Genomic DNA, 72,089 nt, shown 5'->3' on the forward strand with positions numbered 1-72,089 from the left:
TAATAAGTGCTTATTGACTGAATGACTAAAGGTGGGACAAGAGTCTTGGGTTTGGGCAGATCTTTTTCTCTGGACCCCCTGGTCCAGTCATTCTTAGGGTGCCACACAATGACCCCTTGAGAAAGTGCTTCCTGGCCCCCATCACAGCCTCCCTGAAAGAAAAAGCCATCTTTTAAAGAGGACACAAAGCTCTCTTTCCTTGAGTTTTGGCCCCTTCTTATCCATACTTGGAGATCTTTATTATTTAGCCCCCTGGAAGCAATGGCTTCTCTTGCTTTGAGAAACTCTCCCTTCTTTTCCTTCTTTGCCTCCCTCCCCTCCCCCACCCTATCTTCCACCTTCTATCTGGTCCATCTGAAGCAAATCCTACCAGCCAGATCTCTGAGGGCTAATATGGCAATTGATGGTTACTGCCTCTTCCACCTGTCCCGTGCCAGGCACCTCTGAGCCTGGATCTTCATGCTCATTCACCACATGGGTGTGTCTCCCTCACACGTTTGTGTCCTAGTTCTGAACTTGGGCTTCCAAATGGGTTCACACCTAGCTCCCTGCTAATTTTAGAGTTGAACTGACTGAAAGGCCTTACATGGAAGGCAGCATTTGTTCTCAGATAGCAATCCAATTGAGGCAGCTGGGTGGTACACTGGGTCTAGAGTCAGGAAGGCCTGAGTTCAGATCTAGCCTCAGACCCTGGGCAAGTCACTTAACCCTGTTTGCCTCAGTTTCCTCATCTACAAAATGAGCTGGAAAAGTAAATGGCAAACCACTCCAGGATCTTTGCCAAGAAAAATCCAAATGGGGCCAAGAAGAGTTGGACACAACTGAAATGACTGAGCAACAGTAACAAGCAATCCAATTCAAATAAACATCTTTTAAACACATTTTGTATCAGGCATTGTGCTGGGTGATAGTGGTGCAAAAATGGAAACGACTCAATCCTTGCTTTCAAGATAAACTATTTTGTTGATTCAAATACTAGCTGTGTGAACTTGGTCAGTCACCTAGAATTTGTTAAGAGCCTAACTATGTACCTGGTACTGTGCTAAGCTCTGGAGATATAAAGAAAGGCAAAAGACAGCTCCTGCCCTCAAGGAGCTCACACTCTAACAGGGAAGACAACATACAAACAACTAAAGACAGAGGAATCCATTTGGATGGGAGAATAGAGAACTGTGTGACCCAAAGATGGAAGAAGGAGACTAGGACAGGGTTTCTTAGCACTGTCACTGTTGTGGTCTAGGTGGCCTCTATTGGGTTTTCAGGGTGATGTTGGAAGATGTTCCTGGGCCACAGCTCATGCTGTTCCACAGTCCACATTCTGCATGCACCAGAATTGGAATAGTAAGCAGCGGTGAAATTTGGGCCCAGATCCAGCCTAGAGCTGCCTCTCTCAATTGTACCAGCTGAGCTTAATTTGTGAACTCCTTGAGAGCAGAGGCTATGTCTTACCTTTCTTCGTATTCCCAGTGCTTAGCACAGTGCCTAGCATTCAGTAGGCACCTAGTAAGTGTTTATGGACTGACTGACTAGAGGTATGAATTGGGAATATACAAACAGAGGCAGTATGGGGTAATGGTAAGAGTCCTGGACTCAATATCAGCAAGCCTGTATTCAGATCTCAGCTTACTAGTTATGTAACCCTGGGCAAGTCACTTAACTTCTCAGTTTTCTCATCTATAAAACAGAAAGAGAAAAAGGATATTTGGCTTCAAATCCCTCCTCTGATCCTTACTTACCTGAGTAACATTGGGGAATAAGGGGAAAAGGGAGGGAATAAGTATTTATAGAGTGCCTACTAAGTGTCAAGTGCTTCACAAATATGATCTCATTTGATCCTCACAACCCTGTAAGGTTATTATTCCCATTTTACAGTTGAAGAAACTGAGGCAAACAGTGGTTAAGTAACTTGCCCAGGGTCACACAGCTAGTAGATGCTGAGTCCAATTCATTTAAATATGTATCTGTTACATTCCCACTGAAAATGCATCAATGATGTTTTTAAATATAAAGGTATAAATATGAAGAAAAGATTCTCTCTTTGTACTTATTTCAGTTTGCTTTCCAATTCTAGTTTTTCCTCTTCTTTTCTCTCTCCCTATTCACCGTCCTTATCTCTCTCAAAAGAACTGCAGATCAATCTGTTTCCAGAGCCTTTAAAATACTGAAGTAGGAGCAAAGAAACTATCTTAATGGGCCAAGTTAATTGTGCTGAGTAATGCACTGAACAGAAGGGTTGTTTCCTTTCAGCTCGATTTGCAGCCTGAAGGTGCTTCGGTTTCTTGTGTGTGTTTCTGAGTTTTCAGGGCTTCATATATTGATAAAGGTCATCAAATGAGTCAATCCCTTTAAAAATCGAAACCCTGTGCTGTGTGTGAACTAGGGGTGTACTATACTGAACATCTAAATTTAAGACTCAGAAAAATACTAAACGCCTGGGAGTAGAGTTCAGTTCATCTGATTAGAGAACAGAGCTCCAGACACAAATCAATGAACCCTTAACTCTGCCATGAAAATGAGTTACCATGCCAGCTGCCCAGGATCTAAAGAAACTCGGTGTGACTCAATGAAATTTTAAAGATTCTTCATCTCTCTTTTCTGTTCTCTTAGTTTCATGTTTAGAGGAATCTGTAGATGTGAGCAGAGTCATAACTAGGATGAGGATGATGACGGCTTTGGCCCAGAATGCCAAAACTTTAACGGAACTGAGAACATTTACATTCAACAATATAGAACAATATAGAATATAGAACAATATAGAAACAACTGAGTTTTAATACCTAGTTTACAAGAAGAAATAGTTCCAATAGGGAGCTTCCAGATGGTGTTTTTTTTTCTCCCACCCCAATGCCCCCACCACTCCCAAGCTGCAACCTAGTCTGACTTCTCTCTGGCCCCTGTGCCCCCCCCCACAAGTCAACAGCAGCTTTTCAAACAAATACTGTGTTGCCTGCACTAAAAGTTTTATGATGTGTGACTGCGATGAATAAAAAAATAAGGCTCATTACAACTTGGTTGTGAGGGACCACTGTGCCTTGATAGCATATTCATTCTTGGGCTGGGATTGGGCAGGAGGGTGGAAATCTGAAATCATCAATCAATTCCCAAGCATTCACTAAACTCCTATTCTATGCCAGATGTTTCACCAGGCATTGGAGAGACAAAGACAAAAATGAACTATCTCTGCTCTCAAGTAGCTTGCCTTATATTGGTGAAAACAATATATACGCATATGAGTAAATTCAAAATAATACAAAAAAATTGAGGAAGAGGTCATAGGATAATAGAATCACATTATCTAGAGCTGGAAGAGATCTCAAAGCTCATCTAGTCTAACCCTTTCATTCTACAGATGAGGAAACTGAGGCCCTGGGAAGTTAAGTGAGTTGCCCAAGGTCACAAAGGTCTTACATTGACCAAAGTAGGCTTTGATATGAGAATACATCCTGACCCTGTTCTTTAAGGAGAGGTCTAGCCCTGCTACCCTTTTAATTCCACTTCGGTAATTTCTTCTGTGATCCATGAAACAATTTGGAAGGAAAGGAAGGAAGGTGAGGAGAAGAAGTGAGAAGTCGTTAGGATTAACCCAGGGCAGAGGGAAAGGATTGGGATTTAACATTTCAAACTGCTGCTCCCTCTAATATCCCAAATTCCCTTGCCCTTCTAATCACCATTGAAAATGCCAATCTGATCCCCAGAGCATTCCCATGATCCTTCATTTTTTCCCTTTTTTGCCATTGAGCTGCAGAGCATTTCTTGGAAAAGTCAAAAAACTAGTTAAACTGACCCACTATGAATTCATGTTAACTTCAGGGTGGAAGAGTAGGGCAGTTCAATGTCACTGGGCAATGCTTTATTTATCCTTTGTGGTAAATTCATTCTTCATCCCACCATGGCAATTCCATAACTTTTCTACTCTCCTCAAGTCATTAATTCCCCCCCACATACACACACACACATACCCATCAGGTGATACTGCATCCTATTTTATGCAGAATAGAGAGACCATGAGGCAGCTTCCCTGCTGTACAGAGTTTAAATATGTCTGCTTAATCACTCAGCTTCTCTTTTCCTACCTTCTATATCAGAAACATTTTCTCCTATTGATCCTAACTCTAAATTCCATTCAGTCTTTGCATTCCCACTAACCTCTGGCAGATAATAAGAGCTGGTATTTTTGTGGCTCCACCCTCCCCTCTCAGATTCCTTGTCCTCCAAATGTCATGATTGCTTCCCATCTGCCACCAATCAGCAGGTAAACCCAAGAGCCCTAGAAGTCACAGCTCCCTCCATAGCACCAATCCTGCTTCTAGCCCAACGCCCACAATCATGATGCCAGGAAGCAACCTCTCATTTTAGATCTAGCCTGACAACTATTTTTATGGGTGCTGCAGCCGCAGCAACTGAAAAAACAGAAAAGAAAGTTCTCACCACCAAAATCCCTGGCTCTGTCAAATAGTTTACCATCAGAAATAGATATGCTTTTATCAGTGGAAATGACTTTAAAGAAGATGCATTTCCTGCTGTCCACTGAGGGCCATGGGACCATATGATTTGGCAGCTGAAACCTTTGACCCCATTGGAATGTGAACCCCTTGAGAGCACAGGTTCTATTTTATATTTCTACTTACATCTCTGGTGCTCAGCAGTGTGCTTTATATATAGTAAGCACTTAATAAGTGCTTTTTCATTCATTCACTCATTCATTCATTCATTCTCTTCCCTCCTCCCCTGAACTCACTGGGAGAATTCTAAAGGGTAAACACACCATTTACTAGTTCGTCCCTGGTGTACATTTCACTGATACTCAGCACTTACAGGAAAAGGTGAAAGGAAAAGCAAGACCAACACTTTGCCACATGTATCCTCTCATCTTTTCATGTACCCATCACTTAGCAGGGGTTCTTAACTCATCTCTCATACATCAAGGGCACTTATGGTTTGTACCATGTGACTAGTGTAGAGCTTCTTAATGTAGGGTCCATGAACTTTTTCAAAAAAATTTTGATAACTGTATTTCAATATAATTGGTCTCATTTGTAATTCTTTGTATTCTATTTCATGAATTTAAAAACATTCTTCGGAGAAGGGATCCAAAGATTTCACCAGACTGCCAAAGAAGTTGTTGTTTGGTCATTTTCAGTCATGTCCGACTCTGCAAGACCTCATTTGGGGTTTTCTTGGCAAAGATACTAGAGTGGTTTGCCATTTCCTTCTCTAGCTCATTTTATAGATGAGGAAACTGAGGCAAACAGGGTTAAGTGACTTGCCCAGAGTCACACAGCTAGCAAGTGTCTGAGGCCAGATTTGAACTCAGATCTTCCTGACTCTAGGCCTGACGCTCTATCCAGGTTGCCTGGCCAAAGGACCAGGACATACAAAAAGGGCTGAACTTGAAGTCAAAAAGCCTTGAGTTCCAGTCTTGCACCAGATACTAGTGTCACATAGTGATTAGAAAGTTGCTTAACCTTTCTGAGCCTCAGTTTCCTCATTTGTAAAATTGCACCTATCTCACAGGGTTGTTGTGAAGATCAAATGAGACCATATATGTGGAAAGCACTTTGCAAACCTTAAGAGTTATGTCGGTTATGCTATTATTGTTATATTTTACTTTTCTTATGCTCTATTCTGCTCAATTTAACACTACGTTATATACTAGTTTGTTATCTTTTATGTTTGTAAATCCAGTTTCTCCTAGATTTCAGACTTTTCATGGCATACGAGACCCTATCTTACACTTCTTTGTTTTTCTCCATAGTGGCTAGTATAATCCCAGCCACCTTCTCTCTCTACAATGCGTCCACTCTTTTCCACTCACCTTGTCACCATCCTCTGCCTTCATCACCTCTAACCTAAGAAATTGGAAGTCTTCTAACTGGTCTTTCCTTTTTCCAATTCTCCTGTCTTCCTTCCATCTACAATTCATCTGCTGAAACAATGTACAGGTCTGACCGTATCATTTCCGTGCTTCAAAAACTTCAATGGCTTCACATCCCCTCTTATATAAAAATCTAAACTCTCAAGCCTAGCATTGAAGGCCTATTTTCCCTGTTTTATCTTGGATTTATATTAATCAGTCTAGACTGCTAACAGTTCCTTAATTGTGCCCCATAACTTCCGTGCCTTGGTGCAGACTAGACCCTAGTCCTCCGCATCTTCACCTACTGATGTTACCTTCTTCAAGAAGCCGCCCTGATCCCCCTCAGCTGAAAGTGATTTCTCTATTTTCACAGTTGTGATAGAGCTTTGTCTCAGTCTACCTTGTGTCATACTTTTCTGTGTATGTTTTGCTTTAGAATCCCCGGGCCTACCGCAATGCCCTACACAAAACTGGCACTTAAGAGATGTTTGCCGCATCCAATTGAATCATAGATGTTCAAATAAATACCTGTTGGTCTATTGGGTAATGGTTGACCTATATGACAAGTATATTAAAGCTCACATCTACCTTTCTAATGCAGAAAAATTCAGCCAACTTATAAGCTTACATCAACTTCTAAGTCAAACTTACAAATCCCAGGCCATCTGTATTTCTTTCACTCCTCTGTTTTCTGTGGTCTGACACTAGTGATAAAAAAGCCGAAACTTGGAACTGAGAGAACGTGACAGTATTGGGAGCCTTCCCTCATCTGACAGCCCTGAAGACTAACCATTCTGCTTCAGGCCTTTGTGTTCACATGCAAGTTTCAACTCCATCTTCCTAACGATTTTACGATCCGCTACCCAGTGTAATTGCCTAAATGGCTTTTTAATTAGCTGCTTTAAATGGATATGTTTTACTAAAAGCAGTGTGTGTTTTGCTTGAAAGTGTGGTCACTGAAGTTTGCTTTTTCAGAAGGACAACTGTGCCCAAGACCAGGGAAGGTTAAATTAATATTCTATTTTCAGAGATTTCAATGAATCATTTCTGCAGCTCAAGTTAACTTCCTGGAACATCAGGATATTAATAGCAAAGCGTAGTACCAGCGTATGACACAGGGCTTTATTACATTTGTGGTAATATGAAATATGGTTGTGTTTTTGTTTTTGTTTTTTGAAATAGGTGTTTTACTGTTCCAAATCCAGGGCAAGTTAAATTGAAACTCAATTGAGTGGATAAGGTGTGGGTGGGTATGTGTGTGTGTATGTGCATGTGTGTGTGCGCACGCGCACACTCCCACACTCACACACCCTGGGAAGGAGTGAGTCAGATCAATTTTGTTCTAGGAAAAAAGACTCCCACAGATTCTCAGATTACTTTCATGACCGGTGCTGCTACAGTTCATTGGAAAGCATCTAAAGGTTTAGGTTCTAAAATATTTACATCTTTCTTCGCCAAATCCAAATCCTTTGACCAATCCAAGGGAATTGCTAAATGGGAAGTAATTTTTTTATGATTTGCTGCAATGATCATATCTCTATAAAATTTTAAAATCTCCCTAGAGGGAAAACCCTCCTTGGAGGATGATTGAGTCATGTCAAGATAAGGCACTATGGATATTTCTGAATCCAAATTTAAGAAAATCTATTTTGTTTTTTATTCATATATGTATACACACACACACATAAAAATATGATATTAGAGTTATATCCTCATTTTAGAATCTTGAGTAACCACTATAATGGTCAGGTCCCTCTGAAGGTCACTGCTTGTTTTCTGAGGGCTAATCAGGCCTGTTTGCAGCAAGAGTTTATCAATTCTTGGAAGGTTTTGTTTGTGCTTTGTGCTTTAGTATGACTGATCCTGTTTCATTGTGGCCTTGAAAGATCCCTGAAATGTTGACTTTCTAACACCAACAGCTGTTACAATATCTCTAACAGTCATTGAAGCATACTTTTTAAGAGCTAAAACTTTTTTATATTTCTCCAGTGCAGTGGTGTCAAACTCAAATAGAAAGGGCTGCCACTGATCCCTATGTAACGTCCCCGAAGCCTACATCTTGACTAGTTTTAAAATGTAATATTACTATGTTTTATTACATTTTTATTTGTGAGATCTCTGACAGGTATTTGACACCTCTGCCCTAGAAAAATGTCCATTCTTTTTTTTCCCTAGATATCTATTTTGTCCAATGTATTTTTATTTGTTTCATTAAATATTTCTCAATATAGCATGTAAATTTCTCAATAGCATGTAAAAACTGTTTTAATTCATTAAAAAATTTTTTGAATTCCAAATTCTTTCCCTTCCCCAGCTGTTCAGAAGGCAAGCAATATATTATCAGTTACACATGTGAAGTCATGCAAAACACATTTCCATATTAGCTATGTTGCAAAAATAAATAAAGCAAGAAAAATAAAGGAAATGATAAAAATGTGCTTCAGTCTGTACTTAGAGTTCATCAGTTTCTCTCTGGAGGTGGATAGTTTTTCATCATGGGTCTTTTGGAATTGTCTTGAATCATTATATTGATCAGAGTAGCTAAGTCTTTCACAATTGATCATCATACAATATTAATGTTATTGTGCACAATGTTCTCTTGGTTTTGCTCACTTCACTCTGTATCAGCTCATATAAGTCTTCCCAGGCTTTTCTGAAACCATCTTGCTCATCATTTCTCACAGCACAATAGTATTTCATCACAATCATTTTTCAAAATTATTCAACCAACCCACAATTGATGGGTATCCCCTCAATTTCCAATTCTTTGTCATGACAAAAAAAAAGAGTTTTTATAAACATTTTTGTATGTATAGATCCTTTTACCCTTTCTTTGATCTCTTTTGGATATAAAGCTAATTGTGGTGTTGCTGAGTCAAAGGATATGCACATTTCTATAGTCCTTTGGGCATAGTTCCAAATTGTTCTCCAGAATGGTTGGACTAGTTTACAACTCACTAGCAGTGCATTAATATTCATCAATTTTTCCACATCCCTCTAGCATTTATCGTTTTCCTTTTCTGTCATGCTGGTCAATATGATGGGTATGAGGCAGTACCTTAGAATTGTGTCATTTGCATTTCTCCAATGAATAGTGATTGTAAGCATTTTTTTTTTTCATGTGACTGTAGATAGCTTAGGGGCAGCTAGGTGGCATAGCAGATGGAGTGCTGGCCTGGAGTCAGGAAGACCTGAGTTCAGATCTGGTCTCAGACACTTACTAGCTGTGTAACCCCGGACAAGTCACTTAATCCTGTTGGCCTCAGTTGGCCTCAGTTTTATCATCTGTAAGATGAGCTGGAGAAGGAAATGGAAAACCACTCTAATATCTTTGCCAAGAAAACCCCAAACGGGGTCATGAAGATTTGGACACAACTGAAATGACTGAACCAACTGAATGGCAAACAACAACAAAAACTGATAGCTTTGATTTCTTATTCTGAAAACCGTCTGTTCATATTCTCTGACCATTTATTAATTGGAGAATGGCTCTTAATTTATAAATTTGGTTCAAAGGAATGTTCAATCTTGAAACCCACAGAATTTGAAACAACAAAAAAGAGCAACAGAGCACATTTGTGACCAAAAACAAAAATAAATAAATAATAATCCAGACAATGAACTTATTAAAAGTGAGGAAACCAGCTCAATTCAATTTCATCCAGTCATGGTTACATATCACCAAGTCAGCCCAGTGTTGGTAGAAGCACACATGTATGACCATTACTTTCATAAAATGAAACACTATTGAAACTTTGCGGCTTGTCCCAAGTTATATGCATATCATGTAGCTCTAAATCAGGGGTTCTTTACCTGGGATTCTGGGGTCCAGAGGTTTATGGGTAAATTTCAGGGAGTCTGTGAACTTGAAAAATATATCTTTATTCCAATATAATTGGCTTCTTTTGTAATGTTTATTTTACCTTATGCATTTAAAAAAACATTATTTTAAGAAGGGTCCCACAGGCTTCACCAGACTGCCAAAAAGATCCATCACACACAAAAAGGTTAAGAACTCTTGTTCCAGAAAAAATGTTTTGCTGAACACTTACTGCCCTCTGAATTTCAAAGGTTTTCCTAGTTAGTCTTTCCTTCAATTGACTTTACAGTTACCACTGCCCTTGGACATGCCATTGAACAATGTTCAGTTGGAATGTCAAGTGACCTCTAGAATCTGGTCTGTTATTTGTGATCATACTAAATTCTGGTCTCACTGAAGGAGGTCATGACCATACTAGAAGAGCAGGGTCTCATTCCTTACTAAAAATAACCAGCCAGGATCCCTGAAAGGACCCAGGTCAAAAATACTTCTCCCCAGCAATTCCTTATCTCACTTTACCTAAGGCTGTCAATGCCACTTCAGTTAAGTTTTGTTGAGGACTCCTTGTTTTGGGTATTACCAGGGGAGAAAGCAAGAGGCAGCTCAGATCAGTTGACAGAGGGTCAGCCTGGGAATCAGGCTGATCTGAGTTCAAACCCTTTCTCTGACACACACTCATTATGCAACTTTGTGCTTTGTTGCTCTTAACTTTTCAGTGCTTGGGGCTATTTTCTAAGTAGCAGATCAGTCACAGCTTTGTATTGGCAGAGGGAGATTCCCTGGGAGTCTCCCACCTAGATGAAATCATAGGTCTGGACCCTCCCCAAAATTGTGAGCAGGGCAGGGAGGAAGAGGAAGTAGAGAAAGTAAAGGAAAGCCCTGGGAAAAGAACTTGGGCATTCATCTTCAAGGAGTTTAAATTTTTTCGGGGAGACAACAGTTGTATATAAAAGTATATGCAAAATACAGGTCTTTTTTTCTAGATGAAGAGGACAACTGGACACCTATTTGTCTAACCACATTTCTTATCAATTCTATTATTCCTTTTTGCCAACTGGCTGCCCTGAGGTTCATTTATGGATGGGACCCAGAAGTTGAGATAGTGAACTTTAAAATAAATACGTGTGCCTTACTTGTGATTGGAAGAAGGAGTGTTGAGGGGGGGAGCGCTTTTTGGAATATAAACAGAGCTCTTGCACAATAAATAGATTACAGGTAATGGGGAGGGGAGAGAGAAGAAATATGTTTGTATTTTTATCCTGGCATATATTGATCACCATCTTAAAAGGCAAACAGAAGAGCTGATGAATATACTTCAGGGTAAATCATCTAAAATATAAAGTTTAGAACATGAAAAGCGTTTGCAAAGCTTGAGGGACCTGGAGGAGCTAACTCTGGGCTAGTCAGTTCCTCTTTGGAGCAGCTCCTTGCAGCTGGGGGCTGTAGGTGAATGTTACCCTGGTCTGCTTTTATAAAGACAATATGAAAAAGCAGATTGCTCGATAGCCAGACAACATGGTGCCCTTGGCTGCAGCAACGTTTGAACACCAAGGTGTAAATGTATCCTGTATGGGGCTTACTGTAGAGCACAATAAAGATAGAGCTTATGAATTTATAGTACTTAATTCTCCTTAATATCTACAAAATCTGTCCCTGGATCAATTAATCAACAACCTATTATGTGCTAGGCACTGAAGATGTTAAAGACTAAAATGAAACTGCACCACCTCCAAGGAGTTTAAATTCTTTTGGGGATACAACAGTTGTATATAAAAGTATATGCAAAATACATGTCTTTTTTTTTTCTAACAAGACTGATTTTGTTGGTACAGAGATATCCCAGCAAGAAAATCCTTCTATCAATGCAGACTGGTACTAGCTCTGCAACTTACAGGCTTAAAGTATTGCCTGGAAAAGTAAGGTAAAATGACTTAACTAAAGTTACCCAGCCAGTATATATCAGAGGCAAAATTTGAACTCTGATTCCAAGGCCAGCCTTGGAATTCACTACCCAACATTGCTGCTATTTATCTATATATTTAATCTATCTATCTATATATCCCCACACACACACACACACACACATACGCCACCAAAGACTGAACATGTTAGAAGCAGAATACTAGTAGCTACAACTCCTCACATCAATGTGTGTGTATATATACATGTATATATATATACATGCATATATATTTATATATACATACATATATACATATGGACAGTTAGGTGACATAGTGGATAGAGTGCAGCCCTGGAGTCAGGAGGACCTCTGTTCAAATGTGACATCAAATTTACTAGCTGTGTGACCCTGGGCAAGTCACTAACCCCATTTGCCTCAGTTTCTTTATCTGTAAAATGAACTAGAGAAGGAAATGCCATGAAAATCCCAAATGGGGTCACAGAGAGTCAGACACAACTAAAAACACCTGAACAACACTATATATAATGTATGTATTTATATACATATGTGTATATATGCATATTATATACATAACACACACCTAAATGATACTATACTCGCGGGTCCCACTCCCCCACCTTGCACTGGTATGGCAGATTAGGTCCCCAGAGGGTGTTGTGTTATTTCTTTTTTGTCTCTCTTGCTCATAAACCAAAGCCCTGTTTGTTTGGGTTTTTTCAGCTTTTGGATTCTTTGCACACAGGCTCATCTCAAAGTCTCCTGCATGAAAGTGACATAGAAGCATCTCAAAGACCGTAGTAATCTACCCACAGATAGAGAATCAGGCACACAGCAGCCTTGTTCTGTGTGTCTGTAGTCACAGAATTATAATTAAGACTAGGTTCTGTTGGAGCTTAAAGGAGTCTTAGAGATTGTGTAAGCCAATAAATCAGTCCAGAGAAATTATGTGACTTTTCCAAAGTCATTTAGGTGTCAGAATTGGATTTGAACCCAGATCTCTTGATCCTGGAATCAGTATTTTTTTCCATTTCACCATATAACCTCTCTTTCAATTAGGGCATAATATAAGTCTAATGATTAATAATAGTAATAGTAATAATATATCTATGAGAGGGTTATGATCTAAGATTGGAATCAAAAAACTCCTTGTGTGACATCTACATGAACTCAGTCAATGATATGCTAACAACAAAGCAGACAAATGGCTGAGTTTATGGAAACAGAGGGGTTTAGAACTGCAATTTAGGACCAGGTCTTTGTTACTAGAAGTTATAAAAAGCTTATCTTTAGGAAGCCTGAATGTATAGATCAGTACATATTATTTTAAAAATATACTATTATTTATTTCATTAAATATTCTTAATTATATGTAAAAAAATTAACGTTCTTTTTCTTAAATTTTAATTTCCAAATTCTCTCCCTCCCTTCTGCCCATCCCCTCTTCCCTGCAAAGGCAAGCAATTTTATATCAATTATAAATATGAAGTCATGCAAAACATATTTCCATGTTAGCCATATTTCAAAAGAAAACACAGACCAAAAAAAAACAAGAAAAATGAAGAAAGTGAAAAAAGTATGCTACAATCTGCACTCAGAACTATAGTTCTCTCTGGAGGTAGATAGCATTTTTCATCATGGGTCCTTTGGAATTGTCTTGGATCACTGAGTGATCAGAGTAGCTGAGTCTTTCATGGTTGATCACCCTTACAATATTACTGTTACTGTGCATAAGCTCACTTCATTTTGCATTGCTTCATATAAGACCTCCCAGGTTTTTCTGAAATAATCCTGCCTGTCATTTCTTATATCACAATAGTATTCCATCACAATCATATACTACAACTTGTTCAGCCATTCCCCAATTAATGGATCTCGATTTCTAATTCTTTGACACCACAAAAAAAGCTGCTACAAATATTTTTGTACAAATAGGTTCTTTTCCCTTTTCTTTGATGTCTTTAGGATACAGACCTAGTAGTGGTATTGCTACATCAAAAGGCATGTACAATTTTATAGCCCTTTAAGTATAGTTCCAATATGTCCTCCAGAATGGTTGGACTAGTTCACAACTCCACCGATAGGATTAATGCATGTCATAAAAGGAAACACTAAAAGCCAGACAGCACATCACTGCAGGCTACAAAAATTTAGTACTTACTAAATACCTAGCAAGAAATGTATCTAGAATTATCCATCAGAAACTTACTATCTTTTATGGTCTGACAAACAACAAATCCTCATACTACAAACATAGACACCAGAATGTCCTTGAGACATCAACCAATAAACTATACTCTACTGCACCTGGAGTTTGATCACAGCCCAAATAATTATTATCACAACCCGAACTATGCCCCCAATCACCCAGATATAAGATTGCTCCATAAAAACTTAAGAACAACTTTTTAAACAGATGTTGCCATACCAAATACTCTTAATCTCTGAGTGACGGGATGAAAAGTTTTCAGAAAGTAGAGACTTGGCAGAAGAAACCAAAATCATGTAGGAACAGAAAGAGATCCATATTACCATTCATATCCCATCTGCTACTGGAATGTACCAAGGATGCTTTCAATGAGCCTACAGAAGACATGCTTACATTCAAATACTTTTGTTCAACTACAAAAAGCAGTTATTTTATCTTTTCCTTACACAATAGTCTATAGAATATTAAATAAAAAAGACTGATAACCAGTTAGCAGCTTGTGCCTCAGTATCCTTTTGCTTTCCTCTATCCAAGCGTTCCAAAATACAGCACTGGAAAATGGCACTGAAAACTCACTTAAATGTAAATTGACATATAGCATAGTGACCAGTATACTAGCTCTGAAGTCAGAGGACTTAGATTCATATCCCACTGCTTAGCACAGTGTGTGACACATAGTAGGTGCTTAATGAATGTTTATTGATCCCACCTCTAAGAATTGTTAGCTGTGTGATCTTGAACTCTCTGAGTCTTACTTTCTTCATCTGTAAAATGAGGCAGCTAGGCCTGGGTGGCCTATGAGCTCCTGTCTAGATCTGGATTTATCACCCTGTAGTTCCATGGATAAGGGGATTATCTGTTATCCAGCAAACTGAAGTTCCTGCATAGTTCAATCTGCCACAGCTATAGTTTGAGTTCTATTCATTTCAGCTTAATCTAGTATTAAAGCCCCGGCCGGTCTCCCTAAAGCCTACCTTTCAAGATGCACTGCCACACCTTGAGATTGGCTCTCTTGGACTCCTGACCTGTGTAAGCCTTTGGCTTTCTTAGTACTGATCCATGTGGTCCCTCTTGTCAATTTTGTCATCTTGGTGGGTAGAAGGAAAGCATGGAGATGGGTTCTTACCAGGTAGGAAATGGCTAAACTGTTAGTCTATGGATGTAACCCAAAGGCATTGGGCAATAAGAAACAATGCATATGAGGAATTCTAAAACTCATGGGAAGACTTATAAGAGGTGACGCAAAGCAAAGTAAGCAGAGCCAGGTAAACAATTTAACACAATGACCACAAAAATGTAATTTTATTGTTTAGCTGTTCAGCCGTGTCTAACTCTTTGTGACCTCATTTTCTTGGAAGAACTGGAGTGGTTTGCCATTTCCTTCTCCAGATCATTTTACAGATAAAGAAACTGAGACAAATACGGTTGAGACTTACCTAAGGTCACACAGCTAGTATAAGGCCAGATTTGAACTCAAAAAGATAAGTCCTCCTGATTCCAGGGTGAGAACTCAATCCACTATGAGACCTAGCTGCCCACAGTAATGTAAATGATAACACTAAAAAGCAGTATATCTTTGATGAAACACAATGAGCAATCTCAATCCTAGAGAAATGATAAGGAAGTACACTTTCCTTCTTTCAGAACAGGACCATGGCCATGAAATGTGGTATATATTGTCAAATGTGTTTACTGCACAGTTTGGTTTTATTTAAATGTTTTTCTTTGTTATATGGAATAATTCAATAACGTAGAGGGTACAAAGGGGAAATGATTATGGTGTAAAAACAAAAAGTAAGAATAAAATTTTTAAAAATAAATTGGAATTTGGGGGGCAGCTAGATGGCACAGTGGATAGAGCATCAGCCCTGTATTCAGAAGGGCCTAAGTTCAAATCTGACCTCAGACATTTACTCCCCGTACTTTGGGAAAGTCACTTAGCCTTGATTGCTGAGAGAGAGAGAGAGAGAGAGAGAGAGAGAGAGAGAGAGAGAGAGAGAGAGAAAGAGAGAGAGAATTTTTTTTTAATTTCCATTTTTATCTCACTCTCAGAACTTTGCTGTTTCTCTCCCAAAGAAATTCAAGAGGCTTTCTTTTCCTAACCTCTGTCATAACATCCAACTCAGCATTGCCATGATCAGTTTCATTCCTCAATAGTATCATTAACACAATATTAATAAGCCGCACTAAAACAACACAAAACCCTTCAATAACAGCATTTCACTAGTTGTCCAAGATATATACCAGATGATCTAACTATCCCTTGTGATGTTGTCTCATCCAAAGTTTTTAGCATAACCATTGAACACCTTAAAGGTGATATGCCTGTACTTGCTTTTCCTGATCTACTCACTTTTTACTTTTCACCATTTGAATTTGTCACCTAGTCTACCTGAGGCTTTATCCCATTCTCCTGAGTTGGTCTAGAGTATGTGATTAGTAAGCTATAGTCAAAAACCAGGTTCATTCATTTAATCAACATTTATTAAGTGTCTGTTGTGTGCAATACTGTCCTAGTATCCAAAAGAGAGACAACATTCAGAGATTTACACAGTATTTACACAGAGATTTACACTTTAACAATACTTTCAATGTGGCTTCACTCTGCCAATATTATACTTTAACAGTTGATCAGTATACCTTTATTAAGCACTTTCTTTGTTCCAAGCATAGAGCTAGGTTATGAGAATACAAACAAAAACTGAAACAGTCCTTAATCTCAAGAGACATCGTGCACATCAGTAAGCTTATGCAAAATATTTAGAAAAAGAGGGGCAGCTAGGTGGCGCAGTGGATAGAGCACTTGCTCTGGATTCAGGAGGACCTGAGTTCAAATCCGGCCTCAGACACATATCACTTACTAACCGTGTGACCCTAGGCAAATCACTTAACCTCATTGCCTAGCCTTGCCCCCAAAATATATATATATATATATGTGTGTACATATATATATATATGCATATATATATACATATGTAAAGAATACAAGGTATTTTGAGGGGGTCAGAGAAGGCAAACACTAAGGACTAAAAGAATAAGGAAACACTTCAAGTAGAAGGTAGAGACAGAGCAGAACCTTGAAGGGGGTGCTAAGAGGGGTGGTAAGGAGGAAGCACAAATGCTTCAGAATCATAAGAACATTGGAATGTAGACAATTCTCCCACTGATACTACCTTTCTTTTGAGGGGATGAAAGTGCCGTTATCTCACACCATTTCTTCAGCAGTAATGCCCTCACCTCTCCTTTTCACCCATCTCTGTTGTAATAGGGCTAAGATTTACCAGCATCTTCCTGATGCATCTTATTTTCCCCCACCCCTCGACAGACTCCTCCTCCTTTCCTCCTGTGACAGGGATTGTTGTTGTTGTTCAGTTGTGTCTGACTCTTCATGACCCTGTATGGGGTTTTCCTGACAAGGATACCTGAGTGGGTGGCCATTTCCTTCTCCAATGGATTAAGGCAAACAGAGGTTAAGTGACTTGCCCAGAGTCACATAGCTAGTAAGTGTCTGAGACGAAATTTGAACTCAGCACTCTATCCACTGAGCCACCTAGCTGCCTCTTGATAAGGATTAGCATTTCCTAAAAGGAGAAAAAGCTATCCCCAGGCCCTGATTGGCCCAGATTTCCCCCCACAGATAATCAAGAATTCTCTGACTTTGTGCATTTCTGAAGACCATGGGAGTCACCATGTTCTTCATCATATCCTGATCTGATGACTAGTTTCTATATGGAGACAAGGCGGGGCCATCTGTCCCTATGTCCTTATTGCATATCCTTGCTGGGTTGATGCCTAGTGCAGTGTCTGGAACATAGTGGGAACTAAATAATTGTTAGCTGAGAAGTACTGAATTCAACAAATGTTTATTAAGTACCTACAATTTGCTAGACACTAAGGGTATAAAGGCAAAAGTAAAAACAACCTCTATCTTTAAGGAATATGTGTTGTACAGAGGGCACAATATACACACAAAGAACTACTATAAATACAAGACAATCTGAAGATTGCCAATCAGAAGGAGATAGGGAGCTGGGCCTGAAGTCAAGAAGACCTGAGTTCAAATTCAGCCTCAAACACTTATTGGCTATGTGACACTGAAGAAGTCATCTAACTCCTGTCTACCTTAGTTTCCTCAACTGTAAATGAAAATAATAATAGTACCTTACTCCCAGGGTTGTTCTGAGAATCAAATGAGATATTTGTAAAGTGCTTAGCACAGCACAGTACTATGGTAGGTACTTAATAAATGCTTATTCCCCTTCCCTGGGGAGGAAGAAAACACTAACAATTTAGAAGAGTTAGAAGAGAAAATCCACCCTAAGGGAGGTAGTGCCTGAGCTAAGTCTTGAAGGAAGATAAGATTGTAAGAGACAGAGAGAGGTGAGGAGGCAGTGCATTCTAATATGGGAGACAGAGTTGCAATGGCATGAAAATAGGAGACATTGAGGTTGAAGAAGGAGCTGGTGAGTCAGTTAATGAAGAAGAGGAGGGGGCAGAGCCAAGATGGAGGAGGGAAAGCAGTGACTTGCTCGAACTCTTCCCCAAACCCCTCCAAATACCTGCAAAAAATGGCTCTAAACAAATTCTAAAGCAGCAGAACCCACAAAAAGACAGAGTGAAACAAATTTCCAGCCCAAGACAACCTGGATGGCTGATCAGAAAAGTATATTGCGCCGGGCGGGGAAAGGCGCTCAGTTTGTCATGGGCGCGCAGGCCGCAGCGACCCTGGAGCAGGCCTCGGAGGACTGAATAGCGGGCAACTGTGGTGGTTTCCAAACTTCTGAACCCACGAACACCAAAGACAACTTAGAAGGTCAGTGGGAAAAGTCTGTGACTGCGGTGAGAGAAGGAGCTAGGTCTCAGCCACAAGTCTCGAACGCGGCTCAGGGCCACAGCTGTTTCCTAAGCTTCCAGCCCACAGACTGAGGGGAAATCGAGTAGCTGATCAAAGGGGGATTGCAGGGATCTCTTTGCCAGTGCTGAGGCAGGAATCTCTTGCTTTGCCCGTGCTTGGATCTAGGTCACAGTTCTGAGGGGCAGTCCTGGGGCGAGGAGGAACACTGGCATGGTGGAGCTTGTTGTGGTGGTGGACAGGAAACACCTTGCACCTTATCATAGCACCTTGGAAGAACTGAAAATTTTCAGGTCCCTAGAAGCATCTCTGAAAACAGCTGTACAAACCCCCAAAGCTTGGGACAGTACATTCTCCACATTGGAAGCAGACTTTTACCTTAACAAAGAGTTTAAAACTCAAGTAATTGGCTGGGATCATGAACAAGCAGCGCTAAAAGAGTCAGACTATATTATCTTACTTTGGTGACAAAGAAGATCAAAACATACAACCAGAAGAAGACAACAAAGCCCAAAACTCCTACATCCAAAGCCTCCAAGAAAAATATGAATCAGTCCCAGGTCTTGGAAGAGCTCAAAAAGGATTTTGAGAAGCAAGTAAGAGAAGTAGAGGAAAAACTGAGAGTGATGCAAGAAAATCATGAAAAACAAGTCAACAGCTTGCTAAAGGAGACCCAAAAAAATTCTGAAGAAAATAACACCTTAAAAAATAGCCTAACCCAAATGGCAAAAGAGATCCAAAAAGCCAATGAGGAGAAGAGTGCCCTAAAGAGCAAAATTGGACAAATGGAAAAGGAAGTCCAAAAGCTTACTGAAGAAAATACTTCCTTAAAAATTAGAATAGAGCAATTGGAAGCTAGTGACTTTATGAGAAATCAAGATACTGTAAAACAAATCCAAAAGAATGAAAAATTAGAAAACAATGTGAAATATCTCATTGGAAAAACAACTGACCTGGAAAATAGATCCAGGAAAGAGAATTTAAAAATTATTGGACTATCTGAAAGCCATGATCAAAAAAAGAACCTAGACATCATCTTTCAAGAAATGATCAAGGAAAACTGTCCTGATATTTTAGAACCAGAGGGCAAAGTAGAAATGGAAAGAATCCGCTGATGTCCTCCTGAAAGAGATCCCCAAAGGAAAACTCCTAGGAATATTGTAGCCAAATTCCAGAGTTCCCAGGTCAAGGAGAAAATATTACAAGCAGCCAGAAAGAAACAATTCAAGTACTGTGGAAACAAAATCAGGATAACACAAGATTTAGCTGCTTCTACATTAAGGGACTGCAGGGCATGAAATATAATATTCCAGAGAGCAAAGGAGATAGGATTACAACCAAGAATCATCTACCCAGCAAAACTGAGTAGAATCCTGCAGGGGAAAAAATGGTCATTCAGTGAAATAGAGGACTTTCAAGCATTCTTGATGAAAAGACCAGAGCTGAATAGAAAATTTGATTTTCAAATACAAGACTTGAGTGGAGCATGAAGAGGTAAACAGGAAAGAGAAAATCATAAGAGACTTATTAAGGTTGAACTGTTTACATTCCTGCATGGAAAGATGATATTTGTAACTCGTGAGACTTTTGTCAGCATCAGCATAGTTGGAGGGGAAAAAATTATATGTACCTATATATAGATAAAGATAGATAGAGGGCATAGAGTGAATTGAAAATGAAGGGGTCATATCTGGAGAATAAAATTAAGGGGTGAGAGAGTATTATACTAGGAAAAGGAGAAAGGGAAAGGTAGAATGGGGTAAATTATCCCACAAAAAACAAAACAGGAAAGAAAAGGCTCTTACAGTGGAGGGGAAACAGGGGAAGGTGAGAGGGAATGAGTGAATCTTATTCTCATAGGATTTGACTTAAGGAGGGAATAACATATACACTCAATTGGGTGTGGAAATCTGTCTTACCCTACAGGAAAATGGGGGGGGGAGGGGACAAGAGAGTAGGGGAATGATAGAGAGGAGGGCAGATTGGGAAAGAGAGTAATCAGAAGCAAATACTTCTGAGGAGGGACAGGGTCAAAAGAAAGAGTAGAATAAATGGGTGGGTGGGATAGGATTAAGGGAAATAGAGTTAGTTTTTCACAGCATGTCTACTATGGAAGTGTTTTGCATAACTGCACAAATATAACCCATATTGAGTTGTTTGCCTTATCAATGAGGGTGGGTGGGGAGGGAGGAAGGGAGAAAATTTGGAACCCAAAGTTTTAAAAACACATGTTTAAAAAAAATGTTTTCACATGCAACTGGGAAATAAGAAATACAGGAAATGGGGTACAGAAATCCATCCTGCCCTACAGGAAAATTGAAGGGGAAGGGGATAAGAGAAGGGGGGGAGGGACAGAAGGGAAGGCAGACTAGGGGAAGGGGTATTCAGAATTCATGCCATCTTGGGGTGGGGGGAGGGGCGAGATGGGGTGGAAATTTGGAACTCAAAATCTTGTGGAAGTAAATGTTGAAAACAAAAAAATAAAGAAAGAAAGAAAAATGGGAAGAAAATAAAAAATAAATAAAAATAAAAATAAAAAAGTTTAAAAAAATGAAGAAGAGGAATATGAAACAAATATGGCAAGTATATGGGAACCAGATTGTGGAGAACATTTAATGCTAGACTGAGGAGTTTGTTTTATCTTACCCTAGAGGCAATAATGAACCACTGAAGATTTTTGAGCAGGTACATGGCCTGAGTTTTAGGAATATTAATTTGGCAGCTAGGTGGAAGATGGACTAAGAAGGGGATAAAAGAGAAGCAGGGAGACTATGGGAATGTTGTAGAGAAGAGGTTGTTAGGATCTGAAGTAGGATAGTGGCTTTGTGGATACAGAGAAAGGTCTAGATGTAGGAGGAAGAATCAATAAGATTTCTTTGGCAACTGGTTGGATGTGGGGACTGAGGCAGAGGGAAGAGTTGAAGAAGATTGCTTACCTGAGTCAACACACTGAGATTGCCAAAGTGAGTGACTGAGAGAATGGTGGTGCCCTGACCAGAGTACATTTGGAGAGGAAGATGACAAGTTCCGTTTTGGACCATATTGAATCTGAGAGGCCAGTGGAAGTGCCTAGAAGACAGTTAGTGGTCCTGGACTAAGAGCTAGAGAAATGGGCACTAGATGTGTTGATTTGGCAGTCATCTGCATAGAACTGATAGATGAACCTACAGAAGATGATGAGATCACCTGGAATAGAGGAAGAGGAAGAGGAAGGCCCAGGATTGAGGCCTGAGGAAAAACCAAAGTGAGGGTACAGGAGAGGAGTGATGATATAGAAAAAGAAGCCTGAGACAGTTGAGGGGATGATTAGGGAAGCACAGTAAGTTAAAATGTGCTTGACTAGAAGAAAGCCTTCTATCTCTTGGCATTTTCTAGCTCAGGTAATAAAAGCTGATGAAGAAGAAATAATTGAAATATGTGGAATACTTTGAGATTTACAAAGGGCTTTTGTCATTCCAAATTAGTGAAGTTGATAATGAAAATTGTGCTATCCCCATTTGATAGGTGGGGAAACTGAGGACTTGCCCAGAGTTATGCTGAATCTAAGTACAAGAACCAAGATTGGAACCCTAGGTCATCAGACTCTCATCTTCAGTACTCTCTCTATCTATACCACATTACATCTTAGCTACTTAATATCTGAAAGGACCAGGAAACATCGTGGATAAAACACCAAGCTGCAGTCAGGAAGTCTTCTCTTCCTGAGTTCATACCTGGCTTCAGATACTTACTAGCTGTGTGACCAAGTTAAGCAAGTCACTTAGCCCTGTTTGCTTCAGTGTCCTCATCTGTAAAATGAACTGGAGAAGGAAATGACAAACCACTCCAGTATCTTTGTGAAGAAAATCTCAAATGGGGTCACAAAGAATCTGACGTGGCTGAAACAACCGAACAGTAACACTTAACATCTGACTTTGAGAAAAAAATTTTCCTCCCAACTTATTGCTGTTGTTTTTCTTCTTGAGGTACCTGTTCATGCAGTTGATAGAGTGCTGGACCTGGAGTCAGGAAGTACTGGGTTCAAATCCAGCTTCAGACACTTACAAACTGTGTGACCCTGGGGCAACTTAACCTCTGCTTGTCTCAATTTCCTCAACTGTAAAAGGCGGATAATTAATAGCATCTATCTCACAGGGTTGTTGTGAGGATGAAATAAAATAATATTTTTAAAAAGCACGTAGCACATGGAAGGCATTGTATAAACAATTATTCCCTTCCCCCCTCCCCCCCCCTTTCCCAGATGCCTCCCACCCCCTGGTTTAGCCCAACCTGGCTCTTTGTGCTCCAATTTAAATGAAGGCTTTGTGGGTCAGCTCTGAGAAAAAGATTAATTGGGATCAAACTACCACAACTCAGTTTAAAGTTCCAAGCTTATTTTGTTAATTTACATTTCTATTATGCATATTTATTTACATTATTAAATGAGTGTCACCTTGCCTGAAGGTACTAAATCATTTCAGAATTTTTAAAAATCAGCCCACGAAGATCTTACTCACCCTTCCCACACTTTACCATGTCACATTAATGATCTATCTGAAGTCAGTGAACGTTAGTAGTAGTGCCTTGAGTCAGCATTTAAATTATTTAAATTCCTATCCGGTTTTTTTTTAACTTTTCCCGAAGCATGATTTCTTTTAGGTCTCAGACTAATGGTCTTGTAGTAATTTAGAGAATTTCTAAGTATCTTCCTAAAAACAGTAAGCAATTGGCCAAATGTAGACCAGGGAAACTGAATTTTTTTTTTTTTTTTTTTAGGAAAAATGAGCTGTCAAACAACCTAGGTTATTAAACTACATGTGTGTGATGGCCAGGGAGCCCCAGTTCATGAAAGTGCTGATATGGGGCAGGACAAAGAACTTTCTTTTCTGAATCAGAAATATTCACGTATTATAGATGGTTGGGGACCTCCCGCTGTTGAGCTGATAGAAGGACATCATCATGTATTCTAGAAAAATGAGAGTATGTTTCCCGGTGAGTCTGATCCACATTTTCTCAGTCAATAAGTGAGAACAAGAGATGGGTGATTTACAAAAGAGGTTAGGTAAAAGGATAGTGGGGAAGGGGTGGGGGAAAGATAGGGGAGAAAGGCAAAAAGACCACATGAATAATACATCAGTGGTCTTTGTTTTTCTGAACCTACAATTTCATGTTATAGTTAAAAGCTGGCTAATTATCCAAATCAAAATTAGGATTCTATTCATTTTTCCAGCGTGAAAGACCATCACTTGCTCATTTAAGTAAGATTTTGTGCCTTGATAAGGTGCCTAAGTCTGTGTCCCTGCTAGGAAAAGCAAGATGTGTGAAATTCAGAAATACTTGTGGAACTCAAAAGACATTCTCTTTACTCATGGTTTTTAATGCCCTTGGCCAAAGAACAACATTGTCCTTCTAAGAGGCTGAAAGGTACAGAGAATGCTGAAATTTGCAAAACCTGTCTCAATCTGCCATTCTATCTCTTAAATTCATGCTTTTAATTATTCCATCAGATAATAGGCAGGCAGCTAGGTGATTCAGTGGATAGAGTACTGAGCCTGAGTTCAAATCTGGCCTCAGACACTTGCTAGCTGGGTGACCCTGGGCAAGTCACTTAGCCTCTGTTTGTCTCAGTTTCTTCAGGTATAAAATGGGGATAATAATAGAACCTCCTTCCCAGGGTTGTTGTGAGGATCAAATGAGATAATATTTGCAAAGTGCTTAGTGCAGTGCCTAGCACATAGTGATCACTATGTAAATATTATATTATTAGCAATTATTAAGATATAAGGAAGAGACACTGGTTCTAGGAAGTTACATAGCAAATAATCTAAATTTAGAATCTAGCCATAGAGAATTCTCACCTTGCAGGTGAGAAAGATTAAGTCAGAACCAAAAGCTAAGAAGAGTATCTAGAGGCAAATGTAAGTAATATAAATTGTAAGTAACATAAATTAAGTAAAGAAGTGGAAGTTTGGAAATCAGAGCTTTTGAGATGCAAGGTTCTGAAATTTGGTCTCTTTGCTGTCTGCACACGCATGCCTGCCTTTTCTAATGAAGATGAACCAAGAGACAGAGCATTTGGAAGGCAAACGCTTTACCTGGAAACTAAGTCACATAAAGGTATGGAACAGTGAGAAAAGTGTCAGTGAATTGGGCAGAGTAGTGTAAAGAGTACTGAATCTGGAGTCACAAGACCTGAATTTGAATCCTACCACCAACACACCAAGGGCTGACCATAGACACCTTAGAATCTTTCTTTTTTTCTCATTCTAAATTTTTTAAATTTATTTTTGGTTTTCAACATGCACTTCCGCAAGATTTTGAGTTCCAAATTTTCTCCCCATCTCACCCCTCCCCCCACCCCAAGATGGTATGCATTCTAAATACCACTTCCCCTAATCTGCCCTCCCTTCTATCTCCACCCCCTTCTCTTATCCCCCTTCCCTTTCTACTTTCCTGTAGAGTAGGATAGATTTCTATACCCCATTGCCTGTATATCTTATTTCCCAGTTGCTTGTGAAAACAATTTTTAACATTTGTTTTTAAAATTTTGGGTCCCAAATTTTCTCCCTTCCTCCCTCCCCACCCACCCTCATTGAGAAGGCAAGCACCTTGATACAGGTTATACTTGTATAGTCATGCAAAACACCTCCATAATAGGCATGTTGGGAAAAAGTAACTATATTTCCCTTCATCCTAACCCTCACCCCCCCCGTTTATTCTATTCTCTCTTTTGACCCTCTCCCTCCTCAGAAATGTTTGCTTCCGATTACCCCCTGCCCCAATCTGCCCTCCCCTTTATCATGGCCCCGCTCTCTTATCCTCTTCCCCCCTATTTTCCTATAGGGTAAGGTAAATTTCCATATCCAATTTAGTGTTTATGGTATTCCCTCCTTAAACCAAATCCGATGAGCATAAGGTTCACTCATTCCTTCTCATTTCCCCCCATTTCCCCTCCAGTGTAAAAGCCTTTTCTTGCCTGTTTTATGTGAGATAATTTACCCCATTCTATCTCTCCCTTTCTCCTTCTCCTAGTATAATCCTCTCTCACCCCTTAATTTTATTCTCCAGATATCAGTCATTCATCTCCAACTCACCCTGTGCCCTCTATCTATCTATCTATCTACATATATATTTTTCCCTCCAACTACTCTAATACTGACAAAGGTCTTATGAATTACAAATATCATCTTTCCATGCAAGAATGTAAACAGTTCAACCTTAATAAGTCCCTTATGATTTCTCTTTCCTATTTACCTCTTCATGCTTCTCTTGAGTAGTGTATTTGGAAGTCAAATTTTCTATTCAGCTTTCGTCTTTTCATCAAGAATGTTTGAAAGTCCTCTATTTCACTGAATATCTATTTTTCCCCTGAAGGATTATACTCAGTTTTGCTGGATAGGTGATTCTTGGCTGTAATCCTATCTCCTCTGACCTTCAAAATATAATATTCCAAGCCCTCTGGTCCCTTAATGTAGAAGCTGCTAAATCTGTGTTATCCTGATTGTGTTTCCACAATACTTGAATTGTTTCTTTCTGGCTGCTTGCAATATTTTCTCCTTGACCTGGGAACTCTGGAATTTGGCTACAATATTCCTAAGAGTTTTCTTTTAGGAATCTCCTTCAGGAGGTGATCAGTGGATTCTTTCAATTTCTATTTTACCTCTGGTTCTAGAATATCAGAGCAGTTTTCCTTGATAATTTCTTGAGAGATTATGTCTAGGATCTTTTTGATCATGGCTTAGAGATAATCCAATAATTCTTAAATTATCTCTCCTGGATCTATTTTTCAGGTCAGTTGTTTTTTCAATGAGATATTTCACATTGTCTTTTATTTTTTTATTCTTTTGGTTTGGTTTTACAATGTCTTGATTCTCATGAAGTCACTAGCTTCCATTTGCTCCATTCTAATTTTTTTTTCTTTTAGGCAGTTGGGGTTAAGTGACTTGCCCAGGGTCACACAGCTAGTAAGTGTCAAGTGTTTGGTCTGAGGCCAGATTTGAACTCAGTTCCTCCTGACTTCAGGGCCAGTGCTCTATCCACTGTGCCACCTAGCTGCTCTGCTCTATTCTAATTTTTAAGGAAATATTTTCTTCAGTGAACTTTTGGACTTCCTTTTCCATCTGGCCAATTCTGCTTTTTTAAGACATTCTTCTCCTCATTGATTTTTTTGGACCTCTTCTGCCATTTGGTTTAGGCTATTTTTTAAGGTGTTATTTTCTTCAGTATTTTTGGGGTCTCCTTTAGCAAGCTGTTGACTTGTTTTTCATGATTTTCTTGCCTCACTCTCATTTCTCTTCCCAGTTTTTCCTCTACTTCTCTTACTTGCTTCTCAAAATCCTTTTTGAGCTCTTCCATGGCCTGGAACTGATTCATATTTTTCTTGGAGGCTTTGGATGTAGGAACTTTGACTTTGTTGTCTTCTTCTGGTTGTATGGTTTGATCTTCTTTGTCACCAAAGAAAGATTCTATTGTCCAACTTTTTTTTTGCATTGTTTGCTCATGTTCCCAGTCAATTTCTTGAGTTTAAAACTCTTTGTTAAGGTAGGGGTCTACTTCCAGTGTGGAGAACTTACTGTCCCAAGCTTTGGGGGTTTTGTGCAGCTATTTTCAGAGATACTTCTAGGGACCTGTAAATTTTCAGTTCTTCCAGGATGCTATGATCAAGGGCAAGGTGTTTACTCCTTTCCTGGCCTCTATTCTGGTCTATGAGTGACCACAAGCACTTTTTTCTACCTTAGAACTATGAGGAGAATTCCCTCTCCACTGCCACTACAAGCTCCACCATGCCAGTGCTCTTCCTCACCCCAGGACCACTACCCAGCACTGTGACCCAGATCCAAGCATGGGCAAAGTAAGAGAATCCTGCCTCAGAGCCAGCAAAGAGATCCTTACAATCCCCCTCTGATCAGCCACTTGATTCCCCTTCAGTCTGAGAAGTCAGAGCTTCAGAAGCAGCCACCACCCCGGGACTGCACTGGGACTAGGACTGAGACTGAGTTTCTCTCTCACTGTAGTCACAGACTTTTCCTACTGATCTTCTAAGTTGTCTTTGGCGTTTGTGGGTTGAGAATTCTGGAAACTGCCACAGCTGCCATGATTCAGTCCTCTGAGGCCTGCTCCAGGTTCGCTGAGGCCTGATCTTTGCCTGCATGCCTACGCTGAACTGCATTTCTCCCCCAGCCTGGTGCAATAGACCTTCCCAATCAACCATCCAGGTTCTCTTGGGCTGGAAATTAGTTTCACTCTGTCTTCTTGTTGGTTCAGCTGCTCTGGAATTTGTTTAGAGCCATTTTTTACAGGTATTTGGAGGGGTTTGGGGGAGAGCTCAAGCAAGTCACTGCTTTCACTCTGCCATCTTGACTCCGACCCTCCTTACAATCTTTCTGAGCTTAAGTGTCCTCATATATGAAAATGCAGTAGCAATTCTATCTGCCTCACAGGGTTATTTCAGGAAAGTCCTTTGTCAACTTCAATGGTCACTTTCTACAATAACTTTCTTTCTGAAAAATTGGATTGTGTAAACCAAACAACATTTCCTACTGATTTCAGAATGGTGTTATTTTCATTTCAAATAGGTCTTCTACTGACTGTGGTTCCTGACTCTTGGACCTTAGGTTTTTTCCTTGTCTTCTTCCTATTCTTCCTCCTTCTCTCCCCCACCCCATTGTATCCTTCTTCCTCCTCTCCCTCTGGCTACCTTTCTACCCTCCTCCTTCTTTTTTGCCTTCTCTAACAAGGACCCATTACTGAGCCCATGGGGCTGGGCTCTGAGCCCATTCCTTCTTCCAAAGGAGCCTCTCTGTTCTGCATCCAGTGCAAAGGCCCAGACCAGATTGAGTCCTGACCTCTAATGAGAGGGCTTAGGTTCCTTTTTCTCACACCTCTGGTTTGTTAATTCTTATTTTCTTCTTCCCCCACCCCACCCTGCCTCTCTACCCCACCCAGCTCCCTGAGGACAAATCATTTAAAGCTTAGGTTTATACTCATGTTTAGGTCTCCACAAAGTTGGGAATAAAAATCCAATGTAGAATAGAAAGAACAGGAATTGGCTTGGCGATGTCATTGGTAGCCATAATTCTGTCTATCAAAACAGTTGGCACCTTGCCTACAACTTACATTGTATTATATGTATAAAGTACTAGAGAATTGCCTAGAGTACTGAGAAATTAAGTGACTTACCCAGGGTCACAAAAGGGGCAGCTAGGTGGCACAGTGGATAGAGAGCTAGGCCTGGAATCAGGAAGACTCATCTTGAGTTCAAATCTGGCCTCAGGTACTTACTTGCTGTGTGACCCTGGGCAAGTCACTTACGCCATTTGCCTCAGTTTCCTCATCTGTCAAATGACCTGGAAAGGAAATGGCAGACTAGTTTAGTAATAACCTGGGTCTGGCCTAAGGTAGGAACTTCTTGACTTTATTTCCCCATTGTACTATGTTTTTTCTGAAAAGGAAATTTTCCCACCTGGTTAATCCTGAGCCTTGCTTTTAATACCCCGTACATGATTGGCTGTCAGATAAGACTCATGGTTGGAATCAAACAGAGCTAAGGGAGTTTTTTCCCCCTGTTATGATACATGATATTGTTGTAACTATGGCACTCTTTTTCCTTTTACAGCAAATTTCTATAATGAAGAAATTTTGTAAGTGCAATACTAATTCTATTAAATAATAGATTGATACTGGAACATCTGAGTTACTATAATAGGAAACAAGTATGAACATATTACCATTTTAACCTATATTTGTGATCAAATTATAATATAGGGATGATATCCTCCTAAGAGGGAAATGATTAGACGAAGTAATAAAGCAAAGATGTAATATAAAAAATTTTCTAAATAAATGGAATAGTAAATTTTGAGACAACAACAGGACTAGACTATTTTCTCTAAGAATTATCCACGTATGTATATGTTTGGCTTTCAAATTTATCTATCATGGAAATTCAGGCTTTGAGTGTGTTTTAGTAATAAGTTCTAAAAATTGGATTTAGGATTTTATATATAAACTGTATTGATAATGGTAAAGAAAGTGAGATTATTCCCCTATTTTTAAAGTATCCATCTGATAATTTTAAAAGGCAGATGAGCTCATTTTTATGGCTGGACCCTCATAAATTTTTAAAAGATTCTTATATCATCAGGTACAGGATTTAAGTAAGGACAGAAACAACAAATGATATATAAACTGAAATTCTCTGAAGTTTCAAGATTGAAGAACCAAATTTAAATGATTGTACTAAATTATATTTAAGTCAAAATTATCTAGAAACCTCTAGATTTGAAACCAGAGAAGCAGTGCCCCTTCCCAAGCTGAGAATAAAGCCTAATGTCCAAAAGAAGGTATCTATGGACCAGATAACTGCATGAGACATCTGGGATTCAAAATTTTCAGGGTAAATGGACATTGAGAATGGGTTACTGGGATACAAGGAGACTTAATGTTAGTTATAATTATTGTATTGCTTTGCAAGATGTTGACGTTAGTTTTCTTGGTTACCTTGGTGACATATAGATCCTCCCTCTCAAAACTAGTCCATTGTGAGCACCCTAAATAGTTTGATCTGTAATCTGACACTAATATAACCTGACTTAATGTGATTATGATTGAGAATTATAGAAAGCAGAAAGGAAAAGGAGGATAATTTAGCCCAAATTCTCTGACACCATTTGGAGATCACTGGTACAAAAAATATAAGCATACTTCTAAGAACTGGTTAGCTACCTCATACATGTACCAGTGGCTGGCTTTTGGAGATCCCCACAAGTTCTTTGTCTTACACATGGATCATAGCCTATATGCTCTGGGGGCAATTTTATACCAGCTGACTCTATGGGTGGATTTAGAAGGTTTTTAAAAATGTTTTATTGATGCCCATCAGAAGCCAACCGCATTTGCCAATAGAAGACTCACCAAGAGTAAGAATTGTTATTCCATCCACAAATTAAAGTTCTTAGCTTTGAAATGGACTGTCATTAAGTTCTGAGATGATGTGGACAAAACTCAGTTCCAGTCATGGATGGACAACACTCACATTCTGACAAGTGTAAAGTTGGGTTATGTCAGCCCAAGAAAAGTAATAACACTGGGCAACTCTGAGTTCAGTGTGCAGTACTGGTTAAGGAAGACCAACATGAATGAAAGAAAAAAGCACTTATTAAGCACTTATTATGTGCCATTTATTGTACTAAGCACTGAGGATACAAAGGGGAAAAAAAGTGTTTATTAAATACATACTACATGACAGGCATGCTGCCAAGCACTAAGGATACAAAGGCAGAAGTGAAACAGCCCCTGCCCTCAAAGAGCTTATATTCTATCAGGTTGACAATGTGTTCATATGTAGGGATATACAAAATGGACACAGATTCAATGCAAAATGACTTAAGGAAGGAGGGCACTAGTAGCTTGGAGAACCAGAAAAGGTTAGGGATTCTAAGATGCAAAAGTCAAGGAAGGAGGCCATTCTAGTCATAGGGAACAAAAGCACAGAAGCAGGAGACAGTGTCATGTATGTGGAACATTGAAAAGGCTGGATGTCCAGCTGTAACTTGCATGATGGGGAATGTTTTGAAATAAGACTGGAAAGGTAGATTGCATCCAGATTCTGAAGAACTTTAAATATTGGAGGATATTTTTTTGCTTCCGGAAATCCTAGAAAACCATTGATACTTATTGGACATCTAGCAACCTGGCATCAAGAAAGCCTTTGTTCAAATCTGGCCTCAGACATTTACGGTGTAACTCAGGGCAAGTCATTTGGTCTCTACTTGCCTCAGTTTTCTTTTCTGTAAAATGAGGATAATTATGACACCTACCTCCTAGGGTTGTTGTAAGGATAAAGGAAGATGATATTTGTAAAGTTCTTTGCAAACCTTAAAGTGCTATATAAATGCTAGCTATTATTGTCATTATTATTGAGGAAGGGGAATGACATGGTCAGGTCTACATTTAGAAAATCACTTTGCTGGCTTTTCCAAGAATAAATTGCAGTAGAGATGAGGCAGGGAGACTAATCAGGAAGGTGCTGCCATAATCAAAGTAACCAGGGTGGTGGCTATATGGGTGGAGATAAGGAGACAAGTGGAAAGACTTGTGGAGGTAGAGATGACAAAATCCAACAACCAATTGGATGTGTGTGGTGAATTAGACTAAAGAGGCAAAGATGGTGCTGAGTCATGAACCTGGGTGACTGGAAGAATGGTTCTGCCCTCAACAGATGTAGGAAAGTTCAGAAGAAGGGTAGCTTTGGGGAGAAAGATAATGAGCTCAGATTTGGACATTGGGTTTGAGATGCCTACAGAACTTTTAATTATATATTTAGTAGGCAGTTGGGTATACATGACTAAAGCTCAGGGGAGAGACTAGGGTTTGCATCTAGGTGGTGCATTGGATGGAGCACTGGTCCTGGAATAAAGAAGACTTGAGTTCAATTCTGACTTCACACACTTACTGGCTGTATGACCTTGAGCAAATCATTTAACCTCTGTTTGCCTCAGTTTCTTTAACTGTAAAATGGGATAATAACAGTACCTGCTTCCCCAGGTTTTTGTAAGGATCAAATGAGATAATACTTGTAAAATGTTTAGCAGTGTCTGGTACATGCTAGCTAGTAGCAGTAGCAGTATATAGATCTGTCAATTAATCAATATGTATACTAATTAATAATTATAAGCACCCAACTAATAATTAATTGGCACAATTAATGCCTAGATATGGTGATTAATCAACAAGCAATTAATCAATAAGCAACCAATAAGCATTTATCAAGTACCTACTATGTGCCAGACACTTTACTAGGTGCTGGAGATAACAAAAGCAAAAAAAAAAAAACCCTCATTCTGCCAAGAAAGTCTACATGGACATATATATGTCTATAAAAGATAAATACAAATTATGATGTAGTTAGAGAGAGAAGGCAGCTGGGGGGATTAGGGAAGGCTATGAGATGGATGTGAGGGTGGAGTAAATTCCAAGTGGGAAAGGGACAGCCAGTGTAAAAGCACAAAGATAGGAAGATAGAATGTGGTGTGTGAGTAAGAGAGAGAAGACCAGTTCAGCTGGATCTTAAAGTGACAAAAGGAGGTTAATAGATAATGAAGCTCGAAAGATAGATTTGGGCCAAATTACGAGAGGCTTTAAAAGCCAAATAGAGGAGCCTCTACTTTATCTAGAAGCGATAGGGAGCCAGTGGATTTTACTGGGGGATGAGGGGAAGACATGTCAGATCAGCACCTAAGGAAAATCATTTTGGCAGGTAGATAAAAGCTAGATTGGAATAAATGGAGAATTGAAGCATATAGCCTAGGCAAGAGGTGATGAGAATCTGGTTCTGGACTATTAAGATGGCTGAGTAGTAAGAAGAGAACAGATTTGAGAAATGTTACAAAAGTAGACATGAGAAGATTTAACCTTCAAAGAGATGATAATTAAATCCATGGAGCTTATGAGGTCAACAAGTGAAAGAGAATAGAGAAAGAAGAGGGTCCAGAATGGAACACTGAGGCACACTCACAGTTATGACCCATCATTCAATATTTATTAATCACCTACTCTGTGCTGGGCACTGTGCTAAGTACTGGAGATACAAAAAGAGAGAAAAGACAGTCTCTGCCCTCAAGGAGCTTACAATCTAATGGGGAAACAACATGTAAACCCATATATGCAAAGCAAGCTCTAGACAGGATAAATAGAAAATAATCAACAGAGGGAAAGCACTGGAATTGGGAAAGGCTTTCTATAGAAGGTGTGATTTTTAGTTGGGACTTAAAAGAAGCCAGAAAAGACAGTAGTCAGAAGGGAGGAGGGAGAGCATCATACGCATGGGGGACAGCCAGAGACAGTTCCCAGAGCTGAGAGATGGAGTGCCTTCTTTGTGGTATGATTCTAAAGCAAACTGAGAGTCAGATGGCTTCAAGAAGAGCCAAGAAAGAGCATTGTCACAAATCCCAGAAAATGGAAAACATTCAGGAGGAGAGAGGTTTCAACAGTGTCAAATGATACAGGGAAGTCAAGGATAAGAAAAATCCATCAGATTTGACAGCTAAGAGGTCCTTGGTAATTTTGGAAAGAACAGTTTCACGTGAGTGAGGTCCTAAGACAGTTTGCAAGGGCCTGGTAAGTGAGTAAGATTAGAGGAGGTGGACTGTTTGCCTACATGTTGTCTATGTATTTGGAATCATAGCTGTGACTACACAACAGGTATATTAACAGATGTTTTAGGATGTGCTCCTACAGAAATACATGCACACCCAATGTGATTTTCATGGAAGAATGTAGCCAGTGCCTCTTGGAAGTACAGACCAGGCTGTGATTCACCTTCCTCTCTTAAGAATGAGAGAGGTTAAAAGAATTTTTAAACAGTGCTTTAAAGAAAAAAGAATGGTAGAGGTTAACATCATACCTATCAGTTTGGCTAACATGATAAAACAGGAAAATGATAAATTTTGGAAAAGATGTGGGAAAATTGGAACACTTGTTGGTGGAGTTGTGAAATGATCCAACCATTCTTGAGAGCAATTTAGAACTATGCACAAATGGCTATAAAATTATGCATACATAGCCTTCGATCCAGCAACACCATTACTAGGTCTGTATCCCATAAAAAAGGGGAAAGGACATACATTTACAAAATATTTATAGCAGCTCTCTTTGTGGCAGCAAAGAATTGTAAATTGAGGGGATGCCCATCAATTGGGGAATGCCTAAACAAGTTGTGGTATATGATTTTGATGGAATACTGTTGTGATTTAAGAAATGATGAGCAGACAGATTTCAGAAAAACCTGGAAAGATTTATGTGAACTGATGTTGAGTGAAGTGACCAGAACCAGCAGAACATTGTAGACAATAACAGCAACATTATGCGATAACCAACTTTAATAGACTTGATTTTCCCAGCAATGCAAGGATCTAAGATGATTCCAAAAGACTCATGATGGAAAATGCTATCCACATCCAGAGAAAGAACTATGGAGTCTGAATGCAGATTGAAGCATACTATTTTCTCTCTTTCTTTTTCTTTCTCATGGTGTTTCCCTTTTGTTCTGATTCTTCTTTCACAACATGACTAATGTGGAAATATGTGTAATATAATTGTACATGTATAGCCTATATCAGATTTCAAGTCATCTTGGGAGGAGGGGATAGGAAGGGGGGGATTTAGAACTCAAAATCTTATAAAAGCGAATGTTGAAAACTCAAAATTAGTTAATTATTTTAAAAAAAAAGAGTGGGAGAGGTTAATTTGGCACATAGAAGAGAAAATTTCTCCTTGCCAGAAGAGGGAATTTCCCTTTCCAGAAGTGAGAAGTTTCTTGATCAGCTTTTCTTTCTTTCTTTTTTTTTTTTCTGTTCCTCCTCTCAGAGAGGGAAGCAAATTTCTCACCAATGTAATAGAGTAATAATGGGAACAGGGAGTAGAAAAGTCAATGGATGAGAAAGTGAACTCGGATGGACGATTTAGAGAGAGAGAGACGTAGGAGACTGGACATGAAGAGATGATCAAGAAAAGCAGGCAATCCCAGACACAGACGCCCTAGCTTTTCATTGATATCTTCGATCCTAGAGACATACCTGGGAATATGTCGCAGCTAGAGAAAGAGACTGAGCCCCCAGTTTTCACTACCAGAATCAAGCATCTTGGAGTAAGTATTTTTCTAGGCTGCTCTCTTAGGAATCAAGGATGAGGGTGAGCTCATTTGGGAATGAGTGTTGAGACATGGGGTGTCGGTGGAGAGTGCCGAATAAACGTGGAGTCACAGGACTGAGTTTGAATCCCAGTTCCATGTCGCCATAGAACTGCCTGTGATGCCGCTCCCCCTCCCCCTGGAGGGAGTCAGCTTATTACCTGCCATGACTTTGAGTAAGAGCTTAACCCCTCAGGGCATAGGTTTTCTCTCAGTTAAATGATGGGTTTGAAAGGAGGTAAATGACTTTTAAGGTCCCTACCGGCCCTAAAGCTATGGTCTATATGCTGTTCTCTTTGCTTTCCTTTTCAGCCCTACTCTAATTAAAAATTTTATTATTTCAACGTATGGTCCTTTCCTAGGCTGTTAGTAACAACCTGAGTTTGACTTCCTAGTTTTGAACTGGAATGGGGGCTTGAAGTAGAGGAGACAATTATTATCATTTAAAAGTCCCCATAAATCAAACCTGGGTCCGGAGGGTACAGAGAGGGTCACACTCTTCCACATAGCATAAGTATATTAGGATGTATGTAATATATATAAGTATATTACTATTGATTTTTATGTATTACACTTTTGATCCTGTTGGTATTTTCCATATTTCTAGTGATGTCTATATGACTCTCTTGGGACTCTGAGCATTTCCTTGTAGGAACTGGGACACCATAACCACTTAAGTACTTGTTAATTGATTGGTAATGATGACAATGACTTCAAATAAAAGCAAGAGTACCTTCCAGTATGGGGGCAGCTAGGTGGCACAGTGGATAGAGTGGTCCAAGTCTGAAGTCAAGAAGACTCTTAGTCCTGAGCTCAAATCTGGCCTCAGACACTTAGTAGCTGTGTGACTCTGGGCAAGTCACTTAACCCTGCTTGCCTCAATCTCTTCATCTATACAATGAGCTGGAGAAGGAAATGGCAAACCACTTCGGTATCTCTGCCAAGGAAACCCCAAAATGTTGTCACAGAGAGTCAGACATGACTGGAAAACAACTGAACAACATATATTTCCTTGTCATTTGGACCCTAAACAATTGTCTCTCCAGTATATTTAGATTATCTTCCTTTGGGAAGGGCAGTTTATTGGGAAATGAGATTCTTTCGGTAACAGTCAAATTTATAGTAAAAAATAAATTGAACATAAATGTATTGAATTTTTTTCTTTCGTTGGTATCAAGCAAAACCATGCAACAGGGCAGTATTGAGGATCCAATGCTTCTATCAATATTTTCATCTACTCTTCAGTTGATGGAATAGAGAACTCACAAATCAAGTTTTCATGGAGACTATAGCTACTCTGGAGGATAAATTTTAGAATACAGAATGAGCTTCATAAATTGAAAATCTGAGCTGAAATCAATAAAACAAAAATTTACTCCAATCAATACAAAGTTATTCAGGTGCGAAAGAATACAGTGGATAAACACACTCTGCCTATGCAGCAACCAGTCAATTCCATCATTCCCAGGAAAAACCTTGGTCAAGTTAGTTGTCATATTTAGTTAGAGTCAGATATTTTAAAAGTATTCATGATCAAACTTTGGCAGAAAAAGTTATGAAACCAATTAAAGAGTCCATTACTCACATTTTGTAATTTTCCATAGAAACAAGTTATGACTGATCTGGGGGTTAGTAAGTTTTTGTCTTGAGCATGGACTAACGGGGTAACCTACGTGGTATCATGGATAGAGCACCAGACCTGGAGTCAGGAAGACTTCTCTTACTATGACCTTGGGCAAGTCACTTCACCCTGTTTGCCTCAATTCTTCATCTGTAAAACGAGCTGGAGAAGAAAATGGCAAACCGTTCCAGTATCTTTGCCAAGAAAACCCCAAGTGGAGTCAAGAAGAGTCAGGCACAACTGAACAACAACAAATGAACTAATTAACTGAGGCCTCATCTGGTTCTTCATCAGACACGATGTTTTAGGCAGAGATAAATATTGCAGGAAGCTAGACCACTCAGAAAACAACTTTTTAAAATATTAAACTTAGTAAATTAAATTTTTACGAGACAAGGTCATGAGAGGTTGAGCAATTGTTGGCCAAGAGAAAACAGAAGCACTGTTTATGAGATGAACTGGAGCTTGTTAATTATCAAAGATAAAGAAAAAGCTCAGGATGGACATCGGCTGAAGTCATGAATAAAGTCATAGGAACACCGTAGCTTTGAGGACCAAACATTAGGAGGACCTGGTCCCCACACACCCCACATCATGGGAGATGGAACTAGCTGATGAGAGCAATCACTTACTTGAGGCTAGTGAAAGCATTTTCAGTCATTATCTCACTTGAGCCTGAGAGATCTGGGTTCAAGTCAAGTCAGTCCTCTGACACTAAGAGGCTGTGCCAATCTGGGCCATAATAAGCAAAAAAGGTACCCCTATATGTTGGAAGAAGGAATCCCCCTACCCCAGTGCAATTACTGATCTGATTAAAAAAGAAAAGAAAAGAAAAGAAACATTACCTCTAATAAATTTGATTGTCACTGAAAAATTTTCATTTCCCCAGTAAACTGCCCTGCTCAAAAGTAGATAATCCAAACAAAGAATCCTTTCAAGCTCATTTTCATTTCCATTTTACTGCTGAGGAAACTGAGGCCAGGATTTTCATTCCCATTTTACTGATGAGGAAACTGAGGCAAGGAACACTTAAGTGACTTTTACAGAGTCACAACCTTTAGTAAGGGATAAAGTTAGGTTTCAAACCCACAGTCTCTGACTCAATAACCATTTACTATGTGCTATACCAAGGATACTAGCAGGGGAAAAGGTAGCTTTTTCTTATTCAACATCCTGGCAAACAGAACATACCCATTCTATCCCCTCCATTGCGTGCTCCTCATCCCCACTCCCAGTGCTGTGGGCACCCAGTGCCCCATGGAACTGACCGATCACCTCCCCTGCCTTTATTCTCCAAGCTGAGTCCCTCCTAGCTCTCCGCTCTCTGTCTGCCTGGGTGTTAATACACCAGAGAAAGTGGCAAACCGTATGCAGATTACAGAAAGGTCACAAGAAAGCAGCTCTTACTCTCTTTTATGAGTTACCATTGAAACAAGAATTCATTTGATGCTTTGAAAGTTTTCTGGGGGAGCTGGAGGAGGGGGGTGCGGTAATTATAAGCAAGTCACTAATTTCATTTTCACAGAGTACGCTATCTGGCTCCCTCCTGTTCAGAGCCCCAGGCATGAGATACCACACTCGAGCACTGTGCCAAAGCTGGGTTTCAGCGTTACATCAAAAACAGCAGAAAATCTAAGCCTCAGTTCAGCCCTTCAAGCTCTCCCACTTTGTTACGGGGAGGTTTCTTCCCGAACAGAGCCACTAGACAGTGTCCAGCACATCATAGCTGTGACTATACACCCATCATGCTTCCTTGGATCAATGCTGAGCACACTGTCTTCCTAACGGAGACCCACCAGCAGCGTCACCCTTCTTCTCCCCAGCTCTGTTTACACTCTCTTGGTGCACCTAGCAGCTCATATTGAGAAAGTCACAGCAGTTACAGAGGGTGAGATTACAGAGGCAGGAACACAAATTAACACCATATGCTGATGGGGTTTTGTTATTTATTCCTGATCCAGATGCTTCTATCCCCTCCATTATATCTGCAATCAATCACTAGACTTCCCTTTCTAGATGCAAAGTCAACTTAATAAAAGAATTTATGCTTCGTTTTTTTTCTCCCCCATGGCTAGGGGAGCTCTCGTGACCAAATTACTTCACTATTTCATTTCGGAGAGGCTCCCCATGGAATTAATTACTTTGAAATCAAGATATCTCTGAACTACAATCCTTTTTTAAAGAGATCATTGGCACTCATGCCTAACAGAGAGGGATTCCATAATTGGATCTGATTTTCAGGACAGTTTCACAGAGCAGGTTTGGAACAATGGAAGATATAGCTCAGCTTCCATCACTGCGTCTTTAACCAGTGCAACCTCTCAAAGCCCATTTTCAGAGATTTTGGAATGATAATGGATTTTTTTTTCTTTTAACTTGGTGAAATGGATGCAAAAATTATAATGTGATGTTAAGTCTGTGAATTGAAACATTAACATCTGGGGCCCCAGAATATCATTGTGAAGCACAGCATAACTGTGTCACATAGTACATAATCTCTTACTGGTTTCACTTCTTAGTGGAGAGGGAGCAGTATGGTGGATGCATCTGAGTGCTCGCTTTGGAGTCAGGAGACCTGGGTTGGAAATCCATCCAATGCTATTTTCCATGACCTTGTACAAATCACTTAGTCTCTCCTTGTCTGTAAAATGAGGAAGTTGGACTCAGTCTTTAAAGTACCATTGAGCTCTCAATCCAGCGTGCTCTGAATGATGTGTTGCTTACAATTTGAGAGCTGGAAGGAGATCCAGGTTCTGAACCTAGGACACAGAGAGAGATCTAGGGCTGTGTGAACATCGGTAGGAAAAATATACATCTCTATTTCAACATCACTGATTTCCTTTGTAATCTTATGTATATTAGTTTATACATTTAAAGCCATGATTCTGAGGCTTCACCAGACTGCCAAAGTTTTGGATCCAGGACTCACAAAAAAAGGAAGATCTCCAGTTATGCTGATGGGGTTTTGTTATTTATTCCTGATCCAGATGCTTCTATCTCCAACATTATATCTGCAATCACTCACTAGAGTTACCTTTTTTAGATGCAAAGTCAACTAAATAAAAGAATTTATGTTTACTTCCCCCCTCCCCCATGGCTAAGGGAGTTTCTCAAAATCCTTATCTCTCTTCAAGACTTTGCTCAGGTGTCACTTTCTACACCGGGTCCCACCCCCTAGCTGTTAGTGCTCTCTACCTCCTCAAGTTACCTCATATTTCTCCTTCTCCCTCCTCCAGACTCTATGAAAGAAGGGATTATTTTGCTTTTGTCCCCATACCTCCAACGCCTACTATCACAGTACCAATAATAAATATTTGTTAAGTTAAATAAATTAGACTGTCTACTTGAACCCCTTCATTTTAAAAAGGAGAAAACTCAGCCCTGGGGAGGTTAATTCACCCATGGTCATTCAACTTTGGGTAGTGGGGAAAGTAGGCCAGAACCTAAGGTTCCTTCCAGCTGCTTTACACCAGGTCCTTTCTGCTAAACTAGGGGATGACTGCTTTGGCTAGAATTTTACAATGGCAGCTAACACACTCTTACTGATACTCTACACTGGCCGTTTTTTTTTTAAGCTTGTGATTTTGATGACTCTAATTCCCCTATATCACCACTCTTCAGCACACTGGTGATTTAATGTGACATAGTTGGAAGGCAGCCTGGGTTTCTGCTGTCCAAGAGACTGGGGAATAACAACAATCCCCTTCAGCTCCACCCAGGTCATCAGGTTGGCCTTCCTCCGGCCCTGCCAGTGGCCATACTGAAGAATAGCGACCTTATGGAGACACAACCTGGCAACTGCTTCTGCAAGTCCTGCGCCTCCTACTTTCTCAGCAGCCACAGCTACTGAAGACTCAGAAAAAATCCAGAAAATCAACAAAGTCATTACCACTGTCGAATGATTCAACATCAGAAACAGATATGGTTTTCTAAATGGAAAAACATTAAAGAAATGCTTGACCATCCACCTTGCCACTGAGCCCTAAGGACAACTGGACTTTTCCATCTGACTTGGCTACTGACACTTTCTTTGTATTGTTTCCCTTCCCTTGGTATATGGACTCCTTGAGAATAGGCACCATCCTCCATTTCTATTTGTATCCCCATGGTGCTTGGCATAAAGTAAGCTCTTATACAAAACTCATTCATTCATGCTTGCATGCAACTGTTATGTTGGCTGTGTGGCTGAATTTCCAATAGAATAAAAGTGCCCTAAGGGCAGGGACATTTTGGTTTTTGTGTATTCGAAACCCCAGCACCAAGCACAGTGCCAGTGAACATAAGTACTGAATAAATGTTTCTTGAGTTGAATTGAATTGAACGTGTCCATTTTCAGTTGTCAGTGATGATACCACAGGCTCATTTTCATGGTTTTTTTTGGCGAGGCAATTGGGGTTAAGTGACTTGCCAAGGTCACACAGCTAGTGAGTAGCATGTGTCTGAGGCCATCATTTTCATGTTTTAAAAAATATTATTTATTTTTAGCATTCATTTTTTTAAAATTTGAGTTCCAAGTTCTCTCCCTCCCTCTAGCCCTTCCCCTACCCACTGAGAAGGCAAGCAATATGATGTCATTATACCTGTGAATTAATACAAATCACATTTCCATATTAGCCATGTTGCCAAAAAAAAAAAGGCAAGAAAAACGAAGAAAGTGAAAAAGTATGCTTCAATCTGTACTCAGAGTTCATTAATTCTCTCTCTGGAGGTGGAGAGCATTTTTCATCATGGGTTCTCTGGAATTGTCTTGGATCATTGTATTGATCAATATTGCTGTTACTGTGTACAATGTCCTCCTGGTTCTGCTCACTTCACTTTGCATCAGTTCATATAAGTTTTCCCAGGACTCTCTGAAACCATCCTGCTAATCATTTCTTACAGTACAATAGTATTCCATCACAATCATATACCACAACTTGTTCAGCCACTCCCCATTTGATGGGCATCTATTTTGATCAATACAATGATCCAAGACAATGCCAAAGGACATATGATGAAAAATATTGTCCACCTCCAGAGAAAGAAATGATGGAGGCTGAATGCAGATTGAAGCATAATTTTTTTCACTTAATTTTTTTTGCTTTTTTTTTGCAACATGGCTAATATAGAAATATCTTTTGTATGATTTCACCTGTATAATTAATATCACATTTCTTCCCTTCTCAACAGGGGAAGGTGGGAGAAGGAAGAAGGGAAGAATTCAGCTCAAGTTTTTTAAAAATGTTAAAAACAAATAAATAGTAAATTTTAAAAACAAAAAAAATGATGGGCATTCCCTCAATTACTAATTTTTTGTCACTACAAAAAGAGCTACTATAAATACTTTTGTACATATAGGTCCTTTTCCCTTTTCTTTGATCTGTTTGTGATATAGACCAAATACTGGTATTACTAGGTCAAAGAGTATGCACAGTATTATAACCCTTTAGGCATAATTCAAAATTGTTCTCCAGAACGGTTGTACCAGTTCACAGCTCCACCAACAATGCATCTGTGTATCTATTTTTCCACATCCCCTCCAACGTTTGTCATTTTACTTTTCTGTCATGTTAGCCAATCTGATAGATGTGAAGTGATATCTCAGAGTTATTTTCATTTGCATTTCTCTGTTCAATAGTGATTTTCCATGTGGTTATTGATTGCTTCGATTTCTTCTTCTGAAAACTACCTCTTCATAGCCTCTGACCATTTATTGATCAGGGAATGGTTCTTATATTTATGCATTTGGCATATTTTGAGAAATGAGACAGGTGCATATTCTTTTTAATAGCATTTTATTTTTTCTATTATATGTAAAGACACTTTTTAGCATTCATTTTTACAAAATTTTGAGTTCCAAATTTTTCTCCCTCCCTCCCCTCTCCTCTTCCTAAAACAGTAAAGCAATTTGATATAGGTTATATATGTGCAATAATGTAAAACATTTCCATATTAGTCACATTTGTGAAAGAAGAAATAGATCAAAAGAAAAAACATGAAAAAATAAAGAAAGTGAAAATACTATGCTTCAATCTGCATTCAGAGTCCATGAGTTCTTTCTCTGGATGTGAATAACATTTTCTATCATGAGTGCTTTGTAATTATCTTGGATCATTATATTGCTGAGAAGAGCTAAGTCATTCACAGTTGATTATTATGCAATGTTGCTATCACTGTGTACAATGTTCTCCTTATTCTGCTCATTTCGCTTTGCATCAGTTCATGTAAGTCTTTCCAGGTTTTTCTGAAGTCTGCCTGCTCGTCATTTCTTATTGCACAATAGTATTCCGCTACATTCATATAACACAACTTGTTCAGCCATTCCCCAATTGATAGGCATCCCCTCAATTGCCAATCTTTTGGACAGGCTCCTATTCTTAAGAGCACCTCTGAAAGGAAAATATTTATAACCCCCAACAATGAATGACCTTCCCACTAGCCAAGACATCCCTTCTTGAACCATTGAGCCTATCTACACTTTTTCCCAGGTCTTCCCAAGAGCAGACTCTAAACTCAACCTGATTCACACTCTAGATGAGTCTTCATTTCTATCTTGTGTGCCTAAGATGTTAGTAGTATACAACAACCTTCCACATCATTGACGTTTCCTCCCTTTTCCCAGTTAACAAGTTGTTCAGCACAAAAAGACAGCTGATGAATTCTGAGCAGACACCCAGTGAACATGCTTTAACCACTTACCTCTCATTTCTAGTACAACCCAGGTGTGCCTGAAGAAGGGAGAATGGGCTGAGTTACTCCTGAGCAATTCAATTGCTCCTGAAGAAATCAGATGGAATTGAGTTGGTTGTTGATTTCTTTAGGAGAAATTGAGTGGTGCCTGATGGAGTTAGAAGCAACTCAATTGCATTTGAAAATTTCTGCTCACTATTCAATTGAGCTTGAGAATTATTAATGGCTTGATCCCATTGCATGTAATAATTTTTCTATACCCAAAATCCAGGCCTGGAGGGAAAGGCTTGATAAAAAATGTGACCAATAATGTTAATCCAGTTTCTCCTCAGTGTTTTCTAAAGTATCTGAAAAGACTTTTTAAGGCTCAGAAAAGCATTTTCTTCTTTATTTTTGGAGTGTAAGAAAGGTGAGTCTATGGTGATGGAGGCCTGAGGGAAAGAAGAGAGAGAGAGAGAATGAGACAGAGACAGACAGAGACAGACTCAGCAAGAGACAGAGAGACAGAGATAGAGAGAGACCAAGACAGAGAATTTTCAAATGCAAATTAAAGTCCTAAATTCAGAAGAGGGGGTCTGCATGACAAAAATTATGAAGGCTCTAATCCTATGTTCTCCATTTCTTATTTTTAATAAATGTCTTATTGATTATACTTTTTCACATGGCGTCACTTCCCAATAATCACCACCAAAAATAGAATGTTGCCTTGTACAAAGAGTTAAGAAAAACAAACCAACACATGGTCATTTTTGATAAGGTAAGTCTCATTATGCACCATACTCTGACAATTTTATTCTGAGGAAAGGGAGTATGATTCACTATCTGTCCTCTCAAGTCAAAATTGATCAGTGCATAGATTAGAGCTCTCATGTCTTTCATCTTTGTTTTACCTTATGCAGCTTTACTTGTTTTTTTTTTCTTTGTTCTCTGTGGAGATCCCAAGCTCCCAAAATGAGAGAGACAGAAGGAAAGAGACAGACAGACAGAGACACAGAGAGATAGAGAGACAAAGAGAGAGACAGAGAGTGAAACAAAGACAGAGACAGCAGAGTGATTGTTTCTCCTCTCTCATCTGAGTCCTCTCTGACAGAAACCATGCCAAAGGATAAAAGGATATTATCTCTACCTGGTACTCTCTTGCCACCTAGCACTCATCAAAGACAATTTGGTAGCCCAAGAAGGCTCATTCAGATAATAATTTTTGCCCAACATCATCATCTACATAGAAACCCTCAAGGGTCTCCCTGCATATTTAAGAAAGGCAGTACTGAGACACCTCCAGAAAACCTCATTTACACCAATATAGTAACTATGCAAACTGTTCTCTTGGTTTTGCTTGTGTGATGGAAGACTGGCCACTGATCCCAGGGTGCTTCTGATGCAATTTCCCATGAAGAAGAAGCCTACCTTGAGGAGAGTCAGGATGAGTTAGAAATGCTGTGGAGAGACATTCTGTACCTAACTCTAGTCCAGTAACCATGCAATGAGGAAGACTCTTTAATTGCCTAGAGTTGTTTTCAAAAGGTACCAAACCTTAGCCTCTGTCTCTCTCTTGGTTGGACCACTTTTCCCATGGCTTCTACTTAGTCAACAGCATGTGGTAAGAAGCAAAATGGAGGGAAGAGGTCTCAGGCCCTCTCTTCTCCAAGGCTAATGTGTGGCCCTATAAATACAGACCTTGATTCTTTAACTCAACATTTGTTCTTTTATTTTAGGTGAAGGAAGGATGTTAGAGGCTACAATCTTGTAACTTTTGAACGGTTGGGAGAATAAGTCATTCAGAAGGCCAAGAGTCTTGGAGCCCTGGAATATAGGAGTTAAGTCCCCAGCAGTGGCTGAGAAAAGAGCTCATACTACATTGATGCCACATTTGGACAAGAACTTGGTGGGACTAAAGATGGAAACTGCTAATTCTGAGCCCACTCTCCCCAGAGACCAAGGTTTATAGGGGAGGGGATGCCCCTGAGGTAGTTTATACTCCTATTCTAGCTATATCTTCAAAGAAAATATGCCTTTATAAGCACTTATTGATTAAATTGAACTTGAACACTAGTCACTGAAGAATAATGGGGAGGGGGTTGGGGGTAACACATTCAGTGGGAGCTCAAGCCAACGGAATTAGAGAAAGACACCCTAACCGCTCAGAATACCTCTAGAACCCTGAGAAGAAGATGTAGCAAGCCTGACTCTGGGATAGCAAGCTCAGAACATCTTTGCTTCACTCTGCATTCCTTTGTTCTCAAGCTTCTCTGAATTCATTTTATTCAGTATTTCTTATGATATAATTCTATTCCATTGCATTGTAGCATAGAGGGAAAAGCATTGGCTCTGGATTTAATCAATAAACATTTATTCAGTGCCTACTGTGTGCCAAGCATTGTGCTATGTACTGGATTACAAAAAAAAAGAGACACAAGATAGTCCCTGCCCTCAAAGAGCTTACAGTCTAATGGGGAGACAACATGCAAATAAATATATTCAAAGCATGCTATGTATAGGAGAAATAGGAAATAATTAACAAAGGGAAAGCACTACAATTGAGAGGTGTTGAGGAAACCTTCCTGTAGTAGAGAGGATTTTAGTTGGGCCTTAAAAGAAGCCAGGGAAGCTAGGAAGAAAAGATGAGGAGGAAGAAAGAGCATTCTGAGCATGGGGGACAGTCAGAGAAAATGCCCAGACCTGAGTGATGCAGTGTCCTGTTTGTGGAATGACCAGGAGGCAAGGGTATGTAGTGGAGAGAAAAGTATAAGAGGACTGGAAATGTAGGGTGGGGCTAGATTATGAGGCACCTTGAATGCCAGAGAACTTGGGTTCAAATCCTATCTCTGCTTACCACATGTATGACCTTGAGCCATTTAATTTCACTGTAACTCAGTGTTCTTGTCTATAAAATGAGGGGGTGAGACTGAAGTCTATTTGAGCTTGAAATCTATAATTTTATAAACCATAATTTGTTCAGCCTTTTACCAATTTATGAGCAATCACTTTGTTTCTAATTCTTGAGTATGTCAAAACATGTTGCTATAAATATTTCTGTACATAGGGGACTTTTCCCTCTGTCCCTAACTTCTTTGGAGTATATATCCAGCAACAGAATTTCGAGGTCAAATACTACATTTCTAATAGATCAATAGACTGTAGTCAAAGATTCAATTATAACTGTGCCTCTGTAGGTGACCTTCACTAAATGATGACTCAACATAGAGAATTTTACTTTTCATGAAGCATGGAATGAAATTCACATTAATGAAATTTTGAATCTGTCTCTAGCTAGTTCAGATTTCCACATTTCTATGCCTTTTACTGACTGTCTCTAGTACTGACAACTAAGCCTAGCATGAAATGAAAGTCTTCCAGAGCTTTTGTTACCTTATGTAGTCTTAGCCAGGACCTGTAATAACCCTATAAAATAGACTTGGGAAGTGCCAGTCCATAAAAACTCAATAGAGCAGCATCATGACAATGCAGGAAGGAGAAAGTAACAAGAAAGAGAAGTTGGTTAGTGTTAAAAGCTATAGAGAGGTCAAGAAGGACTGAGGACAAGAGGACTGAGAAAGGGCCATTGGATATAGCAACAAAGAGATCATTGGTGACCTTGGAGAGGCAGTTTCAGTATAGTGGTGAGGATTAAAGCCAGAACACAAGGAATAGAGAAGTGGGAAGTGAGAAAATAGAAGCAATGAGAATAGGAGTCTTTAGGTGTTTGGCTGAGAAAGGAAGAAGAGATATAAGATGATAGCTTAAAGGAATCACAGCATCAAGGGAAGGCTTTTTTAAAGTATGAGAGGTTATGGACATGTTTGCAGGCAGCAGAGAAGGAGCCAGTAGATAAGAGGTTGAAAATTAAGGAGAGAAAGGAGATGATTGAAAGAAAAGCTCCTAGGGAAGCCTGGAGGTGGGAGGAGAGAGGATCAAGGGCACAAGTAGAGAGGTTCTCTATCACTCATAGATGGCCCAAGTTGTATAGGCACAAGTGACTCAATACCCAGGTGATGAATACGTATGGGGACCTCGTAATGAAAATTGTCCCAGAGAAGTTTTGCTTATTCTACCACAAACCCCATACCGGGTTTATGATGGAGTGAAAAAAATCGACTCAGAATGTGGATGTCTAAACTGCCCTGATCCCGATCCATTTGGAAGTTGGTTGCTGTTTGGTCATTTCAGTCTCATCTGATTCTTTGTGACCCCATTTGGGATTTTCTTGGCAAAGATATTGGAGTGGTTTGCCATTTCCTTCTCCAGCTCATTTGATAGATGAGGAACTAAATCAAACAGAGTTAGGTGAATTGCCCAGGGTCACACAATTAGAAAGTGTCTGAGGCCAGATTTGAACTCATGAAGAGGAGTCTTCCTGGTTCCAAGCCCAATGCTCTATCCACTGAGTCACCTAGCTGCTCTAGCTGGAAGTACGCTTGTGATTATTCCTTTCTTTGGATGTCAGACAGTCAGCCATCCCCTGCCTTCATTGACCAATATCCAGAGAACATTGCTAAAAACCTATGGTCTGGGGCAGTGAAGAAAGACTGACGAGATTTCTACCAGGGCTGGAAGGGTTAATTGAGAAAGGAAGGAGAATAATCTAGGGGTAGATTTGCAATCAGTACCAAGATCAGAATAAAGTAATGCACTTGGATGGAGTGAACCTCAAAGTAAGAAAGGTTGCTGAGTGATGAGGGGGGGGGGGGGGGGGGGGGGGTGCAGTGCAGGGGAAACCTGGAAGTGGCAGTGGGAACAAAAAGCATGACTACTCCTCCCCCTCCTGGCCCAGGGTGTGTGAGTGGGGAGGAGGGTGGAGCATGAAAGGTACATCCAGTACTGTAGGTGGTGGCCAGGAATGAAGTACCTTCCAAGGGGAGCCAAGTTTCTAATATAGCAAGAAAATAAATAGAGAATTAAATCGTGCCTCCAAAGTATATTTGCTAGGAGAAACATGATAAACGAAAGTACCAGAGGTACCTGGGCAGAGTGTGGATTATTTTTAATTAGGAAAAAACATATCCCTACATTTTCTTTGCTGGAAAAATTTATCTTCTGATGGGTCTTGAGAATTTCTTTACAGAATGCAATGACTTAGAAGAGCAGGAATTAACCTTTAAATGGGAAGCATTTTATCTGCTTCGTAGGGGCTCCTTGCCATTACAAATATAGAAACTGAATATTTCCCAAACCACATGGGCAGATCTCTCTGACTGTGGAGATTTGAGATCACACCAAAACAATGATGATTATTCTAGCTCTTGACTGGCAAAAGAAAAAATGTTGTTAAGGGGGACAGGGTGGGGGTAGAGGTGGGCTGGGGGTGAGAATCTTCTCACAAGTTAGATTACAGCATAACCATAGCCAGGTTTGTCCAGCATGCTGGAAAATGTAGACAGCCTGAGCCAGAAATGAGAATCCATGGTGGGGACCTCAGCTTTAGCTTGTTCTTTATAGAATGAAGGGGGTAAAAGAATGTTATTCATGGCCCAATACCCCCAGCCTTTGGGCTATCATGAAACAAGTCTGGTCCCATTGACTACCTTCCCTGCACTCACCCTGCCCCAAATCACCAACTCTTTGACTTATGTTTTCTATACCCAGAGTTTACTATGAAAAACTTCTGAGTAGGTTTGTGTCTCAATCACCAGAGATGAAGATAAAGTCTCTCCCTAGATCCCGTACAAGCACTTAGGATAATCCTTTATAGAGAGAGAGGTCAGGAATAAGGTAGAAGTTTAAGGAAATGCTGTCTTTTCAGACAAAGTAAGTGATAATAAGTAGGGTAGAAGTGAGGAAATGCCCTCTTTTCAGAAAAAGTGGGTGTCAATGTAGAGGAAAGAGCATTTTTTTTAATTAGGAAAAAACATATCCCTACATTTTCTTTGCTGGAAAAATTTGTCTTCTGATGGGTCTTGAGAATTTCTTTACAGAATGCAATGACTTAGAAGAACAGGAATTAACCTCTAAATGGGAAGCATTTTATTCGCTTCGTAGGGGCTCCTTGCCATTACAAATATAGAAACTGAATATTGGAGTAATCAAAATATATGGGTTTCAGTGTTGGCTCGTCCTTTACTAGACATGTGACTGTGGGTAAGTCACTTAATCTGGACCTCAATTTTTTCATCTGTCAAATGGGGATCATAATAATTGTACACCTCACCTTATAGAGCTTTTATGAGGGAAAAAACTCTATAAAATCCTAAGTAAGTATTGGCTAGTAGTAATTCTTATATTATTATATAATTTTGATGTCCCCACATGAAACAGTCAGGGTGGCAGAATTTCACCATCACTCATTTTCTCAGCCTACCCTAGGATAAGATAAGACACATGTTGAGAAGAATATGGAGCTCTGGAATTAGGAATGCACACCCATATCTAGCAGAAATAGCCTCAAGGGTGAAAGGGGTGAAATTGGTAGAGAGGTAACAGGAAAGGTGAAACATAACCCTGAGAGGCTACAGGACAACATCCATCAACTGAGACAGGGACAAAATACATTGCGAATGCTGATAACATACGTACAAGTCAGGAGATGTTTTTCAAAATGCTTATAGGCTGAATTTAATACTTGGTTCTCTCCATGATAAGAGCTAGGAATTGAAATGGTGGGGACAGCGAGAGGCGGTCACTAGGCAAGGTTACAAAATGAGCACGATCGCCTCTCCCAGAGGAGGTAGACCCTGAGAGAAGCCTTGAAGGAAAGAAAGGAAGTAGCAAGACAAGCGGAAAGTGGGAGGTGGAGATGGGAGAAAGGGAAAAGAACGGGACCTAAAGAAGTATTGAGAGATTCTAATGTACCAAGAGGAGCCCATTTGGGAGAAGAAAAGGAAAGGCATTCTGTGGAGGTCCACAGGTTGAGAGACCCCTCAAGGACCAGAATACAGAACAGGTCCTCTGGAATGAATTCATAGACTCAAGCAATCTTTGATTCAAAGTGGCAAAGATTTATTGTTATGCTATCCAGTGGGCAGAGGTCCCTAAGGAATTCTGCCATGGTGGGCAGACATCCTTAGGGAACTTGCAACCTAACAGGAATGATACTAAAGCTTATATAGGAAAGGTAGTGAATTATGTGGCAAGTGTGCTAATTAGATGATAACATATAACTACGTCATTCACTTCTGGAAAAGGGGGAGTAGAAGAGAGGGTTCTTAAAGGCTATATTTTCAGTCTGTTTTGTCTGTAACAAGGTAGTTTCAGGAGGTGACGTCTATAGTTGACCTCTGGTTTGTATACAGTAACTGTGGGCATCAGTACTTGATAGTTCTGCTGATAAAAGATAATCCTGTTCATACAAGGTAAATTCTACAGAGGTCAGCTTGTTCTTGTAACAGGGAGAGATAGTTTGCCTTACTGGGGCACTCATGAGTCTCTGCCAGAGATAGGGCTTTTGGGCTGGAGGGAAACTGTCAGGGCTAGTGTTTCTGAGGTTAGGGAGAAATATGATTTTGGAAGTGGGGTCCAAGTACAAGCACCCAAGCACCCCATCAATTCCAACAGCAAGGGTGGCCTGAATGGGGTAGGGTTGCACAGAGAGGGTTGACTCACTTGGGTTTGGAGGGAGCCAGACCTTTGTAGGGCATGCATTCTACGGCCTTGTGTGAGAAAGTAAGATTATCCATCCAGGCCAGTCAAAAACCTTCAGGTCTCTTAAGTCATTTGGATATGTGCAGCCCATAGCTGCTCGTAAATGCTTTCTGAGAATTCAGCCTTGTCACAAGCGATATGAACCCATAACTTTGTAATGCATGAGGCAATGGAACGAATGAAAATCAAATGGGAAAAGGCAGGAGAACTCCATGCTGTGTGTCAAGAGACAGGGGAAGCAAAAACATAACCTTGTAATGAAGTGATTGAAAGATTGTTAAGACATCCCATGTACAAGATAAATCAGCAGCTCAGCAACATGATTGCCTAGTTCCCTGGCAGACAGTTTCTGCTAGGTGAACTCCTCCTCTGCAGAAGAAAGCAATCTTGCCCTGAGACAAGACCAATCTTTCTGTGAATTGCAGAGGAAGTGAGAAGTGCCACTCTGGATCAGGAATGGAAAGTACCTGTCAGGCATGTTCTCACAGCTTCCCGTCTCTCCAACTGCCTGGATGTCAGCCCAGAGAATTGCTTCTTGCGTTTATAGCTAATCTAGACCTAAATTCAAGAGGAAGGTGGAATATGAGCAGGCAGAGACTGGTTATCGGTGCCCCCTGCTCCCAGAGAGACAGCAATCCCACAAGCAATGTGGCCACCCAGCCACACCGTCACCAGTGGGGAGCTGGGGAACTGTCACCAGAGAGTTCCTCCTAGGTACAAGCAGACTGGACCACAGGCTAACTCTCAGAAAAATTCACCCTCTAAAATGCAAATGGTATTGTCTTGGCACCTAAGTGGGGTTTGACTGATGATAAAATTGAGTGTGAATTTCAAACAGACCATTTCCTTTGACTACTTCAGGGAATGGCTGTAATGAGGAGTGTTTTTAAGACCAAAGAAAAGTAGAGATGGTCATTAAGCCTAATGAGTTGCTGAATGTGGATAGTGTTCAGAGGTATTTTGCAACAATTATATTATTATTTATACATTTCCATAATAAGGCCTTATATCCAAGGGAGCTCAAACTGCTTTACAAATATTATTTCCATAATCCTTATAGCATCCCTGGGACACAGATGAGGGGCAAATTTTATTTGCTCCTTTCAGAGACATACAGAAAACTAAGACAGAAAGAGGTTAAGTTGTCTGTCACTCGGTCAAAGGTGGGGGACAGATGGGAATGGAACCCAAGGTCCTGACTGGTACTCTAGGTCTCTATCCATAGGTTCCCAAAGTGAGAGATACTGCCCCCTAGAGGACACTAGAATGATATGGGGGCAGTAGTAGCTTCCTGTGCAATTGGGGGGGGGCATTAAATAAAAATAAAGGGCCATTGGAAGCATAAGGAAATAAGGGAAGATAAGAAAATTTTGAAAAACCATTCATACATATTTATCTGTTGTATAATAGAGTTAAAGTCATAGTGATGACATTATTTTCCAAATAAACACACAAAATGCAAGTTTTTATAACCCATCAGTGGTCAAGTCTGCTGACAGGTCTTAACGATCAGGTGTTGGCAGGCAAGTGTGTCACAAATTGTTGGGAAGTCCAGCATGTATTGGCAGGAATATGTGAGTGTAATGACTTGTTTACAATACAATACTATATGGTTACATGATGCAATATTGCATAATCAAAATTTCAATGTAAGAAAAACCCCTACAAATTTACAATAAATTATTACACTTAAGATGCATCATCTAAAAAAACATATTTTTTAAAATGACACAAATTTCAAAAATAAAACCATTGAAGGGTTAAAAAAAAGTAGATTTCCAGGGAGCGGTGCTGAGTAATTTTTTTTAAAAAGGGGTAGGTGGTATGCCAAATAAGTTTGGGAACCAAAGATAGTCTTCTTGAAGCAGACCAGAGGCAATACAAAGGCTTCCTTATCAATCTGGCCATGGTGAAAGGGTAGTGGTATAAACCAACACTTTGACTTTTCATGGTAGTGAATAATTAGGAGCAAAGTAGATGTCCATCCATTGGGGAATGGCTGCACAATTTGTGATACGTGCGTGCAATGGACCATGACTATGCTATAAGAAACAATGATCATGCAGAAGCATGGGAAGACTTCCCCAAAATAAAATAAGCAGAACCAGGAAAATAACATATACAGAGACAAAAATGTAAATGAAAAGCACTGCGACAATGATCAGATCTATACACTGCAAAATTATAATGCCCCCAAAGAAGGAAGATGAGAAGATATCTCACTGCCTGCCCCTTTTCCTCAATTATTTGTGGAGGTGGGAGACCATCCTTCTCCAGACTGCACTCTGGGTGTCCTGGATCACCCTGAAGCCTCACGATGCCCCGGATCTTCACCTTGGAAACTCACTCCAGCTCTGGAACTCATCCATTGGAAGTACCTCTCTTCCTCTGATTGGATAGTTCCTCCCAGAACCTTCATTGAAAGAGAGTGCCCTGTCCAACTGTGTTTCTCATTCGTCTCTAAGCTGCAATCTGGACTTTCTCTACCATACCCTGTCCCTCTGTCTCTACCTGCCCCACCCTCCTATTCATCTTCCTTTTCTGTGTTGTCTTCCCTCATTAGAATGTAAGCTCCTGGAGAGCAAGGATTGTCATTTGTTCTACTTGTATTTGTATTCCCAGCATTTGGCCCAATACTTGGCACATAGTAAGAGCATAATAAATACTAGTTGACTGACCCACTGACCAAAGGTGTGGAACACTGCATGTAATCTCAAAATTGTCAATATGTTTATTTTGATGAACTTTTTAACATCTTTTTTAAAAAATTCCTTATTATAAGGGATGGCTAACTACATAGGTGAAGGTGGGAGTGTAGGGCAGGTGTGTATGTAGGAGATAGATATAGATATTATAAATCAACAGTTTTGGTATGACTGATAAAGGAAGGAATACTGAAAAGAACACTACACCTGAAGGAAGAAACCAGGACTTTGACTACTTAACCACTTTGGGCTATAGTTCTTTAAAATGATAACTCACATTTTACAGTGTATTAAGATTTGCAGAGAACTTTCCTTATTAAAAAAGCTGGGTAAGGAAGATAGCACAAATATTATTATTTCCCTTTTACAGAGGAGAAAACTGAAGTTTGAAAATTTTAAATGCCTTGCCAATGATCACTCACGTCAATATCTGAGGCAGGATTTGAACCCAGTTCTCCTGACTCTAAATCTAGCCCTCTTCTTACTATTCCAGGATGCCTCAGCTCTATAACATCCATGGGTCACCATCTCTGCTCTCAAAAGATAATCCATCATAGTGAAACAGGGTGATTATCCTAAGCCCTAGACTTTGAAAAATCAACACTACAGATCTCAACTACCAGGGTAAAGACTTACTCAACAAAAAAACAGGGAAAATGGGAAAGTAGTCTGGCAGAAAATAGACTTAAACTAAGATCTCACACAACAGGCTTCAAGTGGATGATCTAAATAAGAAAAGGGTACATCAGAAAGAAACTAAAGGAGCAAGGGAGAAAATACCTTTTGCAGTTCTTAATACAAGAAGCGTTCATGACCAGACAAGGAATAAAGAGGTTGATAGATGATCAAATGGAAAGTACTTGAATAAAATGGAAAATATGGTAAAATGGAAAATTTTGAGGACATAAAATTGAAAAGTTTTTGGATGACCAAAATCAATGCAGTTAAAATTAGAAGAGAAACAGTTAACTAGGATAAATTGGTTTCTCTAATGAAGGTAAACATATAGAGGACTGATTCAAATATATAAGAATGATCACCATTCCCCCTACATAAATTGTTGAATGATATGAACCAGTACTTATCCAAAGAAAAAAATCTAAATGAAAACAACTCTGAGTTTTCAACTCAGATCTATCAGACTAACAAAGACGAGAAAAGGAAAAGACAATTGTTGGAAGGGCTACAGGAAGACAGGTACTATTGACAGAGCTGTAAATTGATCCATTGATTCTGGAAAGCAATTTAGAACCACGTCCCCTGAGTCACTAAACTCATACCCTTTGTCCTTGTGATATCACTCCTAAGCCAACAAGATTAAAGAAAGAAGAAAAGGAGCCAAATATTTGTAGTAGCTCTTTCTGTCATAGTAAAAAATTGCAAACAAAGAGGATACCTATCAGTTAAGGAATGGCTGAAAAAGTATGGTGTATGAACAATGAATTATTGTTGTACGTTAAGAAGTGACAAAAGAAAAGGTGTCAGAAAAACCCAGGAAACCATGAATAAACTGAAGCAGAATGAGGCAAGCAGAGTCTGGAGAATATTTTCTACAGTAACAGCAACAAGGTTAAGAAAAGCAATTTTGAAAAAATTAAGAACTCTCATCAACGCAATGACCAACTATAACTAATGACAAAAGAGTGATGAATTTAAGGTGCCAAGTAAGACATGGCGAGTATGTGGATTTGTTTGGCTTGACTATGCTTATTTGAAAATGCTACATAATAAGTACTGGTCATTATTGTAGTTGTTATAACAATTATACTTTTCTTTTTTTTCCATTTGGGGAGAGAGAACCTGCTCCTTCTCCCAAAAAAGAAAAGAAATAAGAGAAGATTTTTGAAGTATTTTGTAAAATTTGCAGAAGAAAATAGAAGGAAGTTCAGAGGGAAATGAAAATGAGAAAGACAGCTTTGAAAGTTTCTTGTTGAATTTATTATATGCTTTTTAAAAAGCAAGCTATATGTAGCAGAAGTTTGCATTTTCATTTATAATCTCCCTTTTCAATGATACTTTATATGGAAATGTGGGGAGAAGGGGTGAGTTGATGAAGTATAATAAGTTCAGAACAAAAGGAGATAAAGATTCTTTAGAGCCCACAACATATACCGGTGGTGTCAAACTCAAATACAAACATGGGCACTAAACCTTACATAAGGATTTGTGTGAATTGCATGTTGACTTAAAAAAGCATAAATTACTATTATTTATGTTTTATTGTGTATATATATATAAATTTTGTGTGTATGTGTGTGTATATATATTTATATGTGTGTGTGTGTGTGTGTGTGTGTGTGTGTATAATTTTGTTAAACATTTCCTAATTCCATTTTGATCTGGTTCAGCTGGAACTAGGAAGTGTTGCCCACCTGCAGGGCCCCATGTTGGAAACCTCTGCTGTTGGGTAATCGTTCAGGAGAGACAAGCAAGGATGGATGGAGGGGGCAGCAGTAAGGGAAGAGGCTGCTCCAACCGGAAAGTACATTGAACTTGGAGTCTGAAGACCTCAATTCAAACCCCAACCTTGACTCCCTACATGTGTGACCTCAGGCAACTAAGCCATTCAGCTCTCTGAGTCCCTGATTCCTCATCTCTATAACAAGAAATCTGAGCTCGGCTCTAAATCGTATTGTACTAAAAAGCCTCAGAGGCTCATATAGAGACCGTCAGCCCATAAATTCCTGTCACCATCACCAAGGACCCTCAGAATCCTTGTTACCTTTTGGTGACTTCTGATCTCCTCCAAGGCTAGTCTTGAAATTTATTTGAACCTGATTTTACTCCTCAATTCTGGTATTTGTAGCTCCAGCCTCTCATGTTAAGCCAATATGAGGAAAATGAGGCTTGGAGAGATAGAACTGGATAAATGAAAAATTATTTGCAGGAGTACACACACTCCCCCCAAGGTATGACCTAACTATGAGGATCCCAGGATAAGGGTCTCTTCCCTGGCTTTGGACTCCCCACAGGCCTTCAGATCATAGACTTCAAGCTGGAAAGGACCTCAGACATCATTTTTTCCAACCTCTTCATTTAATAGATGATGAGGCCCAGGTTGGTATGGGGACTTGTCCAATGGTACATTAATAGTAAAGAGAAGAACCAAGCTTATTCTAATTCCCATGCCACTGAATGCTGGGGAAGTAGCCTGGGTTGACAGAATAACCCAACAGTCTTCCAAGAAATCCTGTCAGTTCATGCGTCTTGCCTTAGCTGTGGCCTCAGCCCACCCACCCTTACCTCTCTACCCCTGTAGAATCCTGCCTCAGCTACTCAGGTAAAGCAGTGACAATAGGACAATGTCATCAGGGCACCCCCAGTGCATTTGTATACTCAAGAGAGCTTAGAAGTTAAATTGATTTGAAATAAGACAAGAACATAACAGACAGAGATAGGCTTCCCCTTGTTCTATTGACCTTTATTTGGAGTACAAAGGGTTTTGCAGAAAGTGCACACATGTGTGTATATATATGTATTTGTGTGTGTTATATATACATATGTATATGTGTGTGTGTATATATGTATGTGTGTATGTATGCATGTATGTATAGCCACCACCAGATCAAATCTTGTTAGCCAGATACAGGATAATATTCTTGAAATAATTGTCTTTTCTGCTTACTTGCCAAGGAAAGGGCTGGAAGAAGATTCCTAGTTTTAAGTTTGAGATTCCAAATCATATTAGAAGGTCAGAAATTTGATACCTAAACAGGATAAAAGCAGTGGGTTTCCTAGACATTCCAGGAGCCATTGGTATCCTGGTGCCTCTGATCCCAGCCAAGACAAGGGAGGGCAAATGGGAGATGGGGTGGGAATGGGGACAAACCAATACCTCACTCCCTTCTGCCCAAACGGACCCACGCTTAAATTTGAATTCTCAAACAGCCACCACCTAAAGTTAGGCCTCAATGAATGGAGCCTACACATTTTACCCAAGGAATATACACATCAAAATATTGCCACCTTTTCTGGGGAGTAGAGAGTTAGAGATGGGGTCCCCTAGCTTTAGTTAAATGTTAAGTTCTATTTCACTATGCTGACCAAGAGTGTACTGGTAAAATATTTAACAAGCAGTTCTGGGGTAGATGAGGGAGAGACAGTACCTATTAAATACTTTTAAGTTTAATCTATACTACTAACATTTTATCCATCACTTTCTTAAGTCTAGGCAATCAACAGAACAATAAATCAAGCCTGAATTTGAAGTAGTAGCTGATTTTCCAGGTGTAAATCCTCACACTGAAAATTTAACAATCATCTTGCAAGACTTGGCTCCAGTCAACCCTTGACCCTGACCCTTTCGTTAATTCAGGATCAAGATAAAGAGAAGCAGACTTCCTAAGGCAGTTAACTGTTAACCAAGACACGACAAACCTTTACGAATCTTAGAGCTGGGAGGTACCTTAGAGGCCACTGAATCCAACCCATTCATTTTACAGGTGAGGAAACTGAGGCTGAGAGAGGTTAAGAGACTTTCCCATAGTCACACACCTGTAGTAAGTGTCTGAGACCTTTGAACGCAGGTCTCAAACCTACTGCTTTATCTACCGAACCACCTAGCAACCACAGATTGAAGAAATTAAGGTTGAGAGTTATGTAACTTGTCCAGGGTCTGAGACAAGATTTGAACTCAGGTCTTCCTGACTCCAAGCCCAGCAATCTATCCACTGCACCACTTAGCAAACCACTCCTTTTACACATAAGTGAACAGATTCAGAGAGGGAGAGGGGATTTCTCAAGGTCACAAAGATGGTTAGTGGCAAAGCCAAGAAGATAACTCCACAAAACCCTGCCTCCTGGTCCAAGGCTCTATCAAGTATAGCACACTACCCTTCATATCCAAAGAATAAAATTCCTTTTCCATTCTGGCTTCAGTAAACACAGAGGTGGCTACACATAATGGGGGGGGGCAGGGTAGGTCTACATAAATGTTGCTGAGCACTTACGGTTTTGAATTCGGACTTCCTTCCCTCTTCTGTAGTCTTTTCTTGAGGTTAAACAGTTCCTTACCTTCCAGGTGTGAAATCTGCAAATGCTTCTTGTCGTTAACAAACACATATATTGTGTTTTTTTAATTTAAAATTTTATTTTTTCTCCAATTACATGTAAAAACAATTTTTAATATTTATTTTTTAAAAATTTTGAGTTCAAAATTCTCTTCCACCTCCCTCCCTCCCTCCCTTCCCCTCCCCTCCCACTTTGGGAAGACAAGCAATTTGATATAGGTTCTATACACACATTGTATTTCTAAAATGGGACAGCTTTCCCACTGGTCTATTGACATGTGTTCATTTAGAGTGGGCTGGATGCTTCTATCAATGGTAAACAGCTGTCACGGAACCAGAGCCTGCCATCAAGGAAAGCAAACAAGCAGTCCGTATAGTGGGGAGGAAGGGGATAATTTCCGTGGAGATACTTGCTCTGTATGCCCCATGCAGATACGTGCACCAGAAGAGAAGTTGTTATTAAACATTTAATTTGTGAAGACCCAGTGATAACAGATATTAACCACGTGGGTATTGTTTGGTTTGAACTTTCTCAAGTGAGATTGAAGCTGGTAATCTGTGCTTCATTGACAGCACAGTAGCTAGGAATATGCACAAGCAGCTAATTCTGAGTCTCTGCATGGTGCTTTTTAAAATTGAATTTATCTTCAGTGTGCTGGTACCCCCATTTCTATTTTTGAAAAAACCTGAGTGCCAAAGGAAGCCAAACCTATGAGCTTTACAACAATTCAATACCCTGTGGGGAGGGGGGCTGGGAGTAGAGGAAGGAACCTTCCAACCAAACGCTATAGATGCAACTTATGGAAAAACCTGGACCTTGTGAGTTGGGGAGGGGGCTGGAGCAGGAGTGAGGGGGCAGATTATGGTTTGTGGGGTGGAGGGACCCCACGAGTAGTCAGGACCAACCTTAAGTCTTCTCTGCTCCTGAGTCCCCTAAGGAGATGAACGGATGGGTGGATGGTTGGATGGATGGATGGTTGGATGGTTGGATGGTTGGATGGATGGATGAACAAATGAATCAATGAATGAATGAAAAAGTGTATTAGGCATTTACTAGGTTCTGCAAAGCACTGTATTAGGAGTTTAGGATACATGTAGAAAAATAAGATAGTCCCTGCTATCATGTAGCTCACACACTAATAGACATTCCAAAAGTAAGTCAGTTCGGTGGTGCAGTGGATAGATGGTTAAACTCCCCTGAGTTTGAAACCTGCTTCAGATATGCATATACTAGCTGTGACCCAGGCAAGCCAATTAGTCTCTCTCGGACTCACTTTCTCACCTGTAAAATGGGGATAATAATAACATACATAGGAGGAAAGGAGGCTGTGTGAGTTCTAAGCCCTTCCAGTCCTGAATTTAGGATTGTACAATAAAAAAATATATTTAATCTCCTACTAAGTGCAAAATACCATGCTCAGTGCTGGGAATACAGAGACAAAAATGAAAGACCCTCTCCCTTTTACCTCCAAGATCCAATATAAAATCCTCTGACTTTTAAAGCCCTTTACAACCTGACTCCTTCCTACGTGTCTAGTCTTCTTACATTTTACTCCCCTTCACAAACTAGAATATGACACTGGACTCCTAGATGTTCCTCTCAAATGACTCCAGGCATTTTCACTGGCTGCCATGCATGTCTGGAATGCTGTCTTTACTGCACCTTAAAATAGGTTCCTGTCTTCCCAGGCTTCCTTCAACTCAGCTCAGATCTCACCTACAAGTGGTCCTTCACCCCTCCCCCTATTCTGAGACCCAGTCCTTTGCCCCTGAGATCACCTCCCCATTTACTCTGTGTGTATCTTGTATGTGCATAGCCTCTTTTCGTCTCCCTCATTAGACTGTGACCTCCCTGAGGACAAGGAATGAATGTTTGCCTTTCTTTGTATCCCCATTGCTAAGCACGTTGCCTGGCATTTGTGGTTCAGATGCTCAGTCAGGTCTGAATCTTCATGACCCCATGTACCAAAGCACACCAATGCTGTCCATGAGATTTTTCTTGGGAAAGGTACTAGAGTGGTTTGCCATTTCCTTCTCCAGTTCATTTGACAGATGAGGAAACTGAGGCAAAAAGGGTTAAGTGGCTTGCCCAGGGTCACGAGGCTAGTAAATATCAGACAGGGGATTTAAAATCAGGTCTTCCTGACTCCAGGCCCAGTGCTGTATCCACTGAGACACCTAGCTACCTCCATCTGGCACACAGTAGGCACTTAATAAAAGTTTGTTGACCAACTGACTGCCCTCAAGGAGCTTCTAAAGGAGGAAGAGGGAGCAGAATTATGGTGGCTATGAAGTATTCACATGATCTATAAGCGCAGGGTTCAGTTGTCTGACTTCCCCTCTCACCTCCCAGGGAGAAGTAGGAAAGTTAATAATATAGCTCACATTTATGTAGTGCTTACTGCGTGCCAGGCACTATGCTAAGCACTACAGTTATTTCCTCATTTGATCCCCACAACTACCCCGGGAGGAAGGTGATATTATTATCCACATTTTACAGATGAAGAAACAGGCAAACATAGGTCAAGTGACTTGCCCAGGGTCACACAACTAGGAAGTGTCTGAGGCTGGATTTGAACTCATGTCTTCCTGACTTCAGGCCTGGTGTTCTATCCACTGCCCTCATATTTATTGCTCCAGCCTTGGGACAATTATGCATGAATCTATACACCCTCAGGCCTGCTGCTGACAAAGAAAACATGGCAGGCAGGTCTATACTAGGCCAGATCAGGCTAGATCTCAACCTACTGCCAACCCCGAAGACTGTGTTTAGAATAAGATCAATCTCCTTCATCTCTGGTGACTAAAATGTGTCATTGAAATTATTTTTTTCTATAAAATGAGCTGGAGAAGGAAATGGCAACCCACTTCAACATCTTTGCCAAGAAAACCCCAAATGGGGTCACAAAAAGTCAGATACAGCTGAAACGACTGAACAACAACAACCAGGACTTCAGTGCAAAAGACTTTATAGTACATGCAATGGTGTAGAGAAAATCAATCAAGTAAGCATTTATTAGGCACTTACTATATACCAAATACTGTGCGAGGCATTGAAAATATAAGGACAAAAATGGAATGACCTCTGCCCTCAAGGAGCTCACATTCTATGCTGAGAGATAACATGTGCACATCTAAGCTTATGCAAATTGCATACAGGGTATCCCAAAAGTCTTAGCACAGTTTTAAGCTTAAAACATGTTAAGCGTTAACATTTTTTAACCATAAATGAGAAAGAGCACAGGATAGGGGATTCAAAATACCAGGTTAATAGAACAGTAGGAATTGAACCAGGTGAACCAGTTTTTCCTGACAACATAATGCCCTGAGATAAATTCCGTTATGAGCCTGGTGGGGACCTTGGATGTCACCAGATTCACTAATTGTCAATTAGTGAAATTATCTGTCATCTGATTGTCAATCTACTTACCCCATAAAGTACTTCAATTACATTCGACTCCCATTTGTGAAGCATGCTGCTGAATAGCCAACAAAATTAAACAGCCCCTGACCTCGAGAAGCTTACATTCTACAGGAATGCTTCCTGCAGTGTGCCTCATAAATAAGCATCCAGTCTCTGTTTGAACACATGCAGTCAGTGTTAGGGGTTCACCTACTTTGCTGAAATGCTGAACTAAAATATGCTGCCAGGGACCTCTACTTACAGATCCTTGTTTTACCCTCAAGAGTAACATTTCCCAAACTTTTTGGTCCCGGGACCCCTTTACACTCTTGAGAATTATTGAAGACCTCCCTCTCCTCCACCAAGGATCTTTGGTTTACATAGGTTATGTCCAGGAATATGCTGGATCCAGGTCCTACTGCTCACAAGAGTTGATTGTTAAATTTTCAGTGTGGCAAATACTACAAGGGGCAGCTAGATGGCACAGTGTATAGAGTACCGGGCCTGGAGTCAGGAAGATCCAAATCCAGCCTCAGACGTTTACTAGCTGTGTGACCCTGAGCAAGTCACTTAACCCTGTTTGCCTCAGTTTCCTCATCTGTAAAATAAGCTGGAGAAGGAAATGGCAAACCACTCCAGTATCTTTGCCAAGAAAACTCCAAATGGGGTCATGAAGAGTCAGACACAACTGAAATCACTGAACAGCAGCCAAAAACTACAAGACTTGATTTGTTATTTTGTTTATTATCTAGATGTAAGAAAGTGATGGAGAAAATGTTAATAATGCAAATTAAACTTGAAAGTCTGGGGGTGGGGGTGGGGGTGGGGAACGACTTCCTCTCCTCCTCACCCCTCCAGATCTGGTTGTTAAACATTTGCCAGCAAAACCCTGGTTTTAGCTATTGACATTTACTATACTAGAATTAAGATATCTTTGGTTATTATAGAAATAGTTTTGACCTCGAGGAGCCCCTGAAAAGATGTTAGGGACTCCTACGGATTCTCACACCATCCTTTAAGAACTGCTTCTCTAGAGCAACGTGGAATAAGTTTAGCTCCTCTATGGTATAGACAAAAGAGTGTTGACTTTAAAATCAGAGGGAAGGAAGGAAGAAAGGAGGGAAGGAAGAAAAGAAGGAGGGAGGGAGGGAAGTAAGGAAGGAAGAAAGGAAGGAAGGAGGGAGGGAGGGAGGGAAGGAGGGAGGGAAGGAGGAAAGGAGGGAGGAAGAAGGAAATGAATGAATGAATGAATGAGTGAAAAGGTACTTATTAATCACTTAATATGTGCTCTAAAGCACTATGCTAAGAGTTGGAGATACAATTAGAAAAAGTAAGACAATCTCTACTCTCATCATTCTAATGGGGGGACAAATCCCACATGTGTGACTCTGGGCAAGTCAGAACCTCCCTGGGTTTTATCATCCTCATCTGTGAAGTGAAAGGGCTGGACTGAAGGCCCCTGAGGTGCCTTCAAGCCCTAAAATGATTTTCTTATAATCCTTCACACATTTGAAGGCAACCAGCATTCCCTGCCTCCCGCCTGCCCACTGTGAGTCTTCTTGTCTCCAGGATACATAAATAACTTTACCTTATTCTTCGTGTGGCATGATTTCTGGATCCTTCACTATCAGGACTGTTTTCCTCTGGAGGTTCCCTAGTTTGTCATTATATCAGAGCAGGACACAATATATTATGTTTCTACTGGTGCTACCTAAACTTGTACTTTATTTTTTTCAGGACAACTGTATCATTCAGTTGCTCATATTGAGTTTACAAGGCAGCTCAGTGGTGCAGTGGATAGGGTGCCTGATCTGAAGGCAGGAAGACTCATCTTCCTGAATTCAAATCTGCCCTCAGGCACTTACTAGCTGTGTGGCCCTGGGCAAGTCACTTAACCCTGTTTGCCTCAGTTTTCTCATCTATAAAAGGAGCTGGAGGAGGAAATGGCAAACCATTCCAGGATCTTTGTCAAGAAAACCTCAGTTGGGGACACAAAGAGTTAGATACGACTGAAATGACTGACCAAACAATTCTTTAGACATTTTTCAACTAAACTACTTTTAAACCAGGTCTCCCCTATCCAACTGATTTCTTAAACTTAAGTATAGGACAGTTGTTTATTCCCATTAGATTCTATGTCATTGTTTTTGAACCTATCAAACCCAACTATTCTTTCTCTGTGTGTGTGTGTGTGTGTGTGTGTGACCCAGTGCCATATGGGGTATTAGGTAGTTGTCATCGTACTCATTTCAGGCCATTGTTCTGGCCTGTCAAGATCTTTTTGAAACCTGACTGTCATCCAATGTATTTGTTATCCCCTCGTTCCAGCCCCTCAGCTTTGGGCCATCCTTGAATTTGATAAGCATGCCTTCTTTGTTATCACTCAAGTCAGGATAAAATCTTGAATAGCACAAGACCCAGGACAAGCCTTGCAGTACATCCCTAGGATCTACCCAGCAGACAGTCTATTCTACAGTGTAGAGAATTATTTGTGGCTGTTCACATACACTCTGCTGAGAAGATGAAAGAGAAAATAAGCTTACCATCCCAGGTAGCATAATCCTACTAGGAACAGAAACAGAACAGAAGCTATCTTCTTTCCTTTCAAATTCAACATCAACAAATTCAACATTTATTAAGTTCCTACTATGTGCCAGGCACTGTCCTAAGTGTCAATTACATCATTGTAATCACTCTGAAAAATTCACTATGTGACCTGTCAGACCAAGGGCTCCAACTGTGGGCTTTCTGAGCCAAATATGTCAAGGGGATCATGTAGAACAGCAGTGCTGATGAAGCTAAAGGACCAATCACTATGAAGAGATAAGGCTGGAAAGGCTGACTGTATGAGGTCCTAAGTGGCTGTTGGAACTTTAAACAACAGGGAGCCACAGAATACTTTTGAGCAAAGGAGTAACATACATAACCAAACGCATCTATACTTGTATGTTACTGTTGTTGAGTAATTTCAGTTGTGTTGACTCTCTGTGACCCCATATAGGATTTTCTCAGTAAGGATACTGCAGCTATTTTGCCATTTCCTTCCAGCTCATTTTACAGATGAGGAAACTGAGGCCAACAGGGTTAAGTGACTTGCCCAGGATCACACAGCTAGTAAGTTTCCAAGACTGGATTTAAACTCAGGTCCTCCTGCCTCCAGGTCAGACACTCTATTCACTTAGTCACCTAGCTACCCTTTATATGTTGCAGAATACATATTTATTGGGGATGTCTTAAGTCGGATTCACATTTTACGTGCAGGTTGGACGAGGTAACTTTCGAGCTCTCTTTCAAGTCAGAGATTCTCAGACTCATCTCTCTTGGATATTGATTCAAACTGATGCCACAAGGTATTTTAGACTCCTCAATCGCCACGTTCCTCGTGATAGTCCTTTTTCTGACAAGGTCACAGCCTGCATCAGTAACATCAGAGTAAGCCGCTGAAAGGCAAAAAAATGTAATCTACCACCTGGGTGTTTTGTCTGTGCAAACGCCAAGCAACAGGTTAGACTTCTGATTTCTTTTTCACTGCCTTGGCCACATGTTTTGACATCCTGTAAACACAGACAATATCTGGTTATTATTAATATGTCAAATGTAGGCAGTTTAGGAAAAGCTGGAAATGGGAGGCTGGGGAATATTCTCTGAAAGTTTCACCACTAACAACAAAGAGAGATGCCCCCTTGTCCCCCCGGGTAGTGGATGGAAAGTCAGCCTCTGGGTCAATAAAACCAGGGTTCAAGACCTGCTTCCGACACTGTATTGACTGTGTATGACCTGGGGTGAGTCATTTAAACGCTCAGCACCTCGGGCAACTCTCTGAAGACTACAAATTAAAGAGAAGGTAGAGGGAGATTCTGAGAGGAGCTCCTTACTCTGATGAAATCCAAGGTCCAGTAAAAGATAAAAATGATAGAAAGAAAAACCTAAGAAACTCCAGCCAAATTAGCAGCAGAATAGGATTCAGTGCTAAACATTTTTTTTTGGAGTCATAACAGGGAGATATATTCAAGACTCACTTTGTATCAGACAGACGTTTAAAGACTGCCCAGAGCAGACAATGCACCCTCCTCCATCCCCCACCAACTCTCCCACTATGGCCAAATTGTTGTCCAACGCTCAATAATAATTACAGTGACAAAATAAAAAAAAAGACAACACCCCACTTACGGGGAACCTAAAGCTATCAGACTCTGGAATGAGGAAAATGAGCTTTCCAGCAGCTAACCTGTAACAGAAACCCAGCCTGTTCCTACTTCTGACCAGTGGAGTTTGTCAGGGGCCAGCTCTCGAAATGAGCAGTTCGCAGATGCTCAGATGCCAAGCTAACCATATTGTGAGGAGGTGTGTGGAGGCAAGCATGTGTTTGGGTTGGAAAGAGGGAACCACGCAAGCAATTAATCCTGAAGTGTTTGCGGAAACAAATGATGGGCAAGAAGGGGAACCCAACCTGAAAGGTGGTGGGATGGGGGTTGCAAGTGGCTGTCCAAAGAGCTTCCCACCAGCCTGAGGGTCACAAAACAGAACTGTCAGTCCGCAGGCCATGCTGGCCAGGATGGGCACCTGGATAATTATGAGTGAGCTGGGACACATGGACAGTTTTCATTAAAGTCAAGACAGCATGGCAGATGGGGAGAGGCCTCTGGGACCCGCTCCTGGGGAGGGCCGGTGGGAAAGGGTTGGCTGGTGCATGTGTGTTTCCTGGGACTGGGCACCCAGAGCTCCCCCTTCAAAGGGGAGCCAGGACTGAAAGGGCCAAATGAAGCAAAGCCCGTGTGCCCTGCCTGAGCCACTTTCAAGTTGAAGAATGCGGGAATGCAGTAATTAAGCCCCAGGAGAGGAGACCACAAGCTGGGCAGAGGGGAGCACTCCCTCCTCACTGGATACCCACATCTCCCCTTCTGGGGGCTCCCGGCTTTGGGCCCATAGGGCACAGAACAGAACAGGCTGAGCTGTTCTTTATTCTAAAAGCAACTCTCTCATTTTTAGGTGGGAAAAAGAGATAAATATTCACAAAATGTAATTAATGGCAGAGTACTAATCTATGCAAAATAAATTGGGCTGGAGAGAGGCTTAGTTACTGTCACCGTGGTGATGTCGTGTCATAAAATAACCATGCTCTTGATTCCACACATCTCAGTGAGAGGAAGATCACAGAGTAAGAATCCCAGAGTTCAGGATGTACTCAATTCCCAGAGGCATGACTTAATGATTTAATAAATCTAGGAGTGAGCGGATGCACTTCTGGGTGTTGGAGAAGCCAGTGTATGCTGTCAGATCCAGAAAGTAAATTGGAAATAGCTAGGGATAAGGCCTGGAATTTCATTAATATCAGGGACTCCTGCATGAGGAAACTCCATCTCCCAGTGAAGGTCTATAACTTCTAGAGACTCAAAGTTTTAGAGAATTGCCTGGAGGAAGGAAGGAAAGGAGGGAAACATGCATTTCTTAACCACCTACCCTGTGCTAGGCACTGTGCTAAGTTTTTACAAATACTATCTCACTGTATCCTCAAAACAACCCTGGGAGGTAGGTGCTATTATTATCCCCATTTTATGGTTGAGGAAACTGAGGTAGACCTGACTGAGGTTAGGTGACTTGTCCAGGGTGATGCACGTAGTCCAGATATCAATTGAGGAAGATGAGTCTTCCTGATTTCAGCCCTGGCAATCTATCCACTGTGCCACCTAGCTGCCCAGAAAAAAGGGATTGTCCTCATGAAGGTAATGATATAAGTAACCGCTTGTTGTTCAGTCATCAGACTCTTTGTGACCCCTTTTGGGGTTTTCTTGGCTGGATACTCTCATTCCTTCCTGATCTTAATCCTTTCAGGACAATGGACGGGGCCGGGGGGGGGGGGGGGGGGGAAGGGTGCTACCTAAACTGTCAGATATATTCACTGTGTTGGTTGGTTTTGCCTGTTTGGGGCTTTTTCTCCCTACAAGGGAAGGCTCGCTAGAAGAAGGAGTGGTGTATCTGTAAGTGATTGTGATGTCAGTACAAAGTATATCAATAAACCATTTTAAATGGCAGTGTGCCATCAAGAACAAAAATTTTAGGCCTTATGAAATATATACATTTCTAAAAAGGAACGTTAAAAAGTGTCCTATATATCCTCCCTCCACTGCATATGAAACTTTGTATAGGCATTGTGCGGGGTTCATTTGAAGAAATTCTGTTGACACCGGTCCAAGTCACACCTCACTTTGCTATTGAGCCCCCACGTACCCTATAGACCCCTAGGAGGATCAGCTGATGACGGAAGGGTGATAAAGGATTTGGTCTTTGTGCTGCCTGTCTGAATTTTATTATCTTAGCTCATGCCTAGTTTCCCTTCCTAGAGCAGGGTCTTCCCAACAGTGGCAGTCCTGAGCATTCTGACTCTGTCTAGTCACCATCCCTTCTCTTCTACAGTCTCTGCTGAACAGAGGATTGGGCTAAAAGAGGAGACAGGACCCCCCTGGAATGCACCTTGGTGAAACTGGCATTGTTCTTAAAGAAGGATCACAGGTATGACCCTTGTTTTGCCTGGGTAACCTATTTTGACTGAACAGTCAAGGCCACCCATGCGAGCCATTTATTTCTTCACTGATTCAATTCCTTTGCTCACAAAGAGTCACGACCCCTATTGCTGATAATGACAGAGAACCCCTAACAAAGTGAATGCCTCAGATTTCTAGTATGATGCCATATTAAAATAAAATGGAGCTCTGGCCTTCATGGGCTCCCTCAGAGCCCCCTGCTCCTGTAATGTGAAGGAAGCAGGATGCTAGTCTGAGCTCAGGGCAATTAAAAAAATTAATATTTTAATTTTCCCCAATTATATGTAGAAACAATTTTTAATATTGGGTTTTTTTTTAAATTTTGAGTTCCAAATTCTCTCCCTCAGTCCCTTCCTTGTTCCCTCGTTGAGAAGACAAGCAATTTCATATAGGTTATATATGTACAGTCGTGCAAAACATATTTCCTTATTGGTCACATTGCAAAAGAAAACATACACAAAAAACCCAAGACAAATAAAAAAAGTTTTTTTTTAGTGTGCTTTGATCTGCATTTAGTCTCCATCAGTTCTTTCTCTGGAGATGGATAGCATTTTTCATCATGAGTCCTTCAGAATTATTGTGGATCATTACATTTCTGAGAATAGTTAAGTCATTCCCAATTGATCATTGTACAATATTGCTATTAATATGTACAACATTCTCCTGGTTTTGCTCATTTAACTTTGCATCAATTCATGTAGGTCTTTCAAGGTTTTTCTGAGAGCATGCTGCACATCATTTCTTATAGCATTTCTTATTTCTTATAGTATTCCATCACAATCATATGCCACAACTTGTTCAGCCAATCCCCAATTAACAGGCACCCCCTCAATTTCCAATTCTTTGCCACCAAAGGGCTGCTATAAATATTGTTGTACATGTAGGCAAAATGGTATGGGTGATGTCTTTTGATTCATGCGTAAATTGGATTTAAGTGAGGCAGAGTTGCATGAAGTCGTCAGCCTCACTCTCTCCTCCAGAGTCATCTCAGTCCAGTGGTAGGACAGAATCAAGACAACTGGTGATGGCTCAAGATGCAGTGGGTGACCTTAGTGTCTTCATTGTCTAACCAAGCTCTAAGCACTCCACAGTGCCTGCTTCAGCTACCTTCATGGCTGTTGGAACAAATTGTGCTCATCTGCCCATTCCACCAGGGGAGTCTTCACATGCTTGGGGTAGACATCCCCCTAACTCACCAATGGGTTTGAGACCCCTAGGTTACGCTCAACCTAGTTTAGCTCATCTGCTGAAACAGTTTACCAGGGTATGGCCACTGTGCATACTACAGCTTCTTGGAGCCACAGTTAGGTGGAACAGGTGGGCACCAAAGGTGGAAAGCAGCCCTAAAAAGGACTCAGCAGCCATCACACCAAGGGCATCACTTTTCCCTGAAAAATCACCCCTAATGCTCACTCTTTGTGCCCGACCTGCAGCAGAGCATTCCAAGCTCATATTGGTCTGATTGGCCACAATTAACACACTGAAACTTGACTCTAACACCATGATGTCATTTTGGTCCTCTTCAAGAATAAAGTACAATAGGAGTAGCTAGGTGGTGCAGTGGTTAGAGTGCTGGCCCAGGAGTCAAGAGGACCTGAGTTCAAATCTGGCCTCAGACACATGACTCTTACTAGCTGTGTGACCCTGGGCAAGTCACTTAACCCTGATTGCCTCACCAAAAAGCAATAAATAAAATAAAGGACAACAAGTAGGTCCTTTTTTTGTTTGTTTGTTTTTTATCTCTTTGGAATACAAACCTAGTAGTGGTATTGTTGGGTCAAAAGGTATGCATGGTTTTCTTTCTTTGTTTATTATTATCATTTATTATTATTATATTTTATATATTTATATTAATATGTTGTTGTGTATATATTATATTATATGTTATATATTTATCTATATTATTATTATTTTATTTATTCATTCATTATTTCAAACAAAATCCAAATTGCTCTCCAGAATGGTTGAATCAGTTCACAACTCCACTGACAATGTATTAATGTCTCAATTTTCCCACATCCCCTCCAACATTTGTCATTTTCCTTTTCTGTCATATTAGCCAATCTGATAGGTTGAGTGGTATCACAGAGCTGTTTTAATTTGCATTTCTCTAATCAATAGTGATTTAGACCATTTTTTCATATGATTATAGCTTTGACTACTTCATCTGAAAATTATCTTTTCATATCCTCTGACCATTTATCAATTGGGGAATGGTTCTCATTCTTTATAAATTTTACTCAATGCTCTAAATCACTGTTGATTAGAGAAATGCAGATTAAACAGCTCTGAGTTACCATATCACATCTATCAGATTGGCTAACATAACAAAACAGGAAAATGATAAATGTTGGAGGAGATGTGGGAAAATTGGAACATTAATGCATTGTTGGTGGAGCTGTGAATTAATCCAACCATTTTGGAGAGCAATTTGGAACTATGCCGAAAGGGCTATAAAATGTGCATACCCTTTGATCCAGCAATACTACTACTAGGTCTATATCCCAAAGATATATCATAAAAAGGGAAAAGGACCTACGTGTACAAAAATATTTATAGCAGCTCTTTTTGTGGTGGCAAAGAATTGGAAATTAAGGGAATGTCCATCATTTGGGGAATGGATCAATATATGAATATAATGAATATTATTGTGCTATAAGAAATGATGAGCAGGCAGATTGCAGAAAAACCTGGAAAGACTTACGTGAACTGATGCTGAGTGAAGTGAGTAGAACCAGGAGAACATTGTACACAGGAACAGCATTATTGTGTGATGATCAACTATCATAGACTTAGCTCTTCTCAGCAGTATAATGATCTAAGATAGTTCCAAAAGATTCATGATGCAAAGTGCTATCCATATCCAGAGAAAGAACTATGGAGTCTGAATGCAGATCAAAGAATGCTATTTCATTTTTTTTGTTTTTTTGTTTTTTCTTTCTCCACTGTCTTGGCTCTGCCCCTACTGAGAGTAAATTGGACTACCAAAGAGGCATAAATCTCTAAGCCTCACTCTAATGGAAAGCCCTTAGGAGCTTGTAACATTCAAAATCAAATTTAATTTTTAAAAAGGTTCCTACTCAGGTTTAAAAGGTTGTAGAAGTGAGGGTTGTTATAGTTAGTAGAGAAGATACAGTTTCTGGGGGCAGAGACTGCTTCATCTTTGTCTTTATAGTTCTAGGGCCTAGTTCAATACCTGGCACATAGTAGGTGCTTAATAAAAGCTTGTTGAATTGCTGT

Source organism: Vombatus ursinus, unplaced genomic scaffold (assembly GCF_900497805.2).
Source record: "Vombatus ursinus unplaced genomic scaffold, bare-nosed wombat genome assembly UNPS02014772.1, whole genome shotgun sequence".
NCBI classification, from domain to species: domain Eukaryota; kingdom Metazoa; phylum Chordata; class Mammalia; order Diprotodontia; family Vombatidae; genus Vombatus; species Vombatus ursinus.